At 36.9% G+C, this 72,089-nt stretch overlaps 1 protein-coding gene and 1 pseudogene across 4 annotated transcripts; one reads left to right on the top strand and one right to left on the bottom strand.

Moving 5' to 3' along the window:
- Positions 1-1,676: 1,676 nt before the first annotated feature.
- On the top strand, positions 1,677-2,177 carry LOC122736059 (annotated as a pseudogene).
- A 17,135-nt stretch (positions 2,178-19,312) lies between these two features.
- Positions 19,313-59,262, bottom strand: RBBP6 (RB binding protein 6, ubiquitin ligase). 4 transcript variants are annotated; one of them, XM_043977786.1, is made up of 19 exons: positions 57,994-59,262; positions 50,255-50,354; positions 48,756-48,794; positions 47,842-47,878; positions 43,477-43,521; positions 41,232-41,320; positions 40,957-41,053; positions 37,548-37,687; positions 35,397-35,510; positions 34,136-34,308; positions 31,137-31,240; positions 30,674-31,014; positions 28,409-28,505; positions 28,213-28,291; positions 28,073-28,127; positions 26,539-26,901; positions 26,151-26,252; positions 23,606-25,360; positions 19,313-21,314 (listed from the first exon to the last, which is right to left on the bottom strand). In XM_043977786.1, exons 1-19 carry the CDS (start codon positions 58,157-58,159, stop codon positions 19,736-19,738), a joined length of 5,475 nt encoding a protein of 1,824 aa, XP_043833721.1. In that variant the 5' UTR covers positions 58,160-59,262; the 3' UTR covers positions 19,313-19,735. The 4 variants fall into 4 exon arrangements, with proteins under 4 accessions (XP_043833721.1, XP_043833723.1, XP_043833722.1 ...); XM_043977788.1 differs by lacking the exon at positions 35,397-35,510; XM_043977787.1 differs by lacking the exon at positions 48,756-48,794.
- Positions 59,263-72,089: the final 12,827 nt, after the last annotated feature.

Genomic DNA, 72,089 nt, shown 5'->3' with positions numbered 1-72,089 from the left:
TTAAATGTGGAAGAGTTCAGAACCGAAATGGGGAATTAAACATCTTGGAAAATTGTTGGGCTAAGTCTTTATTTCAGTTTCTTAGAGGAGGGATGTGTGTGTAGGGATACAGCAAGTGGCACGACTTCCTTTCTTTAAAAGAAAAAAACACTTTAAGATAAGAAATACTACAGCCTGTCTTGAAGCCACTATGACAGTTTCCAGAAAAGAAGCCATAAAAGAAGAATGCATATGTATAATGGGATCACTTACTTAGAGGCAGAGGCTGGAAAAACCCCCCAAAGTTTTTTTTGAAATGAATGAATAAATGAATCTTATTTTTTGGTTAGGCAGAAAAAAATAGCTTTCTTACATTTCTTTTTTTTTTCTTTTGATTTTCCAATTACAAGTATTACTTTTCTCTCTCATCTATTTCTCCCCTCCTCCTGCCCTATTCAGAAAGGTGGAGGGGGGGAATAAAAACAAAACCCTTACAACAAGCAATGATAAATTCCTTCCTTGCCTAGGTGCCAAAAATGTATGTCTTCTTCTACATCTTGAGTCCATCACCTCTCAGTGAAGAGGTAGATAGCAAAGATCATCATGGATCCTCTAGAATCATAGTTGGTAATTGCATTGATCAGAGAGTTCTTAAATCTTTCAAAGAGGTTTGTTTTTACAGTGTTGTTATTATGGTATAGATTGTTCTCCTGGTTCTGCTCATTTTACTCTGTATCAGTTCATACCAGTCTTCCCAGGTTCCTCTGAAATCACATCTTCCATTATTTCTTACAGTACAATAGTATTCCATCATATTCATATCCTATAATTTGGTTAGCTATTCATCAATTACAGTTCTTTGCTATCAGAAAAAGAGCTACTACAAATACTTTTGTACATATGGATCCTTTTCCTCTTTCTTTGGTCCCACTGGAATATTATTTTCCCCGTTTTAAAAAATGACTAAAACAGTATTATAAAAAAGACTAAAGAAATAAAGGAGAATTGCTTACACTCCTGAGATAGCTATCCAGGAATGATGTTTTTTTCCTCTTTTTTTGGTGGTAGTGGGGCAATGAAGGTTAAGTGATTTGCCCAGGGTCACACAGCTAGTAAATGTCAAGGGTCTGAGGCCAAATTTGAATTCAGGTCCTCCTGAATACAGGGTTGGTGATTTATCTACTGGGCCACCTAGCTGCCCCAGGAATGATGTAAAGTAAAATCATAACTCATATTTATATAGTCCTTTAAGATTTACAATACAACTTTATACAATCAATTTATCCCTAAATAAGGCAATACAGAATGTGTTTAACTTGGAAGTTGGACAAAAATATTACTTGAAGTTTTCCTTAAGTAAAATTATGATCATCACTGTCATGGTTGTGGTAATGGTTTTTATATTTATATAAAGTAGTACTTTATAGTTATAAAGCACTTGATAAATATTCTCATCTGATCAACCCAACAACTTTATGAAGTAGGTGGTACAAGTATTGTTATCTCCATTTTACAAACAAGGAAAGAGAGATTGAAAAAGGTGGTAACTTGTCTAAAGTCACCCTGGTAATATGCTTAGAACTTGAACCCAGATGCCTCAAATGTACCAAGAAGAAGGTGGTTTGAAATGTCTAATGGTGAGACTCAGTATTACAAAAGTCCAGATCTGAGAAACACCTTAACAGGATGAAATTATAGTATTGTTATATATTTGCGGCTTTAAAATGTCAAGAACTCCCTTTTTGTCTCTGGGAATCGCCGCGAGAGCATCCCCCGCCGCCGCCATGTCGGCCCATCTGCAGTGGATGGTCCCCCGGAACTGCTCCAGCTTTGTCATCAAGCGCAACAAACCGACTTACAGCACCGAGCCCAACAACCTCAAGGCCCGAAACTCCTTCCGCTACAACGGGCTGATCCACCGGAAGACGGTGGGCATCGAGCCGGCCGCCGATTAGCAAGGGCATCGTGGTGGTGTTGAAGCGCCCGGCAGGTCAGAGGAAGCCTGCCACTTCCTATGTGAGGACCACCATCAACAAAAATGCCCGGGCCACACTCAACAGCATCTGGCACATCATCCGCAAGAACAAATACTGGAAAGATCTCCGCATGGCCGCTCCGCCCGGGCCAGTGCCATCCTGCGGAGCCAGAAGCCAGTGGTGGTGAAGAAGACGCGAACCCGCCCACTCAAGAGCACTTAGGGGGACAGACCTGCCTTTGGCAAATAAAGTCAAACTGCTGGGGGGGGGGGGAATGTCAAGAACTCATGAAATGAAAGCTCTTCAAAAGCCCCGTTTCTTCTGCATTTGTGTGCATTATGTACAATATAGAATAAGTGTGGCTATTCAAAATGTTGAATGTTTTCCTTTGTAAGTGAAGTTCTTGATCAGGGGAATTCCCTGCCTCTTGGATAAGCATATAGGGCAATGAACCCTTGGGGCATCTGTTGGACGTCTTGGTGAGGTGATAACATGCCTACCAGATGTTCCAACAGCTCCCTCCTCAGCCAAATGATCTGAAAATTTCCTTGTACTTAGCAAAGCTGGTCCTTAGATGATACCTTTACACTGCCAAGGTGCCTTGTAGAAAGACTTTGGTGATTTCCAGAGAACAGGACAGTTTAATCATTCCTCCTTTGGCTCTTCTGATGGGGAATGGTTTTTCAGACATAAAGTCTTCCTATTGCTTGTGGCTTACCTTTGACTTAGAAGAGAACTTTTTCTATCCTGAAAGGAGAAGAAACCAGCATGCTCTCTTAGCCTTAGGGCACAGTTGTGCTAAACTTTTGAGAAATTTATTTTATTCCTTTTTTTATATTGTGCACATATTTATTATTAAACCAATCAACTCTATGAAAAAGCAAAAGGGCAGGAACAGTCTCTTCAACAATAAGTTTTTGGTTTTAAAAAGTGTCTGTACTTTTGCAGAAAATCCCAAGAATGGGAGAGTATTGGCATTTACCTCTTAGGAGAGGTGGTAGCATGGTAAAGTGTTTGGGCTTGATATATAATAAGCAATTACTTCATTACACTGGCAGTTCCTTAATAAACTAAGGTTGGTCCTTGTCCTGTCCCAGTGTCTCCTTTCAGTTGTACCTGATCTTTTTTGTTTGTTTGTTTGTTTGTTTTTTAGTGAGGCAATTGGGGTTAAGTGACTTGCCCAGGGTCACACAGCTAGTAAGTGTTAAGTGTCTGAGGCCAGATTTGAACTGAGGTACTCCTGACTCCAGGGCTGGTGCTCTATCCACTGCACCACCTAGCCGCCCCAGTTGTACTTGATCTTAAAGTAAATTTTCATGTAAATCTTATTTTGCTTTAGCTTCTTTGCAAGAAATCTCTTGATTCTGAAAATCTTGTGAGAAGGGGTAGCCATCTCCACCTATGTATCAAAATAGCTAGATGAGCTAAAAGTTGTTTTAGCCCTTTCATGCCCTCTCCAAAGGCCTAGCACCTCCAAATTTGCATCAGTGGATGATGGATTCTCTAAGGCCATGTGAGCAGAGGGCATATATTGAAGGATTCTACCATGCCAGAAAATAAATGTTTGTTGAATTGATTTCTTGATCGATTGATGGTATACACCAAATGTTAAAAGATTTGGAGGAAGTCCTCCAACATATTAGGTAGATCTATTGTGGAGCATTTCTGGGTGGCATATGGCCTCAGCAACAGATTGTGTCTACTTTCTGACAACTGGACTTTCTAAGTACAGAGAGACTTATCACTAGTAAACTGATAACTTGGTGATGAAGTCTTTGGTTGTGGCAACCTATGAAACAAACAAACAAACAAAAAAGCAAAATGATATCAGAGTAGCAGAAAAGGGGGCAGAGAATGCTAAGAATTGTTTAATTCTGAGACCATCTATGTATAAATTTTGACCTGGCATTGGTGTTCTAAGTGCAAGATCATTGTCCAGTGAACAATAAATAGACTATTGGAAGAATTGAATGATATAAATATTAATATTCTTGATATAAATGAAACTAGAAGTAAGAAGTTGCGAGTAAATGGAAGGAAGGCACACTGGCTCTCCTCTGAGAGAATAAAGGAATTGGTAAAATTAGTTTCTTCATCCTCCCCAAACAAGACATTTCATTACATGAGATATTTGGTCATCTTGAATTATAGTGCTTATAATAAGTATTTGCAAAAGACCACCATGAAAATAATTTCAGCTTATGCACCAACATTGGATGTGGAGGATGATAAGGTAGAGAACGTCTATGAAGAGCTTCAAAAAGCTTTCCAATTTAGATTTTTATAAACCTACCAAACTTTGATACTTGGTGAGGTCAAAGACTTTTTATCATGAATACTCTATTTTAGAAAAAATCAGTAGACACTGGATATATTGAGCACTGAATCACATCATGAAAATGAAATCAATTCTGTATATTTTGAACAAAGAGATTCAGTTTTTATTAATTAAAAATTAACAAGCATTTATTTTTCTCCCTCTCCTCCTCCCCTCATTGAAAAAGAAAAGAAAAATAAAACTCTCATAAAAAAATGCAGTTAAGCAAAACACATTGGCTACATCAATAACATGTCTCATTTTCCATCTTGAATCCATCAGGTCTCTGTCAAGAGGTGGGGAGCAATGTTTCATCGTCTGTCTTCTAGAAACATGGTTGATAATCGCATTGATGGGATTCTCATATCTTTCAAAGTTGTTTGGAAATAACTAATTTTTGTCATTTTCCTAATGTGACAACCATTCTTGAATTAGATGTCTGTGTGCACTTAGACTACCAGCTTGTTAGAACACAAGATAAAAATTAGTATGAAGCAAGAATATAAGAAAAAATATGGCATGCAAATGAAACAATTCAATCTTGGTCTATTCAGACAAATAACTGATAATAAAAAATGATTAATGAGTGAAAGAAGAACCATTATTAAGAGCTAAATACAAAACTCTGTGTTAAGTGCTAGGGACACAATTAGAAAAATAAGATAGCCCCTTCTTTCAAGGAGCTCACATTCTGGTGGATGATACAACACATAGGTTTTAGCCTCAAGTCTGATGGAATGGCCCCAAGGTCCTTAGGGTGTAGCAGCAATGTAGATGGTAACACCTCTTCTTTAATGCCATTTCCATTGATGACATTATATCAGTTTCTGATGTTAAGCCATTTGACAATGCCAAGGACTTGGGTGGCAAGAACTTTCTTTTCTTTTGAGTAGTGGTGACTGCAACATTTGCAAAAGCATTTTCCAGTCTGTCTCCACAGGGATTGTTTTTCTGGATGATGGCTTTAAGGGCTGGCCTAGATTTATGACCACTTCTGACATTCTTGGGTTTATCTGTGTGTAATTTAAATCTCTAAACGTAGGTTCTAATCTGTCCCCCCAGTTTTGGGGGAAAACTGACTAAAATCACTGATAAACGAGTTTAGATTTTTAAGGGTTTATTGAAAGATAGTAAAAGAAGAGAGAAAGAATGAGAACAGAATTCCTATAATCTGGCAATCCTAGTTTTCCTAATCTCCTCCTTCTGAAGTCTTGTCTTCCTTCTTGTTCTCCTCCCAGAAATGGGAGGTTCTTCAAGCTGATTGATTGACTGGGCTCGAAGGTGGTGAGAGTTCAAAGTTGTTAGCTTCTGAGAACCATGCTTTTTTAAGTACCCTTAAGTACCAGCCAGATGAGCTTAGAATCTAGTTAACTAGAATTCAGCCAGTAATCCAGTCAGTAGTCAGTCGTCGCCTTATCCAATTCAATCAGTTCAAATTAATCTCCAGGTGGGCTCCTGAGTATCTGCTAAATCTCATCTATCACATTCCATTATCTTGACACACCTGTCTATTGGTGATAGTTGTTCAGCCATTGGTGGTGTTGTTGTTAAAGAAAGTGGGACCCTTCTCCACAGTAATTTCTCCTCTTATTGATGACTGCAGGGTTTGGGCTGGAATCAGGACCCATTGATCTGGAGGGCCCTGCTCTTTCTTAAGTTATTGGGTTCAAGGTCCTGGACTGTCTCCATCAGGGTTGAAGAGAATGCCACAATCAGGGTGGTAGTGGCAGTTTGACTTACCTGGTCTATGCTGCTTCCTGTTTTTCCTTTAGTGTGCCTTGTTTTAAGGAGGCTGACTTGTCTTGGGGGAAACTGTTTGGCAATTGGTTGAAATGGCTGACCCTTTCTCCATAGGAGTTGTTTCTCTGGATAAATGGCTGTAGGGAATGAGGGCTGGGCTTGAAACAGGGCTGATGACATGGGAGCACATTGCTATTCCCTAGTCAGAGTCTAATCTGTTTCCATTTAGATCTCAGAGGAGGTGATAGTCAAGGTGGTAGTGGTGGTTTGACTCAATGAAAATGGAGGGTACAAATACTGAACACATATGGCCAGGGAATTTGCATGAAGTGGCACATGCCAAGAATCCATGTAGCTCAAGTAACTCATGTCTCCAACATAAGAAGTGACTGCATCTTCTTTTCATGTTGCTGGGCTGCTCTCTGCCAGGCATGTCACCTCTGTTGTGTATATCATCTCTGTGCTGGACATCACATCTCTGCTCTCTATCATGTCATCTCTGCTGGGTGCTTCTGTTGGTTTTAGGGTCACTAAGTAGCTAATCTGCTTTCATTGCTGGGTGTTAGCTGTTCCTTCTATTATCATCATGATGTATGGCTTAAAAGCCTCTCCTTATGAGCAAGAGCCATAGCTTTTATTTTTATTTTTTTGGACAGCGTAATTGAGGACTATGAGATATCACATGTAGTTGGGCTATAGCCAACAAAACCTAGCAGAAGATAAACTATATTTGGAATTGTCTATTTCTGATGCTGATTCAAAATCTGCAGTCCCAGATTATAATCTGGTTTCCTTGTAGTTCCTGTTTCATCCCTGAAAGGAATTCTCAAAACCCATTTTGAGGACTCAGCTGAAAAACAATAATAATCCCACAGTAGTTATATGGAGTTTGGAGTATCAAAGTGGACTTCTAACCAATTATCTATTCTATCCTTTAACTGTTTTCCTAAGATCCTTTTGGATTGACATGCAGATGAAGATGGATTAAGAAGAAAAGCTAGGTGAAGATGGCAGGGCCATCTACCCCTATGCCACTTTGGTCTCCATTCCTTTCTTTCTTATGAATATCCAGCAACAAACAAAACCTCTTTTCAGTGCCCATATGGAACAAACATGGTGGGGTTTGTAGTGGAAATAATAGAATTTGGAGTTATAGAGCCTGGGTTTGAATCTTGGTTTTGCCATTTACTACTTGTGTGACCTAGGATATCCCTTCTTTGAGTTTCAGTTTTCTTATCTTTCAAAGAAAGGATTGGATTTGATCCCTAGGGTTTCTGCCAGGCTTAAAGCTTAGGATGCTATGTACTCTTTTTTTTTTCTTTTGATGGGGCGATCAGAGTTAAGTGACCTGCCCAGGGTCACATAGCTAGTAAGTGTCAAGTGTCTGAGGTCAGATTTGAACTCAGGTCCTCCTGAATCCAGGGCTGGTGCTTTATCCATTGCACTACCTAGTTTCCCCTCAAGTATGCTATGTACTCTTGAGAACTGTGATGCCCATAGTCAAAGCCATCTATGACCATGGTGAAAACCATGTGAATCACAACGCCAATAGTCAGAGTATACTGAACACCATAACTCCAGCTACTGGTCCATATGATTAAAGGGCTAGAAAGTTAGGATTTGCCTAGTGTCCTGGGCCCAGGAAACCCAAATCTCTCAAGGATTACTGTACAACTGGCTGACATGAATGAAAGTGGAACTAAAGTAAGTAAAAACACAGATTTAACAATCATTGATATGAATCAAGTTTAGCCTGGTGACTAGTTTCTTTCTTTCTTTCTTTTTGGCTGTCAATGAGGGTTAAGTGACTTGCCCAGGGTCACACAGCTAGTCAAGTGTTTAAGGCTGGATTTTTGAACTCAGATCCTCCTGAATCCACTGTGCCACCTAGCTGCCCTGACTAGTTCCTTTCAATCTCTACCCAGGACTGAAGAAGAAATGGGATTAACTAGAAGCAAAGTTAGGGATTTAGGCTGTCCACAGATGAAAAAAAAATTAAAACTGAAGAAGTGCTATATATGCAGTCACCTTGATATTATTGCTTTCCATTCAGGAGAAGGGGCTAATAAGGAATGTAATTGTGCATCTTCTGGAAGAACAAGATTGGAGTGAATTGGGTAAGTAGGTCCAACTCCAAGATCTAATTTAAAAGTTCAGGACCCTGGGAGCAAGATGGAAGAGTATAGGAAGCAACCCAGGTGGATTCTCCCAATATTCCCCTTCAAACAACTTTAACATAATGCCTTAAATAAAATTTTGGAGTGGCAGCACCAACAAATGGTAAGAGTGAGACATTTTTGTAGCCTACGACAATTTAGGAGATAGGCAGTAAAGGTCTGTGACAGAGGCAGCCACAACAGCAGCAACATCACCAACTTCTGGAGCTCTCAGCTCAGAGATGGTAAGGCAGTCAGACAATTGGTCAGAAAGAGATTACAGGGGACCTTTTGCTAGTAGTAGGTGCAGCTGGCACTGATTGCAAATCTATTGCCTGTATGCAGTTCCTTTTTTAAAAAAAAATTTTTTTAGTGAGGCAATTGGGGTTAAGTGACTTGCCCAGGGTCACACAGCTAGTAAGTGTTAAGTGTCTGAGGCCGGATTTGAACTCAGGTACTCCTGACTCCAGGGCCAGTGCTCTATCCAATGCGCCACCTAGCTGCCCCTGTATGAAGTTCTTGATTGAAGTTCCAGGGCAGAGAGGAGCACTTGTGCTTGTATCTTCAGGAGAGTAGGAGACCTGGGCATAGTTCCAAGGCCAGGAGGAATACCAGTGCTTGTGACTACAGGAAAGCAGGGGCCCTTTCTGGGTAAAGAACAGAGTGCAGCCCAGGAGAGCAGTGGCCATACCTCTTGCAAGATCACACCACTTTGGAAGCATGGAAAATTTGCAGGGCCCCAGAACTAGCTCTGAAAATAGCAGCATGAGAAAGACTGAAGCTTGGGACAGTACCTTCCCACCCCAAGGTGAGCAGAACCCAACTTTAACATAAAATTCAAAGTCAAGAAATAGATTGGAAAAATGAACAAACAACAAAAGAACTTGATCATAAAAATCTACTTCAGTGGCAGAAAAGACCAAGACATAGACTCAGAATGAAAACAGCTATAAGCAAAATATAAAAAGAAAAATGCTAATTGGGCCAAAGCACAATAAGAATTTCTAGAAGTTAAAGATTGAGATGAGTTACAGAAGGAAAACTGGGGGGGAAAATGAGTGATGCAAGAAAATTGTGAAAAGAGAAATTAGCAGGTTGGTAAAAGGGACAAAAATATTGAAGAAAATAACACCTTAAAAATAGATTGGTCTAATGGTAAAAAAAAAAAAAAGGCACAAAAATTCACCGAAGAAAAGAACTCCTTAAAAAGAAGAATAGGCCGAATGGAAAAGGAGGTACAAAAATTAGTTGAAGAAAGGAACTCCTTAAGTAGAAGAATTGGCCAAAACAGGTACAAAAAACAAGTACAAAAGTTCATTGAAAAAATAATTTCTTAAAAATTAGAATTGGGCAAGTGGAAGATAATAATTACACAAGACTTCAATAAACAATAAAACAAAACCAAAAGAATGAAACAATAGAAGATATGACATATCTCATTGGAAAAACAATTGACATGGGAAATAGATCCAGGAGAGATAATTTACAAATCATTGGATTACCTAAAAACCATAATCAAAAAAAGAGCCTAGACATAATTTTTCAAGAAATTATAGAGGAAAACTGCCCCAATATCTTAGATCCAATAGGTAAAATAGAAATGCAAAGAATCCACTGATCACCTCCTGAAAGAGATCACCAAAATGAAATCTCCTAGGAGTATTATAGCTAAATTCCAGAGCTCTCAGATCAAGGAGAAAATATTGTAAGAAGCCAGAAAGAGACAATCCAAATATCATGGATCCATAGTCAGGATCACACAAGATTTAGCAGTTTCCAAATTAAAGAAGCAGAGAGCTTGGAATACGGTATTCTAGAGGGTAAAGGAGTTAGGATTACAACAAAGAATAACCTACTTAGCAAAACTGAGTATAATCCTTCAGGGGAAAATGGATATTTAATGAAATAGAGGACTTCCAAGCATTTCTGAACTTTTTTTTTTCTTGAACACCAGAACTGAATGGAAAATTTGACATTTAAACAGAAGACTCAAGGGAAGCATGAAAATGTAAACACAAAAGAGTAATCATAAGGGACTCAATAAAGTTGAACTGTTTACATTCCTATAGGGGAAGATGATACATGTAACCCCTAAGAACTTCATTAATATTAGCACATTTATAAGGAGTCTATACAGACAGAGGCCATGAATGTGAATCAGTTATGTTGGGATGACCTAAAAAAAATGAAGGGATAAGAAGAGGGGTATATTGGGAGAAGGGAGAGGTAGGATGGGGAAAACTATCACAAAAAAGAGGCATGTAAAGAAGAGCTTTTATAGTGGAGAGAAAATTGTGGGGGCAATGCTTGAATCTCACTTTAATTGGAATTGGTTCAAAGAGGGAAGAATACACACACACACACACACACACACACACACACAGAGTCATTTGGGTACCAGAATTTATCTTACCCAACAGGGAAATTTTGTTGTTTGTCCTTCATTCTCAAAGAGGACCATGACATCAGGTAGATGTCATGACTTGTACTGAATTGGATTTAAGTGAGGGAGGACTGTGCAAGATCACCAACCTCACTCTCTCCTCCAGAGCCATCTGGATCCAGTGGCAAGATATACATCAGGACAACTGGAGATGACCCCAGATGTTAAAGGCAATTGGGGTTAAGTGACTTAACCAGGGTCATATAGTAAGTGTCTGAGGTGAGATTTCAACTTATATTCTCCCAACTTCAGGGCTGGTAGTCTATCCACTGTACCACCTAGCTGCACCTACCCAATAGGAAAATAGGAGGGGAAGGGAATATGATATTGGTGGGGGAATGTTAAAAGGGAGAGTGGGTTAAGGGAGACACTGAAGCAAAACAGATTTTTGAGGAGCAACAGGATAAAAATATAAAAGGATAAACAGAAGGAAATTGGATAATACAAGTAATCATAACTAAATGTAAGGGGCAGCTAAGTGGCACAATGGATAAAGCACTGGCCCTGCACTCAGAAGGACTTGAGTTTAAAATTGGCCTCATATACTAGCTGTGTGACCCTGGGCAATTCACTTAATCCCAATTGCCTCCACCCCCCCCCCATACCTAAATGTAAATGGTATAGCAGAATGGACTAGAAACCAGAACTCAACAATATCTTGCTTACAAGAGACACAAATGAAACAGAAAGACACATACAAGGGTAAAATAAAGGGCTAGAGCAGAATCTATTATGCTTCATTCAGCTGAAGTAAAAAAGGCAAGGTTAACAATCATGATCTCAGACAAAGCAAAAGCAAAAATATATCTAATTAAAAGAGATAGTCAGGGAAACCACATTTTGGTAAAAGGTACCATAGACAATAAAGTAATATAAAAAATTTGTACCGAAAATTTCTCTGATAAAGACCTCATTACTCAAATATATGGAGAACTGAGTCAAACTGACAACAATAAGACTCATTCCCCAATTGATAAATGGTCAAAGGATATGAACAGGCAGTTTTTAAAAGAAATCAAAGCTATTTATGCTCATACAAAAAATGCTCTAAATTACTGTCAATTAAAGAAATGCAAATGAAGCAATCTGGGGTATCAGTTCACACCTATCAGAAATGACATATGCTGGAGAGGATGAGGGAAAATAGGTACACTAATAAACTGTTGGTAATTCTGAACTGATTCAACCATTCTGGAGAACAACTCTGAACTATGCCCAAATGGTTCTAAAACTATGTGTACCCTTCGATCCAGCAATACTACTAGCAGATCTATAACTCAAAGAAATCAAAGAAAAAAAGGACCTATATCTACAAAAATGTTTATAGTGGCTCTTTTTGGGGTGGCAAAGAATTGGAAAATGAAGGGATGCTCATCAACTGGGGAATGGCTAAACAAATTGTTGCATATGCTTGTTAATGGAATACTAATGTGCTATAATAAATGACAAGGGGGAGTGGTTGAGAAAAACACGGCAAGATTTATAGAAACTGATGCAAAATGAAATACGTAGAAGCAGAAGGTCATTGTGTATGGTAATAGCAATGTTGTTATGATGATCAACTGTGAAAGATTTGGCTACTTTGATCAGTACAATGATCCAAGACAATTTCAAAGGACTCACGATGAAAAAATGCTGTCCACCTCCAGAGAGAGAACTAATAATGAACAGAGTGCAAATTGAAATACAGGCATGTCTTGGAGATATTGTGGGTTTGGTTCCAGATCACTGCAATAAAGCAAGTCATGCATATTTTCTGGTTTCCTAGTGCATATAAAAGTTATGTTTATACTATACTATAGTCTATTAAATGTGTAGTAGTATTATGTCTAAAAAACAATATACATACCTTAGTTAAAAATATTTTGTTGCTAAAAATGTTAATGATCATTTGAGCCTTCAGCAAGTCATAATATTTTTGCAGGTGAAGAGTCTTGCCTTGATGTCCATGTTTGTTGAATGATCAGATTAGTGGTTGCTCAAGATTGTTGTGGCTATGGCAATTTCTTAAAATAAGGCTACATAGATTCACTCTCCCTTTCACTTGAACACTTACAGACCCATCGTGTAGTTATTAATTGGCCTAATTTCATTATTGTTGTGTTTCAGGGAATAGGGAAGCCCGAGGAGAGGAATAGAGATGGGGAACAGCTGGTTGGTGGAGCAGTCAGAACACACACATTTATTAATTTCACCATTTTATATAGGCACGGTTTATGGCACCTCAAAATAATTGCAATAGTAACACCAAAGATCATTGATCACAGATCACCACAGCAAATATAATAATGAAAACCTTTGACATATTGTGAGAATTATCAAAATGGGACAGAGATACAATGTGAGCACATAGTGTTAGAAAAATGGCACTGATAGACTTGTTTGACACAGGGTTGCTATACACCTTCAATTTGTGAGAAACACATCTGTAAAGCATAATAAAGTGAAGTCTAATAAAATGAGGTATGCCTACAGTTTTCTCGCTTTTTGGGGGGGATATGGCAAATATGGAAATATTATGCATGATTTCACATGTATAACTGGTATCATATTGCTTGCCTTCTCAGTGGGGTAGTAGGGAGGGAATTTGGAACTCAAATTTAAGAAGAAATGACTTTTTTCTTTTTCTTTTTTCTTTTTTTGTAGGACAATGAGGGTTAAGTGACCTGCCCAGAGTCACACAGCTAGTAAGTGTCAAATATCCAAGGCTGGATTTGAACTCATGTCCTCCTGAATCCAGGACCAGTGCCTTATTCACTGTACCACCTAGCTTCCCCAAAAGAGATGGATTTTTAAAATAAATAACTCTATCCCCCAAACCTCAGGATCCTGCTTAGCTTATTGAATGTGACAAAATATATAAACTCATTTCTTATTTCCTTTGATCTGCTTGGTATACAGTTGTTTACAACTATGACCTCAGACTCCCAGTTTTGTCTGCTCCACTGCCCACTGAATAACTGACCTCCTTGACTATACAACCTTTCCTCTCTTGCTTTTGGTTCCTCATACTGGGTCTACCATTGTAGACCATTCCATCCTCCTCCAGCACCACACCCCAGGTCTGATGAGACTTCAGCTAGAATCATGGTGGACTCCTTCCCACCTGCCACAAGGGGACTGCAGTGGACTTAATCAGTAAGGAGCTGCTGGTGGACATTGCTGGTGATTTCCTCAAACCAACCTCATAATTCTGCCAAGGTAGACAGACTGAATATACAAGTAGACAAAGAAAAGAAATAAGGGGGGCAGTTAGATGGCACAGTGGATAAAGCACTGGCCCTGGATTCAGGAGGACCCGAGTTCAAATCTGGCCTCAGACACTTGATACTTACTAGCTGTGTGACCCTGGGCAAGTCACTTAACCCCAATTACCACACACACACACACACACACACAAGAAAATAAAATAAGGGATGGTGTTCCTTTGTAGTTGGACGGCAAAATCACAAGGATGCAGATGCCTTTCTTTCCATGGTATTATCTTTGGTTTCTGTTGGTACACTTCCCATCTGGGGAAGGAATCCAGGTAGGCATGTTCCCTTAGTTATGTCTTGTACTGCCTTGTCTTTTTCCATACTAGTGAGCTAGCTGCCTGGAGGTCCCTGAAAGCATAAACACATTGTGAAAAAGTCCTTAAGTTGAAAGGTCAGATATGTTTTATCAATGAGAAGCTGGCATTCCCTTATCTGACCATAACCTTCTATCATGCCACCTCTCCTTACACTTCACTCACTGGTGTGCTGGAGCCAGTTTGAACTGGCTCTGAGAATCAGTGGTTAAATTCTCATCAGAAATCAGCAAACAGTACAAATCAGGACTTAATGATTTAGTTGATTTTCTAGATTTAAGAAAGTGATGAAGGAAATGTTAGCAGTACAGATTAAGAGTGTTGGGAGTAGTTTTTACCCCTAGAGAGTTAGTTGTTAAAAATTTACTACTGCCTCAGTTCTTAAATCTGTTCTTCACCCTTATCGAAACTTCCAGGAACGATTAAAGAAACAATCATCCTAGCCAGGAAAGAGAATATTCCACTTTTTTTTTTCTTTTTTGTGGATGCAGGGCCAATTGAGAGGTTCCCCTCAAAAGCCAGATGAGGTTTTTTTTTTTTTTTTTTTGTAGAGCAGGGCTGAGACCTGAGCGAAAGAGCACGTTTTATAACCCAGTTGTTGTCTGAAAGCTAGAGGTGTGGCTAATAGCCCAAATGCCTTCTAGGTCTATCTCATTCTAAGGGAGCTGTAACTATGAAATTCAAATTCAGCAGAAAGAGGGAAATGACTCTAGTGGCACTGAAACAATGGGAGTCCTGATAGGAGAGATGAAGTAGGAAAGTCCAAGGAGTAAAGAGGTACAGGACCCTACGCAGAAATTTGTTCAGAACTTTGTACCTTGCTTTGCCTCATTCAAAGTAGTACTGTAAATCTTATGAACTGTATGGACCCAAGGGGGTTGGTTTGAAACTAGTGAACCCCAACTTTGTTCTACATAGGGCAAATGGGACAATGATTAAAAATAAGAGAGGAGGAAGAACTATTCAAATATTACTTCGCTTTTTTTTTTGTTTTTTTCCTACCAAGGATGACCTTTGAACTGGAAAGGTCAGATAAAAATAAAATAAAATAAAAAAGGGTATTGAAACCCAAGATAAGTAGGGATATATAAAAGAGCAGAACCACATGCTTTTGGTGAATTCAAGTCACCAGGTCCAGATGAATTGCATCCCAGGGTACTGAAAGAGCAGCAGAATAAGTGGTGGACCTGCCAGTAATTTTTGAAAGATCATGGAAAAAAGGAGAGTTGCCGCAGAATTGACAAGGGCAATTCTGTCCCAATTTTCAACAAAGCTTACAAACTGCAAGCTAATGAGCTCAACTTTGTTCCCTTGAAAGGTTGTAGAGAATGTACTACTAAAGTGGTAGCTAGTGAACATCTAAAAAGGAACAGGTCATGCTAAGGTAACTTTTTTTTAAACATTAAATTGAAGATAAGGGAAATGCTGTACGTATAGTACATATACCTAGATTTTAACAAAGTCATTGACAAAGTCTCTCATGCTATTTTGCAGTTAAGATGGGAGATAAGGGCTAGAAAATAGTACCATTATATGGATTCAGGACTGACTGAATTCAGAACTAGTTATGGAACGTAGCATGGTAGAGTGAAAAGTATCTCGTATTTGGAGTCAGAGGACTTGAGTTCAAATCCCTGCACTCTCACTATTTCTACTCATTATACTATTATTACTATCACTAACTGTGGGCAATTCATGCAATCTCTTTAGGTTGGTACTTCCTAATCTGTTAAACCAAGAGGTTGGACTAAATAACCTTTATGATCCGTTCTAGGTCTAAATTTATCTTATAAATTGTCAGATGCAAAGAATGATTACTGGTATGTCATCTTGGGAGTTTATTGGAGAATACTATTGTAATCTGCATTCCGCTCTTTCCTGTTTGCTGAATGTTTTATAGAAGGGGTTCTCATTCAGACACAATTTGAATACTATGTCTTGAGGTATCCCCCAACTTCAAGATTCTGTGGGAGACAAGCTGGGAAAATCTTTTAGAAGCTATTGAAAAGAAAAATAAAACTTTAAAAAGAGGGTATTGAAATAGCCTGGGGGGCAGCTAGGTGGCGCAGTGGATAGAGCACTGGCCCTGGAGTCAGGAGTACCTGAGTTCAAAATCCGGCCTCAGACACTTAACACTTACTAGCTGTGTGACCCTGGGCAAGTGACTTAACCCCAAGTGCCTCACTAAAAACAAACAAACAAACAAAAAACCCCAAAGAAATAGTCTGGGCATGACTGCTTAGACTAGGGTAGTAAGGAAAAGAGGTTGTTGAGAGAGAATAGGACCTAGCAACTGATTGGCTTCATAAGATTAAGAGGTAGAAGAGTCAGAGTATTACTATTTAGGTCAAAAAGAGGAACAAGTTTAAGAGGAAAAGATAAGTTTTATATATGTGCACAATACTGATACTAAATGGGACATCCAGCTCTAAATATTCACTAGGCAATTGGGTACTTTATCATGGGGTGCTGTTGATCTTAGGTTTTAGAAGCCTATGACAAAAGTACAAGTTCTGGCTGGACTTTCTAAATTTGTATAGGTTTGAGTATAAGTATTGCAGTGGACTCTACCTACTGTTCAAGGATTACCCTTGTTAAGTTTGGAAAGGTTTAACACCAAAAGTTTATGCTGTATGTGACAAATTTGGAGTGTAGCAAGAGAAGCAATCCATGGAGTCCATTTAAGACTTGGAAGGGCTAAGATTTTGGGGGAGAGGGAATTCCCATGGGATCTTATGTATATTTGAAGTTTCATGACTGGGGAAAAAATGTTAAAATGTACTGGCTAAGGCATTAGTAGCATCCCTGTTAGTAAATTTACATGTACACATACACGTGTATGAACTTATACTTATAAACTAAAAAAATTTATATATACACTTGTGTATGCAAATGTACACATACACATACTGAAAATACCTTTAGACTACAGTACCTATAGGTAGAATTTAGTGAGTAGTTCCTACTCCTATACATTGCAATTTGTATTTTCAATACTTCGAAAAATCTGTTATTTCAATGGTGTGGGTACTTATTATCTCCAGTAACAGACCACAAACTTGCCAAACCTTTGAATTTATTAAGTTGCCATGGTCGACAGAAATTTCTCACACAACAGCTTATCTTTTGGTGATGAATCAAAACTAAGATGGTTCTTGCCAGAATAGGCCCACAGTTCATAGTTGGGTTCATATTCTAGTATATGTAGGACCTGCCAGAGCTTGTGCTCTGTAGTCACAGCCTTGGAGAACTCAGGCTCACATTCACACTATAAGGTACAATTGTAAAATGAAAAAAGAAAGGTTGTTCAGTGAAGTTTATAAAAGAACCCTCAGCAATAGGTGACATTTTACAATGGGAGAAAGAACAGACTGTGGAATTAAGAAGGTAGTAACAGGGAAGATGGGAGAAGTCAGATGTTTTAAAACACCACAGCATGCTCATTTTAAACCACTTGTCTGACAAGTTTTCAAATATGTTTACTGGGGATTTTTTCCATAGCAATATAGCTACAATCTCACTGAAATTTAATGGGGGGAAATAAATTGCTAAAACATACCATAGCAGCTCAAGATTTATAGTCCTTCACTTTCATTGTTTATTTCCTACTCTGATGCTCCAATGTATGGAGATATCTGAGTCCCTGAAAGCTATACTTGCAAAGTACAAGTTCTAATAGGCCCTACATCAAGCTTTAAGTAAGGTGCCTACTACAAACTGAATGTATTACTTGAAGATCAACATAGTCAAGTACAGAAAGGCACACTGTTAGTAAATTTGTTAGTAGGTGGTAAATTTTTGAAAACCTGTTTTCAGTACAAAGTACTTCTTAAAGTCCTCTGAAAAAAGCCTACATCACAAATCTCAGGATTCTTTTAAAGTAACTCATTTTCAAGCTAGCAGCTGCTATGTATGATCTCTCTCAGGTGTGCCAAGATTCAGAGGAATAAGAATTGGCAGCTTTGCCCTTTTTTGTCACTGCTTACCCCTTTGACTCAAAGGATCATTTAAATTTCTGAATCCCTCATCCTAATTTCACCCTTTTCCTAGGCATCAATCTTTTACTCCTAATTTACTCTCATTATACTACTTCCACCTGGGGCATTTTTCCAAATTCTGACCATCCTTTTGAATCCTACTCAAATTCTGTTTGCCCCAGTCCACATTGTTTTCAATTTCTTTAGTGCTAATGTAGCACTTACCTGCTGTCATGCATTTTTTTTTCACTGTTCTACCACAATGTGAAATTAACTCTGAGTTCTTATAGGCTATGCCAGAAGCATGCACTCTGGAAGGTTGGAAAGGTTACAAGTAAAGTAATGACTGTTTATTATAGAGGATAAGACCAGCTAATCGCAGAGTGGCTTGTTGTCAGGGTATTGGTCACAGCAATTCATGAAAACCACATCAGGGCAGCAATCTGTTGGTAAAGGAGTGCCCACATGAAAGAAATCATAGACCTTTTGCTGAAGTACTTAAACTGTGTGTAACCAAGGAAAAAGTCAAATGACCTTTAAATAGTGTTGCTGTATTACTAGTTTTAGACTGTTAAATCTCTAGGATTTCACTGCAGATATAGATGAAATTCAGTTTAAATAGAAAGTGCATTTACCCATTATCCATGGTACTGCATCTTAAGACTGGAACTACAACCTCATTAAAACAATTTTATTTTTAATAAATATTTAGGCAAAGAAACGTCTGATTTTTTTTCATATCAGACTTATTAAAAGGAAAAACTTGTGAATACACTTATGTCAATGATGAAATCTTTAGGACCAAACAAATTATATAAAATAATTGAAAATAATAAAGCAGTTAAATTATCCTTGTTATGATGTGAAAATAGTGATTAAAAAGCTACAAAGTTAGATTTGGCAGATGCTCTGAACAAGTCAAACAGTGTAAATTTTTTTAGTTCAAAACTAAAGATTAAATTACTTTGTTGAATGATATTTGTTTTTTTGTTTTTCCATTTGCATTTTTCTACTAAAAGGACAATACATGCACATTCAGGGCAATATTCCTGGGTGATGTTAACCTTGAAATTGATGAAAAAATCTATACCATAGACTCAAGGGTACTTTTTGGGATTGTTTTTTTCCCGTGCTCTATGCAAATACAACACAATTGAAAAGTTTACTGAAAACTTTTATTGTAATCAAAAAGTGACATAACAGGGCTGTAATGAATTTTGCAAATCATTCTGCTGATATTTTAGAACGGATACCAGCTTTTTCTGCCAGGCAATTAAAAAAAATTCAAATGTGAAAATTTCACAGTACAGTAAACTCCACCCAAACTAATTAATGGTGGTTAAAAATAAGATGCCCCAGGCAAAACCTCTCATGTTACATGGTCACAACTCACAATTCTGTACAAAAAGTTCGTGTTATAAAGCTCTGATGTAAAAATCAAATAATCAAGCAGCAATATTTTAAGTGCAGCACAGGGTCTTCCATGTCATTATTTACAAAGCTTGAATCTGTTTACATTATAACAAAATTTAATACAGATGACTTAGTAATTAAGTCAATTTTTTAATCTGTCATTTTATACTGTGACAGATTTAACTTTTTGGTCATCCTTTTCCTTCTCCTTTTCTTTATCTTTGCTCTTCTTGGATTTTTTCTTCTTATGCTTGTGTTTTTGGCTCTTTTCCAATTCTAATTCAGTGCCTGCGTGTTTCTTGTGTTTCTTATGTTTTTTATGTTTCTTGTGCTTCTTCTTTTCCTTTTTCTTCTTCTTCTTCTTGCTGTCCTGACTTTCTGCTGAGCTAGCGCTGCTGCTGTGGCTTCGTGTTTGGCTTCCAGAAGGGCTATGACTTCGACTTCGGCTAATACTAGGACTACTTTGACTCTGACTTCTCACACCTACTTGGCCAACTACTGTTGCATCCAGGCTCTCTTTAGCTTTCTCTGTCACCTTATCTTTCAGTTCCTTAGGATTTTTCCCTAAAGTTTCTTCCTCTTTTGCAGACACATTACTCTCACTGTCACTTTCATTATAATCTGGTACAAAAGCAGCCTCATCAGTTTCTCTTGTTAAGTCAGAAGAGAGTCGAGAAGAGTGGCTTAACTGGGGCTTAGGTTTGACAACAGTCTTATCATTCTGTCCAGTAACATGCTCTTTTTCAATCTGTGTATCTGGTGAGCTATGTCTACAAAATAACTTATTTCCACTTAACTCTTTCTCTTTATTGTTCTTTGTTTCTGATACATGCTTCTCTCGCTCTTTAACTAGATTTTTGTCTACAGATTTATTATCATCATTTGAACGTTTGGAATCATGAGCAGCTTTGTGATCATATGGTCTTCTGTCCTTTGAAGGACTAGAGTTGCTTCTTTTTGATTCTCCTGCTCCCTTTTTAGGGAAATCTGTCCTTTCATCCTTCAGTTTATTTTTCTGACCTAATGAAGAGTCTGATTTAGTTCGAGAAGGAGAATCCTTTCTTCTTGTTAGGTCACTCCTTTCATCTCTCCGTTTGGAACCAGAGTGTTCCCTGTTATCATAGTCTACTTTTTTGTCTCTATTAGGAGTAAAGTCTTTACTTGAGGAACCACGCCCAGAATCATGCTTATCTGAAGTTCTACTGTCTTTGGATGATTGAGAAAGACTTTTAAAGTTTCCTTGTTCATTTATACGATCTACACTAGTATCTTTTTCTGTCTGAATGCTGCTTTTTCTTTTTTCGGAGTTTTCCTTATCTGACACGGAATGATCCCGATCTTTGGTTTTTCCTTTTTCACTGGATGAACAAGTTTTTGAACTTTTGGCCTCATGCTGTACACCTTCATGGCTTACTTCTTTTGTGGGCTTCTGAACTTTCTCGGATGGCTCACTTTCTTTTTCAATATGCTTAACAGGATTTGATGGCTTAGTGCTAACATTTTTTATAACACTAGCAGGCTTTCCTACACTTGACAAAGCTTGTGTAGATTTAATGTCTTCCTCTTCAGATTCAAAGTCATCTTTGTCCCACTTTGACTGAGGAACCTGAATCATAATAATAACATCTTCAGGAGGAGCTGTATTATCATTATTATATTCTTCCATGGTCTTAATGACAGTTCGTTTTGTGTCTGTTTTTTCTTCAGACTTCCTTACGGGGCTGCCTCCAGTTGAACTTGTACTAAAAGAAATAAAACATTAATTGGTACCTAAAATTTTAACACTTCGCAGACCAATAAATTTTCATTTAAAGATGCATGAAATAGTAGTAACTTTTACTTAAAGACTTATTTTGAAAATGTTTCAAATATTGGCCTTTTGAGAAATATACTGATAAGGAATATATAGAAATTAAATGCTAATCAAGCCCTAGTTTAATGTTCAACTCTAAAAGTACAGAGAAAGAATTTTTTTCTTTTCTTTCTCAGCACCATGTTGTTTCACTGCTTACTTTTGTCCCGAGTAAGTAGACTGACTACACTATACCCTCATGGTTTTAATATGACTGGTAGGATCTCATTTAGCATGTGTTTTTTTTTTTTTTTGGTGGGGCAATGGGGGTTAAGTGACTTGCCCAGGGTCACACAGCTAGTGTCAAGTGTCTGAGGCCAGATTTGAACTCAGGTAACTCCTGAATCCAGGGCGGGTGCTTTATCCATGGCGCCACCTAGCTGCCCCAGCATATGTTTTTATATAAATTAACTATGGGCAGACAGGTCTCAGTAATGGTAGAGGATACCCAATCTAGTCCTGACCAATATAATAGCTCTCACAACAACATTGATACATAATAAAAAAAAAATGAAATCCTGTTGTGATACTTACCATTATAACACAATTCCTATGGAACTAAAATAAAATGCTTCTCTTTAATACTGATCCTTCTAAAATCTTACTTTTTCAGGTATCAAAGAATGTTATTAGGCAAGATATTTCTTTACTCCATTAAACTTAAAAGTCTCAAATATTAGATAACTGGTACTTTCTTATGCTTGTGAACAGAGAATACTAGTCTGATGGTCTATTCCAAGCTGTCTGTCACTGCCTCAAAATAAGCTATCAATGGCAGGCACATTGCAGCACCTAAATTCTCAATGGCTTTCTTCCACTCTCTGTATCATACAAATCAATTCTCCTTTATTATTTTTCTTCTGTTTTAATTGAAAATCTAGATTCTATAAAACCTTGAGTGGGGGCAGCTAGGTGGCGCAGTGGATAGAGTACCGGCCCTGGAGTCAGGAGTACCTGAGTTCAAATCCGGCCTCAGACACTTAACACACACTTACTAGCTGTGTGACCCTGGGCAAGTCACTTAACCCCAATTGCCTCACTAAAAAAAAAAGAAAAAGAAAAAATACAAAACCTTGAGTGCAGGGTAGAGAGATAAGCATGGACCATATGCAACAACCCAAGGGCAATTAAGCAGAGTAGTGTGGCATGACTATTTTGAGTAATCTTACTGTTCATTTAGTTTAACTTAATTTCATTAATTCAAACTAAATGGGAAGAGTCTAATCAATTAGTGAATTATTATAAAAGTCTGAATTGCAGAATACTAAAAAGAAATAATTTTGTTATACGAAGTAACTCAATTTAGCCTAAAAATGTCTAGAAGTAACACTAGGAACAGTGGTTCTTGAATTTTTCAACTCATTTAGTCTTAATATTGACAATCACCTCCTTCCCCCTTAAAAGAAGTTTTATGTGAGTTGTAGCTATAGATATTAACCATATATTTGAAATTATAACATCTTATTATACTAATTGTGAAAATAGTTTTGATCTTATGAATTCTTCCTGAAAGGGTCTCAGGGTTTCCCAGATCGCATTGATAACCACTGAATAAAAGGAACTATTACAATTAACAGAAAAAGATGATTTAATATGAATTTTAAAACTGACAGGATAAAGACTTCTAAAAACGAATCCTTAGAAATGTTTTTCTTTGTCTCATTGGGAATGTAGCCCAAAATGACTCACAAATTCCTAACATCACTGATGAGTAGTCATCTAGTTTCTACTTAAGCACCTCCAATATTAGGGAAATTACTTCCTTTTTTGAAACAGCTCATTCTACTTCTGACCAGATCTGTTAATAAGTTTTACTTTACACTTAGGCTAGGTCTGCCTTCCTATAGCTTTCACTCATTGATCCTGGTTTTGTCTCCAGGATGAAGCAGAAAAATCTCTTTTCCATACATCAACCAGATGCTACATGGAATCAATAAAATATTATAAGCTCCTAATCTGCAAAAAAATTTGCAATGCCAAATGGATAAATAAACTTTATGGGAACATGCTAAGACCTTACATTTCCCCCCAAATGTTATTTATATTTTCTTAGCAAATCTGTTTCCCCAGAGATAGTACAAAAGTGAACCAGGCCCAAAGTATCACAAATTTTATATTAGAAGAATTCTTACAAATGAAACTGAATTGTATTGCAGAACTGCAGTGAAGAAAAAAAATTACCTGGTATAATCCACAAGAGTTGAGCTAGATCCTTCAGTGGCTGTTACTTTTCTTCTTACTTTTCCTTTAACTTTTTCTTGTTTAATTTTACTGGATGTTGGCTCCAATTTTTCAGTGAGTTCTTTTGCATTGGGCAGATTTTCTCCACTTCCAATTTTCTTCCCTGTTTCTCTGTTGAGCTTTATCTTTTTGGCTGGAGCAGTTAACACAGCTTTGTCTTTTTCTGGGGTCCTATCTGTTTTCTCAACATCTGGCTCAATTTTGCGCTTTGGTGATGGCTTCATCATTTCGGCAACTTCTGGTTTAGAGTTTTTCGATGACAAAATCTCATGTTCTTTATCTACACCCTTTTCTTCAGCTTTTCTTTTTCTTTTCTCTGGCTTGGCATCAGCTGGCTTACTTTTCTCATTACTCTTTTTTGACTTCTCCTCCTTGTTAGCTAGCTTTTCTTGTTTGGCATCTTTTGAATATTCCTTTTTAACCTTTTCCTCCTTGATGGATTTAGTTTCTTGATGTTCTTTTGTCACCTTGGGGTGAGCTTTTCTGGGTGTACTAATGGTCTTCTCATCTTTCTGGGAGGAGGATTTAGTACTCTCTGTCTTTGGCACCTCCTCTTTGGCTTTTTTGGATGGTGGTTCAGATCTTGGAGACTTTTCACGCTCTACATCTATTTTGTCCTGGGATGTTTTAACAGGTTTTGCAGTGCTTTCTTTTTTGGAACCAGCAGTTCCTTCATTTTTACGTTTGGTCTTGTCACCTTTTGCTTTTGGTTTGTCTTTTTCTTTCTTTTCCTTTTCTGATACAGGTTTAAAAGTGATTGACTCTGCCTCCATTGGTTCATCTCTAACAGGGGTGGCATCATCTCTACTGGGGAGAATGAACAAGGAGTCTGTTTTAATATCTTCCCCACCTACAGGTTCTCTTTGTTTTCTAGAACTCTCTAATAACTCTGTGTTAGGAAAGCCTTCATTTTCTTCCCCCTTTCTTCTCTTTCGATGTTTTTTATGTTTGTTTCCCTTTCCATCTCCTGGTGGATTTTCACTCTCCTTCTCTTTTGACTTGGTATTATCCTTCATGGTGTGACCATCTCTTGTTGAAAGCTTTTCTGGGTAATTGCCACCTATGTTTCGACTTCGATGACCTTGTACACTAGAATAATCTTCCCTGCGACCTCGAGCAAAAGGAGAATTCTCTCTTCTGTTGCCCAATGGTCCAAATCTCTCTGGAGAAAAGTTCTCCCTATTTGCTGGAGGTCTGGGCTGTGCTCCAGCAGCATAACCTTTGTAATATTTTTCATACCACTCTCTGTAATTTCTTTCCCATTCTCTGTAACGTTCTTTTTCAAATGGGTCTCTAAAGTCAACATTCCTACCATAGTAAGCTTTTATATCATAAGGTGGTGGAACTTCTCTGTATCTGTTAAAGTATTCACGTTCTGTTTCTCCTTGAGGTATATTTCGTTTATTAGGAGACTGTCCCCTAAAAACTGGAGGAGACCTCGATCGTGAATGGTATCGCCGATATGGGGGTGACCTTGATCTGGAACGGTGATATCCATGAGACCTGGATCTTGAACGATAATTTCGACTTTTCCCTCTACCTCTTCTGGGATATGGAGGTGATCGTGAATAAGAACGAGAGTGTGAACGACTAAAGGATCGAGAATAGGACCGTGAACGTGAGGAACCAGATCTTGATTTAGAATAGGTATATGAACTTCTTGAGTAAGAGGAGCCACTATATGGGGATTTAGACCTGAAAACAAAACAAAACAAAACCCAGGATTGAGGAATACAAATCAAATGCAGCCTTTTCAACTTCTAATACCTCGCTTTTCATTTTTCTGCTTTTTCTATAACTGTCATATTTTAGTTTATCTAAGAAGATAGTGACCTCTACTGGTATGTGGATGATGAGCACTCAAGAATGGCCTATAGAAACAATCTATTCAATGAAGGTAAATTCCAACCAAATAGAATGTAGTGCACTAAGCAGTAACATGCAGTGACATACTGGAGAAGGACATAATTTTTAACAGCACACAAGATTGATAACTACTTTTAAAAACAATCAAATCATTTATGAATTTTAAGGATAAAATTCCTTTAAATAAACTTTTAAGGGAATGTTAACTCTGCTTTCCTATTAATAAAACAATCTGAAGTATATTGTTGTTTCATAACTACTCAGGTTAATGTTCCAGTAAAAAGCCATGACTTTACGTTGAAATACTGCTTAACGATTTAACCTACTTCAGCATATATACTCAACGTCTACTGGGAACAACTCTATGGAAGAGTAATTTAATTCCCATAATCTTATTCCAGAAAATAGGATTTACAACAGAAAATTTAAATGAATCAACAGATGACAAGAAATGTTAGTTTTCCATTTCTATCAATCTAGACTGAATTATAAAGACAAAAGTACAATCTTGTATTCAGATATTTCCTTGAATATCCAGTACCATTATTTTAAAAATTTCCTATCTTGTGTCCTGCTAGATTACTTTTTATTCTATTGTGAAGGCTTACAAAACACTAACCTTGAAAATGAGCGCCTACGCTCCTTTTGAATCTTTTTGTATTCCATCAATTCCTTAGCAAAATCATTTGTAAACTCATCTAGTTTGGACTTTTTCTTTTCCCTAGTAAAATAAAGTTAAAGAGTAAACGTTAACAAAAAACTGTGTAAGAACTAACAAGACAAATATAATTAGATCATGAAGCAAATGAATTCAATAGTCAAGTTTTTCATTTTAAAACAGTAACTAGGAATCCCTATTAAGTTTCTTGGATGCCTTGTTTTAAATCTTTATGTGTTTTACCTTTTTTCTAAAGAGCACACAGGAAAATGTTTCCACAAGCACCCACTTTAATATATACTTGTCATTATTAAAATGAAAAAAATATAACTGCAAATTAAATACTCACTCCTCTTTTAGTCGTCTCTGCTCTCTGTAGAATTCTTCCCTGGATAAAGGTGGAGCTTGTGTTGTTGGGATAGCATTTGAATGAGCTGTTTGTACTGCTGTTGATACCCAAGGTGTTGATAAATTTGCAGGTGCCGGAGGGAAACCTGGAGGAGGGACACTGTAGCCAGCAGGTGGTGGTTGCCCAGGTGGAAACTGTGGAGGAAACTGTGGTGGAGGAACACCTGGAGGGAGAGGAAGTGTGTGGGGAGGTGGTGGATACAAAGGAGGTGGTGGTACAGGTACAAAGACAGGTGTTGCTGGTAGTGATGGGCCTTGAGTTCTCTGTGAGCGTTCACCATGGTGTCGTCCTCGATTTATGCTTCTAAAGAAAAAAAAATCCTCTTAAGTCATGACTAGTCCACACTCACTTTGGGAGCATAGTGTAAAATTCCCTGTTTTTAGGAATGAAAAAGAAAACCCATTCTTTATATTTTAGTATACTTTGGCATACTTAAGCATAACTTGGATTCCACTCACTCAGAATTGAACAGATTTCTTTATTTTATCAATTTACTCAGAGAACCCAATTTTGTTTGTGCAAGTACAGCACGGAAAATATTTAGCCTCCTTGGGAATATAAATGCCTATAAAAGTGTGAAAGATAGTTTATCATATTCATTAATCAATCAGTAAGTATTTATTAAACACCTATTATGTACCATCACTGGGGATACAAAGACAACAACGAAGCTATTCCTGCTCTAAAGGAACTCAACAATCTCTAGATAAAGACAATAAGTATACCTATATACAAAATATACAAGGTATATTAAGGGTAAAAGGTAGCTTAGGTGGGGGAAGGCATTATCAGTTGGGAGGATCAGAAATAGCATAATGTAGAAGGCACTATTTAAGGTGAATCTGAAGAAAACTAAGAATTCTAAGAGGTGAATGTGAAAAAGGAATTCCAGGCATGTGGAGAGGAAGGAACAGCCAATGAGAAGGAAGAGAGATGGGATATTGATTTTCATGTATGAGGAATGCTAAGGACAGTTTGTGCTAAAAGTGACCTTAGATATCTTCTAGTCCAATCCCCTTCATTTTATAAATGAGACAACTGAAGCCCAAAAAAGGGGAATTGACTTGAACAAGGTCATTATACTCTATTAGAAACAGAGCTGGAACTTGACCAGGTATTTTGGCTCCTGGTTCAACGTTCTTTCTACTTAAGATTTTTACTCACAAGAACAGCTCTTGACAAAATCTCTTTGTCCATATATCCAATGAAAATTTGAAAATAAAACTATGTCCTCATAAGTAATAAAATTGTACATTTAGCATATCCAACAACATTTTACTAATTTAGATGAGGCATTAATGTATTCTCAATCAGTGAGGTCTAATTAAAGTGTGTGTGTGTAAAAAAGCAAAACTGGATCAAACTAAACATTCACAACAAATACTCAACAATAAATAACTGATTAAGTTTACATGTTCAATTGCCTAACTTAAATGTCTTAATTTGAAGACAATTTCCTTGCAAATATACTTACGGTTCCCAACCAGGCCTACCACCAGCAGAACGAGCAGCATTAATTCTTACTGGACCTTTTAATAGATAAATAACAAAGTATTAAGTGAGGTTAAAAATAGATTTTCAAAACTGGTTTTAAACTAAAGTTATATTACTCACCAGTTGTAGGTATCAACTGCCCATGCAAAAGGGACTGTCCAAGCAAAGAAGGTGTTCCAAGTACAGGCACCTGATATCCCTTGTGGAAGGGGACAGAACAACAAAAACCCAAATCAAACAAAAACAAAATTGTCAAATGTTACTATTGAGAAAACTCCAAATAGCTTTAAAAACTCTATTACTCAAATAAATTTACCTTTTCTTCCATTAGTGCACTAATTGCTATTGATGAAGAAGCTTTAGGATGGTCTGATACCAAAGCTGCAGCAGGTATAATTTTATTATCAGGATCACTGGAAAACATAAGATTATTTGTGACAACATAAAGATCAATAGTAGTGTGGTTTAGGTGACTATAGTTAATATTTTAAGCTTTCAAAATGTGAAATCTTTTATTTTGCTATATCAATCTATATTTCTCTAAGCGCACTGGGAAAGTTTCAGTGTTAACAGATTCTCAAGAGTTAACTAAATGGTGTAACATTAATTACTACACTATAGGTAATAATTTCAGGTAACATAGTACACCTCACTCATATGTTACATACTATTCACAATTTCTGTTTTCAAAAAGCTTGTGATGAACTACTATCAGCTTTAAGAGAGAACCTGTTGGGGCAGCTAGGTGGCACAGTGGATAAAGCACCAGCCTTGGATTCAGAAGGACCTGAGTTCAAATCTGGCCTCAGACATTTGACACTTACTAGCTATGTGACCCTGGGCAAGTCACTTAACCTCAATTGCCTCACAAAAAAAAAAAAAAAGAAAAAAAAAAGAAAAGAAAAGAACCTGTTAGGGACAGCTAGGTGGCACAGTGGATAAAGCACTGGCTCTGGAGTCAGTAAGACCCAAGTTCAAATCCAGCCTCAGACACTTTACACTTACTAGCTGTGTGACCCTGGCCAAGTCATGGAACCTTCATTGTCCCGAAAACAAAACAAAACAAGAAAGAACCTGTTGGATCTAACATTACCAGTGTTAGTATGTAAAAAGTCAGCTATGGACTTTTGGTTTTATATATCCCTATAAATACTATTTGCTTAGGCAAGGATGTTTCAAATGATATTCCCCCAGAAGTTATGATGGCAAAAAATGGAAAAGCAAGATTATTGTCATAAAAACAATACACATTTTTCTAGAAAATTAGGACATTCTTCAATCTTAAATCAGCACTTAACACTGTGCAGAATGGTATGTACCACTTAAGGGTCTTTGAAAGAGAGTGACATAGCTATTACAGAGGACCAGCAACATGTAGGAGAAAAAAAAAATGGTCTGGAAATAAGACAACTTGAATTCTAGTCATGACTTTGCCACTAGTTATATGATTTTGGACAAATTAATTTCTCTTGATCTCTGTTCACTCACCTATAAAATGAGGTTATTTGAAAAAACGAACACACTGCTTTTTAGTAGTAGCTGATGAAGATATTTAAGTATAGTATGCTAAATAAAGCTGCTTACTATAAAAGCTACAGGGAAATTTACAAATCATCTGTGATTGTGGGAGATTAAGGCACCTAGATTGGTTCACTGAAAATTACGATGTAAACAAAAATATATGACCTTGGGAAGAGAATAATGGGCATATTTAAGAAATAGACTTGGATATGGAAAGAGGAAAGTAAACAACAATTCAAAAATTCATGTAGGGGTAGATAAGTAAAGGGATAAATAAATGGTCATTCCTCAACAATGGTGGAAATCTAGACTGGGAAGACTTCCAAGGAGGGATACAAAGAAGTAAAAAGACTCCTTGCCTTCTAGGATTTTACAATCTAGTCAGTGCTATAAGCACGGATGCAAATAAATGTGATGGTGAAAAACAGAGACAGGGCTAGGTTTGGACTTCATATAAAGAGAGAGATAAGAAGTAAAGGTTAGAACAGAAAAGGTGGATAGAATTTGATGCATTGTGAGAGTCAAAGACAAAGGAAAAGAAAATATCTTAGAGACAGAATAGAAAAATCAGATATAGGGAATACCCCATAATTAACAAGGGAAGTAAAGAAAAAAACAACCTTTAGGTACTGAAGAGAGTAATTACAAACCCATGTCCCTGTGTTAAATAAGGAAAAACACTAGACTAAGAGCACATTTTAGTGCTCCTGCTTTTCTCAATGAAATACTTCCTTGAGTAACTCAGCTATATGTAACTTCAACCTTCTCTGAACTCCCACAGCATTTATTATCTATACAATTTGCTTGGTACTTATCATTAGGGTATTGTAAGAAGTTCTTTTTATGTCTTGCTTTTTTTTCATGGCTGTGCTCCTTCCTTGTGGAGCTGGACAAAGCCTCCTATTTCCTTTTAACTTCAATTGGCTTTAGCAGTGACCCACACATACCAAAAATTAATAAATGGTGATTAATGTGTAGCTCAAAAAGGGAAGCAAAAACAAGGTAAAGAAAAATGATTAATGTTTTTAGTTGATTTCTAACATACTAAAAACACACTTACCGGAAAGGTCCATCTGGTTTTTCAGAATGGACAGATATAGACACTGTGGCAGTTATATCAGGAACTGGTGCTGGAGTAGAAGGCTGATTTATAGGTACAGCAGATGATAAGGAAGACTGATTAGGAGTCATGGATGATGATATAGAAGTAGCAGCATGAGTAGATGCAGATGTCACTGGAATCATTAAAGGGTCCTGTTGTCTTGAGATTGGAGGTCTCATCAGGGGTTGTAGGTTCCGCTGAATCAATGGTCTTGGAGGTGGAATTGGAGGTGGTGGTGGGGGTACTTGCTTTCGAAGTCTTTTAGTATAGCCAGTTTCATTTTTGAAGTTATTAACAGCCTACAGAAATCAATTCAGGTTAAAAGACAAAATTTAGCCTAATACGTTAACAAATGCAGAACTAGTCAATGGAAAAATGTTCTTTTATATTGAAGAGAACATATAATACAAGCTATATTTACCTGGCGTAAAAATTTGTTGGCAATTAAAGCATCAGGAGATACATCATTTTGATGACAAGTTGGACATGTATGTTCATCTGATTCTAGCAATGCTGTTCTTATACCTGTGTTTCAAGACAATTTGAGTTACAGAAAGGATAACTAAACTTAGGTTCACTGACCTTACAACACACATTTATCAAGTAAGTCCCTTTTTACATTCTACATTAATAAATTCTGTATCTAATAACCCTATACCAGAATGATAATCTAAATCAGTTTCTTCCTTTAGATTTTTTATTACAAACTCTTCATTCTAGGATTTAGGATGTCAAATACCTCAGATGAAGTAGAGCTGAAACTAACCATTACTGAAAATGTATGAATAAATGAATGAAATAGGAAAGAAACAGTAGTATTGACTAGTTTCCTGCATCATTCTAGAAGGCTGACCACGATGATCATTTTTTGGGGTGGGGGAGTGGGGTGGGGTGATCACATCTACTTAAGAAATCATAATGTAATGTGTGGCTAGGATAAAAATCACAGGGGCAGCTAGATGGCTCTGTGGATAGAGCACCGGCCCTGGAGTCAGGAGTACCTGAGTTCAAATCCGGCCTTAGACACTTAACACTTACTAGCTGAGTGACCCCGGGCAAGTCACTTAACCCCAACTGCCTCACTAAAATTAAAAAAAAAAAAAATCACAAAACTTCTGAAATACTAATCCTTGATATAACTATTAAAATGTTCCCTAGTGGAGAAAACAGGTCAAAGGTATAGGATTTAATGCTGGAAGGGATCTTAAGAGGTCATCCAGTCCCAACCCCCATATTTTACAAATGAGGAAACTAACGTCAAAGGAAGGAGGTTAAGTGACTTGGCCAAGGTTACACAGATAATGAATGGCAGAATTGGGATTTAACCTCACATCTTCTAAACATTCCTTTACCCTAGAAAATTACTTTACCTGTCTATATGATAAACAGAAAAGACTACATGAAGAGAAAAATCCCAAAAGAACTCCCCCCACCCCCAACTTCATATATTTTTTAGAGTAAAGAATAAAACAAGTAAGGAAACCATCTTGGTACACAGCATGGCTATGAGCTACTAACTAGAAATTATGGCCAAAAAGGAATCTGGGGATGACTTTGCAAAAAGTTTCAAAAATTCTGTGAGAGGTTAAATCTACAATTAGGGGGATTCCTTACAATCACAAGATAAATATAGGAATTCTAAGAATAAGATTAATTTTGAGGTTCCTAAGGAAGATGTTAATGAGATTCCTACCTGCAAACTGTCTTCTAAAATAAATAAGCCAGAATGTTTTTCAGAAAGCATAGGATTTACTCAGGACTTTCAAAAGAAGAAGACTGAAAATGGGAATGATAGGTTAACTGTTGGTGGCTTTTTCTTTGGCCACTGTGCTAGAAAACTGGCAGGTTGCCATATAACTTATGCTGAAGAGAAGTAACTATAGATCAGGGAGTCTCTTCCATAAGGTAAGTCAAAAGAAAGGATAACTTCTGAATAGTGTTGGGCAAATAGCTCATAGGGGAGGGGGAGCAAAACTCAGGTATTTATTTATTTATGTTTTGTTTTTGTAGGGCAATGGGGGGGTTAAGTGACTTGCCCAGGGTCACACAGCTGTAAGTATCAAGTGTCTGAGGCCGGATTTGAACTCAGGTCCTCCTGAATCCAGGGCTGGTGCTTTATCCACTGCACCACCTAGCTGCCCCAAAACTCAGGTATTTATTAAGGAAATCTCACCTAATTAATCTGCTAGAATGAATGCTTCAAGTAAGCAAATTAGCTTTCTGATTTTGAAGGAAACAGATGCATGCAATGTGGCCATCTGAAAAACCTTTAATAAGGTTCCATAAAGTCTTTTAAGAAAAAAAACCACTGAGTCATCCTAAGACTGGGATACTGTTTTTATTATGGACAAAAAAATGGCTTAAGAGGCAGTTAAAGCAAAGGGAATAAACCTCTGTGGATTAGTATGAAAACTTGTTGTTTCTGACCTATAATAAATTAATTCATATCATCTCCCAGGTAGCATTGCTGGGGCTAGTTTATAAATGGTACTATGGTTTTTGGATAATGAAACTGCAGGAAGAGATTTAGAGAAGAGATGATGGTTGAACAGAAAGTCATGGTAAACTGTAGGTACTAGTATTATTTCATTATGGTGTGGGGTGAGGGTGGGATGGAGAAAGGAAACTAAAAGGACAGAGGTATTTTTAGATTAAAAAGAAAGCTTTGTTTTAAATAACATAGGTAAAAGAATTACCATCTCTGAAGGCTTAGTTCAATTAATAGATGATACCTGTCAGCTAATTAGAAGAAAACCAGAATGATGTATCACCACCTATCCCATACTTTATGAAGTTGACACCAGGAATAACAATTATTCAATTTCCTTCAACACTGTGCAAGAGTGGGTAGGACTAGCCAGGATAAATGATGGGCTTGACTTATGAATATGGCAAGTCATCCTTAAAAAACAAAAATCCCTAACTCTCGTTATAAAATGTTATACATTTTTTAGGCCAAACAGTGATAATTTTAACTGATTCTAACTAAAACCATGGCAAAAATATACAAAGAAAACTTTGGAAAAAATGGAAGTCCAATATTCGTGAAAGGAGATTTTACTTTGCTGAATGCTTATCCACTCAACACTTTTAATTTCTTTCTTTCTTTCTTTTTTTTTTGGTGAGGCAATTGGGGTTAAGTGACTTGCCCAGGGCCACACAGCTAGTGTTAAGTGTCTAAGGCCAGATTTGAACTCAGGTACTCCTGAATCCAGGGCCGGTGCTTTATCCACTGCGCCACCTAGCTGCCCCCTCAACACTTAATTCCTTACCTGTGATAAAAGACAATATTAATATTGTATATTTCCTCATTTTTATTAACATATTCAGTTGCAAAATTTGGATACATAAAACGGCATGGGCACATCCTAAGGAGAACATTTTGAAATATATACCACTTCTAGGTTTAACTGAACTTACATTCATCACAATAACTGTTCCCACAGCAAGGTATGACAACTGCATCAGTCATTATATCTTTGCAGATTAGACATAACAATTCATCTGGGATAGGGTCATCCTCTTCTGATGAAGAGGATGGTTCCTCTGGTAGGAAAGGTGGTTTTTCTTTCTTCCCTATGGCATATGCCTCTCTGAAATAAAAGAATTTAGACCTTTAAAAAGACTTTTGTCAATAAGATATAGTATTACCGAAATCATGCCACATATTCCATTACATAATGAAGAGCAAATGTAATACCAAGCAATGAATTATAGCCACTTGAGTCATTCAACAGAAGAGCAAGTTAGACAAATACCATATGTTCAAAATGATCAGGGAAGCAATTTCTTTAAGTAGCTCTTTGTAAATTGTGTAAAAGTATTCTAGGGCAGTGATTAATGCTAGGTAAATCAAAATCATAATTTTTTTTTAGGGGGGGGGGACGACGACAGTGACTTTAGGGAGCCTCTAGTAATTTTCACAAATGAGGAAATTGAAGTCCAGAGACATTAAATTATGCCCAAGATCATAAAGTCTGTCAGCGATAAAACATGGATTAAAACTCAAATCTCTGGAAATATAGTCCAATCTATCATACTGCCTAATTTTTATTAATTTTCTTTACCATGTTAACAAATACCAGTCTTTGTCAAGTTAACACAAATAAAATAAAACTACAATTAGTATTTATATCACAATACACAAGAAGAGACAGTTTTAAGGGAAATATTTATATCATCACCATGCATATCTATTCATAGTAAGCAGCAGCAGATTTCAAGATAGGTCTATATTATGATCGGTATCGAAAGAATGTATTCATCTATTCATAGTCAGCATTATGGAATATTATTGCCTTATAATTGACTAAATGATTGGGATTTTGAACATGTGCTACAAAGAGATGAAATGACACTCCACCAGACATTCCTTGACAGTCTCATCTGGGTGTACAATGTGTTTAGTAGAAATGTATTATATTTAAATGTGCTAGAAATTGAAACCCTTCTGGTAAATTTTAAATTATCACCAAAAAGCCATTAGATTCCAAATATTGCTATATTCCCTCCCCTGCAACCACCCTTCTTTCCATTGCACAAATCTAGCAAATTTGTATAACAGGAATGTCAGGCCTTAAGTTTTTAAAGAAATGCCTTTCCATTTCATTTAAGGAACAGTGTGTAGCTCTCAATGCGGAAAATGAAAGAATCTGAGCTGTACGTATTGGTAGTAGGGTACCTTAGGTGTGTTATTTGTGTTGCAGCTGCTCCATAGACATCACCACGATTCCAGAAATAAGTATCAATTTGCTTATGCCCCATTGTTCCCAATTTGTGAAAGAGGAGTCTCCCACTGCCCAAGAGAGAGAAAAAAAAAGAAAAAAAAAAAGAAGAGAAGAGGAGGAGAGGATAGAAAAAAGAAAGAAACAGAAGAGTCTGAGTTGCTTACCAGCGGTGTTAGTGGAGAGGGTGAAGGTTTCATTTAAAAATATTTTGGTCTCCCATCTCTCCCCAATATATCTGTTGTGTGTTTGGCACAAAGGGGTTTTGTATTTCAGCATTCAAGAGGGGTTTCAAAAGCAGAGGTTAATTATTAGTTGGGGTTCACAGGCAATGTTAATTTTTCCACCACAACTTATATTCTTTTAACCCATTTAAGTAAAATATAACTGAATCGGTCTGCTCTTAAAATATAGTGTTCTGGGCTGAAATAGCAATTTCAGCTTAAATTTGTTTGGAAATCTCTATATAATGTCTTTGAAGTAGAGACAGTTTATGCTCAAGCTGCTTTGATATGAAACCACAAAAACACAGGACAGTGATTGATATAAAGTGGATGGTATGGGAAAGTGAGCAGGGTACAAGTGGGAAGGGGGTGAATTTGAGAAAAATTAAAAAAAAAAATAACATCTTCATTTAAAGTTCTACACAATCTAATTCTTTTCTGTAAACTAAAACAAAACAATAGTATTTTCAATGTTTTCTTTACTATTTTATAGGCTTTTCATTCCACTTTAAATGTGCATATATCATTTTCAGTATCTCTTACTGGTTTACTCATCAAACTCTCATAACAAATATTTATTGAATATAATATTAAGAAGTGTTTTATTTCTGCATATTAACACTGTATAGGCAAAAAAAAAAAAGATCCGGAGAACACATTTTATATTCCTCATGTAGTATATATTTTCATATAGCCTTTCAGAGTTCTAAGACACTTTATTGAGCATTAAGGTCAACCTCAACCTGACCCTTAAATTCCCTCTCCAACATCCTTGACAAGGGGGTCATCCAACCTCTATTTCTAATTTTAGTTTTTTTTTTTTAAGTGAGGCAATTGGGGTTAAGTGACTTGCCCAGGGTCACACAGCTAGTAAGTGTTCAGTGTCTGAGGCCGGATTTGAACTCAGGTACTCCTGAATCCAGGGCCGGTGCTTTATCCACTGCGCCACCTAGCCGCCCCCAACCTCTATTTCTATCTCCAAAAATAGGGAATTTCAAAGAAGTTCATTTGGCCATATTCTAAAGGCTAGGCAAGCTTTCTTTATATATAACCCAAGTCTGCCTCCCTGTAGATGCTCCCTCCCAGTCTGCAAAACAGAATAAATCTAATTCATCTTCTATGTGTGACAATTCAGATGTCACGTGGAATAAAAAGAGTATCAATAACCTGTTAACCACTGGAGAAAATACTGAGTTTACTAGGTGACAAAACTAATTTTATGGACCTTGACATTAACTGTCCTCCTTTATCTTCTTAAGAGTACATGACACTAAAACAAAGTAATCAATAAACTTTTAAAAACACAACCAATTTCACATAATGCCTAATGTTCCTGAAGCTGAGATTTTAAAACTTACAGTATACTTAAACCTATAACTAATATGAAATCTTCACATTTTAGCTATATGTGGAACCCAGAACATTTATCTTCTAATCCCTAAGATACAACTTTGTTCCAAACTCATTAGATCTAAAATGATTATTTCAGATTTTAGGATAATTTGTAAATTCTCTCACTCTCAAAATAAACTGCCTATAACAAAAATAAATCTAGGGGAACATGTGCAAGTATGTATGTGAATGAGGAAGAAGGCAGGGAATGCCAGGAAAAGAAAAATTAGAAGACTACAAGGGAAGGGGCACCCACATGGACAATTTTACAAAATCCCAAAACCCACTTAAAATTTGCTTAAAATGGAGCAGACTGCAGCTTCTCATCCTTAATATAGAAATGCAACTTGTGGAGACCAGAGGTCTTAGCATACAATGTTCCCTAAGGGTCTAAATAGCCAACTCACAAGCAACAAAACAACAGCATTGCACCCTGGGACCTGTAGTCTCCACAGGTCACATTTTTGCCCCACCTCTAACCTGAGTACTTACGCATCTATAGTTGGGATTGCATATTTTCCAGTGTTGGTAAGCATGGCACCTTTCATGTTAGGATCTTTCACCTCCATCATAAAACTCCTAGGAATTCCAGTACTCTTTTTAATCCTGGGAACTGATTCAAAGTTTTTATCCTAGTCAGAAAAAAGCACAAATGTTTTCATTTGTTAAAATAATACAAAATAACTTAAGCAGCCAAACTTTACTAATGATGATCACTCAACATTTATATAATGCTTTATGGTTTACATAACTTTTTTTTAAAAAAGGGAAAATATAGCACCAGTTTATTTGTCCCAAGAACAATCAGGCAGTAGCAGGGAATCATGGGGAGACCCCTTCCCAAGAAGGAGTTGGAAAACTCCTCCTTTCTGAAGCTATTATTATAGCCTTATCTACATAACACTTTTAAAGGTAGAAGTGTAAATTATCACACTTATTGAGTTTAAATAATTTGCCCACACTCACATAGCTGATTAAAGCTGAAAGCCTAGTGAAAAATATTTTTGATTTTAAAATGTTTCAATGTGATAATCCTGGTACATCTCCAGTGAGAGATAAAATAGTGTTAAAATATCTCTAACAAACTAAAATATCCTTTTATGATCAATTATCTTATGTAGTTCTTGACTTACTCATTTAAGTTAAAAGGCTTCTTTACTGGTCTTCATATAGTTTTTTTTTTTGGGGGCAGGGCAATGAGGGTTAAGTAACTTGCCCAGGGTCACACAGCTAGTAAGTGTCAAGTGTCTGAGGCTGGATTTGAACTCAGGTCCTCCTGAATCCAGGGCCGGTGCTTTATCCACTACGCCACCTAGCTGCCCCCTGGTCTTCATATAATCTTAATTGAAAAGAAACACAACCACAAATATAAACTGATGTCAGAGTACACACTGCCTTTGAAAGTAAGATTCTGAATGGGAGAGATCATCTTGTTCCAATCCTTAATTTTACAGATGAGAAAACAGATCCAGAAAGGTTAAATGACTTGTCTAAGGTCATACAAGTTTCAACAGAACCAGGACGCCCAATCCAGTGCTTTTTTCATTACTAAATGACTACGTGGCATTACAGTTTCAGTTTAATAGAATTAAAAATTTTTCTTACAATTTTATGCTCTTTTTACTGAAATGTTAATTCAAATAACAGAAAAAAAGACTCTGAATATAAATTACTAGAAGTTTAGGAACGAGCAACAGAATGTAGGCAGCTCAGTACTACCTTACCATTATTTGTACTTCAAGGTTCTCACATTACTAGGAAATACAAAGGAAAAAAAGACTTTAAAGGAAAAACCCACAGGTCAGTAAGAAGGGTTGTGGTCAAATGTGATTTACTAGGGGCAATATGACATAGTGAAGAGGGAGGAGGACTTTGGAGTTAAAAAGACGTGGGGTTCAAACCCTGCCTCTCATACTCAGTGGCTGGGCAATTCTCTTATCTCTTTTTGAACCAGTTGCTTCCATCTGTAAAATAACATCTGTAGTTAACTTCCTTACAAAGGTGTTGAAAGGACCAAATGAAATGATGTAGGTAAAGCCTTTTGAAAATATGAGAAGAGTGGGGGCGGCTAGGTGGTGTAGTGGACAAAGCACCAGCTCTGGATTTAGGAGGACCTGACACTTGATATTTACTAGCTGTGTGACCCTGGGCAAGTCACTTATCCCTCCCCCCCCCCCCCCCCCCCCCCCCGCCAAAATATGAGGAGAATGCTATTCTAAAGGCCAGTTATTTTAATCTGGAATTTGAGGGCATGGGATTATTACTGAATTTTACCATGTAACTTGATTCCTTACAAAGCTTTAAAAAATAAAAAAAGTCTGATAAAAGCAATCTTCTATTTGTTTCAATATAGCTCACATGTAAAATTATTCTTTAAGGGAAAAATTGAAATGATGAAAAATAGATGACTATGTTCCATTCTAAGTGTACTCTGTGTCTTAAAAATGTGGAAAGCAATTAATTCTAATTTAGTGACTTTAATAAATATTGGTCACTGACCTTACTGGGGCAGTTAGGTGGTGCAGTGGATAGAGTGCTGGGCCTAAAGTCAAGAAAACTCATCTTCCTAACTTCAAATCTGGCCTCGAACACATTGTGTGTGACCCTGGACAAGTCACTTAAGCCTGGTTGCCTGAGTTTCTTCATCTGTAAATGAACTGGACAGGAAATGGCAAACTACTGCAGTATCTTTGCCAAGAAAACCCCAAACAGGGTCAGGAAGAGTCAGATACAACTGAAAAAGACTGAACTGCCTCTCACTATACATTGGTGGACCACTTTCAATTACCGTATGCCAAGTAAGTAAAACTGAGGCAAAGAAGTAATTTTAGCATTTTCAATTAATTATTTGGATTTGTGGGCTGTGCAAAGTCTCATCCGAGTTAAAATACCAAGGAACGTTTTCAGTGAGGAGGCAGCACAATAAAACAGAAAGAGTAGTATATCACGAAATCGAAGGCCTGGATTGTAGGCCCAATTTGGACCCTGTCTAGCTAGCATATGATCCTGGACAAATCACTCAACCTCACCGATCCTTACACTTTCCTCATCTAGAAAATTAGGAGTCAGTTAAGAGTCAGATGTTATGTCATTCATAATTCTATTAATGTCACTAAAAAGAAAACATCAGCTTTGAAATTCTTTAAACTGTTTTAAGTTTTCTGCATTTGAACATAATTGAACACTCAAAACAAATGGTATGAGTTAGGAGGCTATGAAAAAATTCATGAAAACTACCTTGGATTTAAAATTTAACCATTTACTTTTTTTTTCCTACTAGGGAAAATACACAACAAACTACAATTGTAGTAAGAGTTAACATTATTGCATTCATATTTGGCTATATACAGTTCCAAGGAAGTTTACCTAATACCCAATGAAAAAATTAATGTTCATTAAGGAGGGTGTTTTGAATCCTAGCTCTGCCACTTAACTACTTATGTGATCTTGAGAAAGTAACTTCCTCTTTTCTGGGCTCACTTTCTCATTTGTAAATGGAAGAGATTAGACTGGATGAACTTTAGGTCTTCCCCAACTTTAAGTCTATGATCCTATCATCTCTAAATCCAGATAAAAGATACCCTTAGACCTTTTATTTTTCCTTGTTAGTGATTATATTGTTTCTAATATATTAACCTGGGCTGTAAAAATTTTTTCTAACATTAGCCACTGATTCTTTTTAAAACAAAAGTCTCTTGAATTTATAGTATTTGAAGCTGAACTTAAAAGACTGAAATTCTCATTAGTTGCTAATTTCCCCACATTGGGAATGAATTCATTCTATCAATCAAGTATAATATACTGTAGCAGTAATTAGTTTTTATACTACAGTAGTATTTGTGGATTTATAAAAGATTGTATTGTTTGTAAAATAAATATTTGTATGATTCACAGAACTTACCCCATTTGTTGGGCAATTCTTTATGTAATGACCAGGTTTACCACACCGGAAACAGGTATAAGATGGTGGAGGGGGACCCAGAGGTTTCTTCATGTAACTGAAAGTTAAAAATAAGATATATAGACACACAGATGTATGTTCTCACACACATGCACGTACACACGCGCAGACACGCACACACATGCATACACAAGTTCCACTGTTTTTTCCCCCTTTAAATATAAAGAAAATCCCCACCCATTTTACTATTGCAAAGGATCAACTTATGAACTTACTTGATTGGATCATATTCGTGGCCAGACTGTGACATCATTGCTTTAATTTTATCTTCTTCAGAAGCATTGGCTTCAGCCAGATTGGCAGTCTGTTTAACAGGTAATTATTTGACACACACATTAGAAACACATTTAAGTCCACACAGCCAAAGACAACACCACTCATCCAATCCTGTAAAGAGCAGCATCTAACTAAAGTTGCACAAAAAAAATCTACTTATACATACTCCTGAAGATGCTCTGGGGAGTTCCTTAAGCCATTACATGATGTTTGGGTGTCTGTTTACTTGAGAAATATTTCTTGGGGGCACTCAAAACCTTAGGCCCTGTTTGTACTTAGTAAGACTTGTGTATGTTCTCTAAAACTTATGACTGATGTTAGGTGAAGAAAGAAAAAACACTTTTGAATGTTCTTATCCTTAGACAAAGTCTCAAATTTCATGTTATGACTATAATTAATTGGATTATAGCTTCAGTATAGAAATCTGAGTATGGTGTAGAAGGAACTAGGAATATTTATGATTTTACATGGCTACAAATTATGAGACACGTAATTATTCATAATTGTAAGTTAAGTCTAAAACTTATGTCATGCTACCTTTCAAATATTAAAGATGCTTAATTTAGAAAAGATTTACCATTTTATTAATTCACTATACACTAGTCCAGATACAAGCAGGGTCTAAGGGAGTGACTCCTAATCATTTGAGTCTTCAAACATCTACTAGCATTCAGATCAGCCATTCATTGGGTTTTACACCTTTTTACATTCATTCACAAAACAAGCAACCAGTTTCAATGTTTTATTGTCAATTTCATATACAATACTTTTCTTAACATTAACATAGCTTAGAATGACATTAACATTTACAGAAAATTTGATTACAGATGTTTAACAACTAATTTGTTTGAACCCAAACATTAGTTTACAAACAATCAAAAAAAAGAAAAAAAGAAAAAATGAAAAAACAAAAATCCTCCCAACCCCCCCAGCCCCCCGCAAAACATTAGTAGGAATAAACCAAAACTCAAATATGGCATTTATAATACATAAGAATAAAACAGTAAACTGTTAAAGACATTGCCTCTATGCTAAACCACACTGCATTAAGAGGTTAAAGTAAGTAACAGTTTTAACCTGCTTTATGTTATGAGGTTATCTGAATGTTTATTCTTCAAAAACAACTTAAAAGATGTTCACTATTAGGACAGTTTTCACATTTTTTGGAAAAAAAAATGGACACAAGCTAAAACAAAACCAAGGACAGGATAGGGACAGCACTAATGGAAAATTCATCTTTTCAGCTCACTTTCATATTAATTTTGGTTTGTTAAAATCATATTAAGATTGTGAAAATTCTTGCTAGTTGGTGAGGGTTGGGGGAAGGGAGTAAAAGGAAAAGGAATGGGAGAAGCTATAAGCTGGAGAACTTCTAACTTTACCTTCAAACAACATCTGTCTACTCTAAAATGAATTTTACTTATTGAAAAGTTGATAACTCTATTTGTCCAGTGTAGTCAAGTCACTAGTGCTTTCCCAAACAAAAGGTACACATTATTGAGCAAAATATGCAAGCAATCTCATAGCAAAACATGGCATATACAACAGTTTCAAGAGGTGACATTTTGCCCATATGCCAAACATATACATTGGTATATTCCTATAAACAGTTATATACACTTACACAATTTACATAGTCTGTGTTCAAACAAATTAGGTTGTTTAACTTGTCTACTGCAGACAGACTACAAGTCTATAATTACCCCCCCCCCCAACAAAGAAATCAAGCAACTGAAACATTCCAAATATTGGCCATCAGGTTAATTCAGAAATCCAAGAAATAATCATGTGATTGTCCATGTATTAAGGAAAAGCTTCTATTTTGGCTGTGTAAGTAAGTCCACATAATATACAGCCAAACAGGAATTCCTCCAGAACTTTGTTAGTTTCCAATGTAAAATTAAACAAAAATGCATGAGGAAAAAACTGCTAAATGTAGCTTCATGTGCTTCTTCTTTCTGTCTTGAAGATGAGCAATACTCCAACATTATGTTGAGGCTGATAAGGTACTCCCCTATCTTCCCAAAATTGGAACTACTCTTTACAGGATAGTGAAAAATAAATGTACATTTTTTTCCAAATGAAATTAAGAATTCCCCCCTTTTGAAAAATTTGCACCAAATACAAAATTATTCATAATAAAATACAAGTGGTTCAAGAATATATATATATATGTATATATACCTTTGTAAGCTGGGCCAGAGAAATAGACGCAGAAGAGTCATCAATCTGTTCATAAAAAATTAAACACACATTCAAGTTCCACACTGAAAACATCTGTTAGTGATAATTAAGCCCCTAGTGCTGTTTAAAATCAAGTACTGGGCATTTCCTTAAAGTTTTCTAAACAGCATGTTTTCTATCATATGCCATGTGAAGTTAAAGTGTAATTGATCCTATTTTATCCCTCCCATAAATGTGTCTATATATCTATGTAGATATATATCATACACAAGATAACATGTGAGGGTTTCAGTTACAGTAAAGAGATTGTGGGATAGGAAAGAATATAAAATAGAAATCTTATAATAATAAAAAGTACTACAAAAATTCTATATCTTTTAATCCTCTATTGATGATATTCATGATTGATTGATTGCACACTGCAATCTTTATTTGTAAGTGAATACTTTCACACTGCCAAAACTGACAGTTTTAAAATAAAAAGTAGTCTAAGAACCAGAGAACTGTTTTTAATATTTCACAACTGCTCCCATCTAAATGTCACTGTTATTGTGAATACATGTGCCTATTCTCCTGAAGAATCTAATAGCTTCTTGCTTTAAAAAGGAAAAAAAAAAGAAATAAGAAAAAAAGCAAAGCCATGTTAAGGCAAAAGATGCCAAATGAAATGTGGGGGGGTGGGGGAGGGAGGAAAAATAAGGCATCCTGTAGAGGTGAGGAAAATAGTCACCATGAGGCATGAACCTTTTTATTTTCACCCTTGGAGTAAAGGCAGTCAGTTAAGATTTTCACTCTGTCTCTAAGAAAGCCACCACACTGACCAAATGGAATTATGGTGTACAACTGCTAGGAAATAAGAAACCCTAATGTATTTCAATTTTTCAAAAAGAACCTTCAATATTTGACCATCTAAAATGAGATTTTTAGTACCAGGTAGGAGGAAACACATCTCCATGATATATACTAAAATTAACTTTGATTATAAGCTCACTATATTATTAGCGTGTGTGTGTATATAATGACCTACTTATATGTAAAATGTTATATAAGTAACTAAACTTCAGCCACCCAGAGTAACTTATGTCAAAAAAAGAACAATGTTAAGTTATCTGCCAAAAGCAAACATTCCAATGAGGAAATAAGAGAAAATAGTTCTTTATTAAATATCTTACTTATATATGTTTTCAAAATATTAAGTCTGGATCTATTCCACCTTGATATTTAGGGTGATCAAAATCTAAAAACTTTTGAATCTGCCATCAGTTTTGGAGGAAATTTAAAGCATGGAACATTGTCAACCACCACCTATGTTCCATTTCTAATGGGAAAGTAAAAAAAAAATGAACAGCTTTAAAAAAATTGGTTTAGTCTGATTGGAGCTAAGCTGGCAATACATAGTTTGTGGATACTGACCTGATTTCCTTGGGAGGGAGGAGGGTTGTAAGGAATTTTCTTACCTCCAGAGGTTGTAAATAAAATGAGTGACTACTAATTGTAAGAATTAATTCCTTGGCATATTTCCTACCCCCAATACATATGAAGATATGGTTATCTTCTCCCATTTATACCATATCTCACCTTCATTCTAGTTTCCACTTTAGCCTCCCATTGAACACTACTAGGCATATCAAACTGTCTTCTTAATGAATTAGATAAGGTCTGGTTTATATGAAAAGAAACCCAAATTACTGAACAGTGATTTATTTTAATGGGGGTATTGTGATACCTAAATAGACTATAATCCACAAAAGCCAAATTTATCATAAATTAAGTACTTGGAACTTAAAAAAACCCAACTTAGTTTTCCACATACTTCAAAGACTTTAAGAGTGGAAAAAGCAAAGTGTTAAAAAAGTTAGGGATTCACAAGTATCAGGTAATAATTAGCCAAGTCAAAGTTTTTGAGTTAATGAAGACTACTGCTTAAAGTCCCCCCAAAAGTGACATTGATTCATGTTATGCTCATTCTTGCTTTATATGTAAAGTTCTGCTGAAATGAAAAGAACCCAACCTCTTTGCATCTAGTCAGTGGTCTTGATTCTGTGAGCAATGGTTTAAATCAGAGTATTAACACCATTTTACTGGCTTGAGGAGACATTTGTTCTCAATTTTCAAGGACTATAAGACTCATTTCTCACTGTTTAGTATCAGCATATAGATAGCTAGTTTTCATATCATTAACATGGAAGGATGGCTAAACAAAATAAAGGCAATTTAGAAAATTATCTTTTAACCAGAGAACTGGTTTAAAGCATAAAGATAATCTATTTGTCTTCAACAAGCAGATGGATGAATTCAGTCTATGGGTGCTTATGCCTTAAATTTTGTGTATGCCTTCCATCCATGTAATTCTTAGTCTTATAAAGTTAGGCAGCACCTTTTAATAGTTATGCCCACTGAATAATACATACTCATGTCCTCTACTCATGTCCTCTCCCTACCTATGGTCCAAACTAATTAAGCTTCAATGTCAGAAAGTATTTCCCAAGTACACAAAGGGGATAAAAAGTTAACTAACGACTCCATTTTAGGTCACTTTTACCTACTGTTAAATGGCTATTCTTTAAAGAATGCTTCTTTTTATAAAACAAATGAAAACCTAAAAAATTGCTCAAAATAAAACTACTACTTAAAAGTGTAATACAGACATGCCAGGGAACACACGAGGCTAAAAGAATGTTAACTTTATTTATGAACATGTGATTGTGTTTATACACATGCTAGTAAACAAAAAAAGGAAAAGAATTCTGTTTTCAAGAAATAAAAGTTTCATCTGAATTAGTTCATTTACTGTAAATGTGCTTTATACAAATGCATTACATTAACTACTACAGTCACCAGGACAGTTAGGCTAATTTGTGCTAGCATTTGGATACACACTGATGCATTAAAAAATCAATTTTAAACCAATCACCAGCAAAAACAGAAATTTGGACAGTTTTACAGATTTATGCTTCAAAATAAAAAACCAAAAAGAAAAAAAAAGAAAAAGAAAAAAAAAGGAAAAAAAAAGAAAAAAGAAAGTAAAGAACCCTGAATGTAGGAATTGTGAGCTTGGAATAAATAAGTTTAGTTCCATGGAAACTAAGGGCTATATTCTTTATAGAATACAAGCCCAAAGCTTATAAATACCTTTATGTTAAAAATATATTTGAGAACACAATGATATAGGGTTAGTGTAATGACTCATACACCATTCTAAGTGAAGATCAGTAGCCCTTCAAATGGATAAATAAAATAGCAAGGAACCTGAATTCTGTACAAAGCAGAACATCTAGAGAACCAATTACTATGCCTTGTGTTTTGTTTGAATCAGATTAAGTTACTTTTCACAACTAAAAGAACATTGCTGCCTTTTTAACCCAAGCTGTTGTCAAACAGGTGGCATACTAAGTTTAACCTGTGATATAGTTGATCTAAAAAAATGTTAACCAGGTTAAGAAAAACCACTGCTGACAAAATTACTACAGCTGGGGATCCCATCTAGAGTTATGTAGCACCTTCAGGTCTTAACATCTCCAAACCCTCTTTCCCCCATTCCCCATCAAAAAGAGGGACTGATTATTTCAGTGGGAGAGCCAAATAATTAAAACTCCAGAAAACTACTTTGTATACCCAGTAAAACCATTAACCATTTTAAGACCTCTTTGTACTAGGGGCACAATTTCAGGGTTTATTTCATGGCACAGTTTTAAACAAAGAAAAAGAGCTCAAATTTCCAAATGCAGAAGATGAATAATTTAACTGCATCAAATGCTCCTGGAGAGCTCCTTGCATGAGTGTTTAAATTCTAGGTTAGGAAGAAACAGCAAACTTTTAACAATATAAAACTTCACAGAAGTTTCTATCGCATTTTTCAAGCCATTTGGCAGGCAGAAAAAAAAATCTAACAAAAACTAAGTGATACAACGTGAAAATGGCAAGGTATACACTCCAAACATTTTTTATTGCAAAAAACAAGAAGCACACAACAGCCTATACATACATACAAAATACTAACTATAGACAGACAGATGTAGAACATGGCATCATGTTCATCAGTGCAAACCTTAAACCTACATGATCTAAAAAAGACCATACATTATCTGTACAACACAGAGTCATACAGGAAATAAATCTATCATATCCAATATGAAATACAGTGCTTTTCCTGGCACAAGTTATCAGTTTCTACAATAGAGGTGTGCAAGTTATGGTATAAATATAAAATTCAACTAAACTGTAAGCAAATACATTGTATTTACAAGATGTACTGCAGTGGGAAAAATGAAAAGTTCTAAAACGGATTCACATTTCACGCTACATTAAATGTTTTAAAGTTAAATGCAATGTGTAGAAAAAGTGTGAGATTGTGTTTTTACATACTGCTTTTGAGGTTCCACTCACTGGTTCAGTTCGACTTCTAAAAAACAAAACAAGCCCTGTTAGAATATCCAATGGATTTTTTTCAATGTTAAAATATTTCATGATAAAATCTTAATACGTATCTAAATATTGCACAAATACAAAAATACAGTTTTCCTTTGATGCTATGAGTAACATCCACTTATTAACCTGTGCAATTACAAAGGTACCATCTAATTTGATTAGATGTCTTCAAACTTTGTGAAATTAAGGTATGAATTAAACGTAAAGAAAAAAAAGTCTTGCTCTGGAATTACAATATGGTTGTACCTTGCTTTTTAAAAAAAAAAAGATGGGAAGATTATAATTCCAGTACTATTTTAAAAGCTATAATAAAATTTTGCTATCAGGAAGCCTGAGTTTGTATACTTTGGTGTATAAAAGTCTCAATGTTATGTTTTTGTTTAGTTTCTCCTAAATAAATCTTGATTTTCACTTTTTAATTTTTTTTTTTAAAGCAGGGCACACCTGTAGTACAGATTTAGGTTTTGGGTCCCTGAGAATGGCTATGCTGCACATATTCTTAAAACTGGCAACAAGCATTCAGGCCCATACTTGTTTTCCTGTTTAATTTCCCAAAACAGTGACAGGATTATATGAAAGGTTAAAACAAATTAAGCTAGTATTCTAATCTAAAAATGAGAGCATATATAGTTGGACAAAGTATTTCAGTTAAAAAGAATGAGTAAAATGTGCTTTACTGAGAACTGGATAGAACACTGGAAGAGAGATCAAGAGTACGCATAAGCCCAAGCAGAAATTCCTTTAAAGAAGCCCACACACTAGGGGGGTAATACTAAACATAAACCTTACATGTTCAGTCTTATTTAAAAAATTTAAGCTATGTTGACTATAAAGTAGTGTTAGAATATCACCTGAAAGGAGTTTCTAGGATTGTGCGCGATTTGGAAGTCCTGTGACAAAAGAAAGTTTTCATTTTCCAATATTTGCTTAACAAAAAAATTCAGAAGCATTTTTACAGATGTTAGAATTTTTTACTACAAATGAAATCTTATGTTCCACAAAAATTGTTTTGCATGTTACATTTAGTGAACTGACATGCAAGATTTATTGTTAAAGGTATCTGCTATTTTGCCATGCATCTCCTTTTAAAAGTTTCCCTGAGGGTTGGTGTAGATTGCATTATTTACTCAGAAACAATGTTCATTATTCTGGGAGAAGGGAAAAAAAAAAATCAAACAATAAATCCTGAAGGTCATTTTTACCATATATTACAGCACGGAAATTAGTTTCCTACTTGCAATCTCTCAAAAATGCAAGTTTTGCCACCAAGAAGGATCAAAATAGATAACATCTATGAGGCACTTGGTAGGCTTTAAATCACTAGCTATGTGTTAGCTTATTATTAGACAGCAGGCTATACAATGCTAGGTCCGAAACACTTTTGGACCATGACTTGTTTGATTGCTATAAATACTAAGATAGTGTCATGCCTTTTATACTAAAATGATGGCCAAATGTAAAAGATCTGGACCCAATCTTTTAAGACTAGTTCTTATTAGCTTATGTGTTAAAGCTCCAAAAACGTTTTTATTTGCTTTGCCTTACTCTTGCTCGTCAGTGTCTTTATTTCCAAAATTATTGAGTTTGACTTTTTTATTTCACTGAAACATTTTGGTCAACAATTTAAAACAAAACAAAACAAAAACTACTCCATTTTCAAAGTAGAAACCCCTATCTGCCACTCATGTACTTCTGATTCCTTTCTAGGTCATTATCATTCTGCTACCAGTTACACAAACAGCACCAAATTACCTAATGCCTATTCTGCTCTCTAAATTTTCTAAATTCTTGACTGTTTCCGTTTTTTTACCCCATCTAAACACAGCCCTTACTGGTATGGGGAGTGAAGAATAAAACAAATGCTTGGGGACTGTTAGCAAATTGTATTGCTTAGATACTCTTGATGCTGATACAACAATTACCAGCATAAATCTCTTGAACTTTTCCATATTTTAGGGAAAATCATGTAGCTATGGCCTATGATTTCAATGATTTTCTTATACCAAAGACCAATAGTGGGGTGGGGGTGGGGGAAGGAGTTAGTAAGTTGATGGGGAACACAGAGCAAAATGGATATGGGTGAGGAAAAGACAATTTTAATGGGGGAGAGGGGAATCCTCAAAATATAAGCTAGTATTACAATAACTTTGATAGGGTCTGAAGAACATTTCCTATCGTTATTAAATGCTAAAAAAAAAACCCAATAGAAATTGGTACTGTTTAATAATGGGACAAGAAGATAGGAAAACAACCCACAATATGAATTTAACTTTTGGTATGCTCTCTCTCAACTCCATACCACCACCAAAATATGATATATGCAAATATACAAGATTTGATAACTACTTACATAACATATGTCTTGCTCGTAGATTTAACACCTCCAATAGGAATTCTTCTTACAATAACTGATGAATTCTTCGGAATCAGGGCATTATCATCTGTATATTCTGAAAACAAAGATAGGAACTTTAAAAAAGTCCCATTTTTAATTTGAGATTTTGATATATCATGACCCATTCAGCCAAAAAAAATAAAAAGAAAGCATTCTTATTACTGAAAGGTTTTAAAATCTTATTTACCCACTAAATTATTCTAAAACAATGGCATAACATTTTAAAATATCTCAAGGTTGGGTAAGGTGGTGGCTGAAACCAGTAGATGGCTTGGACTCAGGAGTTCTGGGGTATAGTAAGACTAAATTAAACCTACAGGGGTGGGGCCAGGCGAGCCACTGGGCTGCCTGAGGAGGGGAAACTGAGTTGTTAAAAGTTTCTTTGATGATTAGCTGGGGGATCAACCTGTGATCTGTAGCCATTCTGATTCCAGGAGTCTGGTGAAGAAACCTACTTGCTTCCTCTATCTTAGGTCTTATTAGTCTCCACGTTATCAAAATTAAAATACTAAATTGTTTTAAATTGTGTCAGCTGACTTCAGTGAAATGTGAATTTAGGGAATCGATGGTTACTCATCTGAGTCACAACCAAGTTCTTTTGAATTTTAACTACCTTGTATGTCAAGGTCTGTGACAATGTTTCCTACATACATGTGTTTTTGTATGCCTATATTCATGCTCTGCTAAATAAAGACTCCTACATTAAGGGAAATTGCCAGCTTTTGCTTCTTGATCGCCAGTTTCACATGTGTGGTAGTCAGGATCTGTGTCTGAGTGAGGTAATGAGTCCATTAATTTATAATCCCAGATTATTAATATTGTACATACTGGGGTTTCTGAAACATGTAATTTACAAAAAGGAAATTGTGCCCTTCTTTCTAACTACCGTAAAGTGCTATATGTCACCTACAACTTTGATGATTGATACTTGAACCTTGAAATACTTTATTTTTTCTAGTTTAAAAGACTAAGATGCTATTCAATCATATATAGATCAATATATAGATTTTAAGATATAAAAATTGGATACTAGGGCTCTAAATCTAAATTATGTGCCTTTTCCATTGTCTGCTTATTCTGTATCTTATTTGTCCTACTAGATGAACTAAGGAAATGAAGGAAATCAACTCAAAACATTAATTTTGTCTACTTAAACAGCTAGCTATAATGAAAAAATAGATGGGGAAGGAGGTACATATAGCATTATTTTTTTTTTTTGGCTGGGCAATGGGGGTTAAGTGACATGCCCAGGGTCACACAGCTAGTGAGTGTCAAGTGTCTGAAGCCGGACTTGAACTCAGGTACTCCTGAATCCAGGGCCAGTGCTTTATCCACTGCGCCACCTAGCTGCCCCCCATATAGCATTTTTTTTTTTTTTTTTAGGCAATAGGGGTTAAGTGACTTGCCCATGGTCACACAGCTAGTAAGTGTCAAGTGTCTGAGGCCGGATTTGAACTCAGGTACTCCTGAATCCAGGGCCGGTGCTTTAACCACTGCGCCATCTAGCTGCCCCCATATAGCATTTTAAAAAACCAATTTTCAGGATTTTGATTACACACTTCCCTTTTACTCCATGATCTACTCAACTAACATTTTTGAGCACCTACTATAAGCAAAAAAACTCTGTGCCAAGAGTTAAGGGGCACAAAGACAAAACTGAAAGCCACTGTCCTCAAGGAACATAATTATGCTCTACTGATCAAAAAAAAAAATAGGTTGACTTAGTTTTGTGAGTTTACTTAGAATTATTTAAATTCCATTATATAGTCCTGTTTAGGAGTACTGGACAGTGAATAAAAGACATTTGAATTAATTTTTACCATATTGGTTCCCACAAATATATAGTTCTAATTTGAGAAGGCACACCACTTCCATAATTATTAGTAACTTGTTTACTTTAATAATGTTTTATACAATGCTTTAAACACAAAATTAAGAATGTTTAGGGAAGGCAAGGCTAAATTTTGGTAATTAACTCATAGAATTTGGGTAGAAGTATATAATTGAGTCTTAATCTTAAATGTGAAGTAACTAAATCTAGCCACATCATGACTGTCTTCACTTCTATGATCCAAGGACTTGGCATTTATTCACAAGCCTTAAAGTCCCTGACAGAGAACTCTGAGGAAGAGTTAGAAGTGATGGCTCTTGCAGTAAGGAATTTCAAGCTGAGATGAAATTTAATAGGCAGCATTTCATCAATAACTTTAGTCATGGGGGCAGCTAGGTGGCACAGTGGATAAAGCACCGGCCCTGGATTCAGGAGTACCGGAGTTCAAATCTGGCCTCAGACACTTGACACTCACTAGCTGTGTGACCCTGGGCAAGTCACTTAACCCCCCATTGCCCTGCAAAATAAATAAATAAATAGCTTTAGTCATTAGTCACCACAATTAACTCTACTTATCTCTGCTCCAACCGTCCAATTCTGTTGAGGACAGACCTAGGGTTTGGGGCTACAGAGATACTTGTAAAAAATCACTGTTAGAATAACTACTGTGTTTGGGCTGGAGTGGGAAAACTTTCTTGAGGAGCAGTGTGTTTATCATAAGAAACCCATACTTAGTGTTAAGAGAACTAGGTTTAAGTCCCAGCTCTGTCACTTAGCTATGCTATTTTGAGCAAAAAATCTTCATTGGGCTTTAGTTTTCTAATTTTTAAAATGAGGACTGAACTAAATATGTTAAGGTCTCTTCTAACACTAATATTCTATGAATTTTCCAGTCTCACGAAGTTAAAATAACAGTCCTAAATTCCATTATGATTTAAAACTGTTGTTTGAACTACCATAAAGCCTGACCTGAAATCTAATTTAAGTTTTTTTGGGGGGGAGGGGAGGGGGAAAGAGAAGGGAAGTATCCTAAAAATAGATCTTAGTATCAACACATCTAGCAGGAAGTTCCTGGATGCCTCCCTCATTGCTCAGTTGTTCTCCTAACTGAAGTCCAAGCCAAAGTGTAAATTTGAATGGCATGGTATTATGTAACAGACTACAGAAGCATTAAAATTAACTATACAATTTTGTATGCGTCTGAATTACTAGTACTTCAAAGATTTGATGATATATATACAAAAACACTCTAAACATTTATCACATGCCTATTCTGTGCTTGTAACTAAGAGGTTGGTTTCATATTGATATTTCAGTAACAAGGATAAACGAAGAAACACCTGAGAATCTATACTTCAAAACTGAGTCTTTAATCTAGAAAAGAGCAAAAATACCAAGACTCTCATGAGTTTAGAACATATTTTTCCCCCTCCAAGGGTGAAGGAAGATACATAATGGAATATGCCCCCAAACACATGATGTTTATATCTCATTGCCCATGCCATCAACCTCCTCATCCCCTCCCCCCCAAATAGGTTCTCAAAATAAGCTTTGTTTGGATTCTAGGTTATTCCACAGGGAACACTATTACCTTGGTTAAGTCATTACTCCTATGTTTGCCTCAATTTCCTCATTTGCAAAATAAGGGGCTTGGATTAAGTGAATTTTTAATTGTCACTTATAGTTTGTTTTTCTAATTGTCTTAACAGATACATGGTGGCTTCTAAAGCCCCGAACATACTCCAAACAAAATTGTATATCCCTTCCAGGATCACTCCCTCATTAACTGAGGTAAACAATATTTTAATTTGCACACTGTCATTCAATGGGTGATAGGTGCCACAATTCTGAAACTGCTTTGAACACGACTGATATTGGGTACAATATAATGTAAAAACAAAACAAAACAAATCAATGGTGAACATTTCAAAAGCATGATTAATACTGCTATCTCAAAATTTTCTTGTGAAGGCTATATATATCCATTTATTGATCAACAGTGAAAAAGGGAACTGAACCACAATTTTTCTATTTTCCTGATGAAACCTGGTAAACAGTTAAGCCTTTTAGAACTCTCCAAGATTTTGGGGGGGGGGGGGCGGGGTGGTGTGGTGGTGGATCCTCTATCCCTTTAAAATAGAAACTTAAGTTGTTTCACAAGATATCCGTCCCCACCTGATTCTGGCCCATCTCTTATCTTGGGAAAAGTAGCTTAGATGAACTAGAAAACAAACTGAACAAAGTCCACCTCAGACTTACTATGGTATACAACCAAGGATAAATCATACCTCTTAGGAGTTTGTGAACTTGTTTTTTCAAAATTATTTTGACTAATAGGTCTTAATATAATTGTTTTTCTTGGTAATACAATGTATTTTTATGCATTTAAAAACATTATTCTGAGGAGTCCATGATTCAAAGAAGGTTAATAGGCCCTTCAGTTTATTTGTAAAATGGGGATAAAAATACTTACCTCACATCACTGTTGTGAGGAAAGCACCTTGCAAACCTTAAAGTTCTAATAAAATGCAAGTTATTAGAAACTATTTACAAAGCTAACTAATATATTTTTAAAATGCTTCTGAACACCAATTAAGCAGCTATGTAGCTCAGTGGATAGAACGCTAGGCCTGGAATTAGGAAGACTTGACTTCAAACAGTATTACAGGGAAAATCACTTAACTCTGCCTTAATCTCCTGGAGAAGGAAATGGCAACCCGATCCAGTACCTCTGCCAAGAAAACTTCATGGACAGTAAGGTCCATGGGGTCAGGAAGGGTCGAATGGACACTAATTGGGCACTTAGTCTGTTGGATGAGAGTAATTCATATTGTGTGCTATTTTCAATGCTATCTTAATGTGTTGCTTATACAAATACCCTTTAACAAAATCTATTGAAAATAAATTCAAATTTGTGAGGGGTGGCTAAATAAATAATGGAGTCTCAATATCTGTATATTTAAAAAACCTTACAAATCCACTACGAAGCATAACTACTTTTAGCATTCCTGTTTTGTCTTATATAAATCAGAGATGTAGAATCTACATACAATGTTCTATATATAATATGTATGGCACACTACTACAGTTTTACTAAAGAACAGACCATAGTACTTTGTTCTGCAAACTTAATAAAACATAAAAAGGTAGGAATGAAGTCTTTAAGATTTGACTGTAGCAATTTAAAGTTTGACTGCCATTGCCCAATGTAATTCTCACATTAACTTGACATCGAAATTTTAACTTGGTACCTACCAATTCCAAATTTATGGGGCTCAAGTATAATTTGACCTGAAATTTACACATGCAAGATATAAAAGAAAAAGAATGCAGGGGAAATGGTTTGACCATCTTTTTCTTAAACAGATTAAGTACTTTAGGAAAACCCTATTAATACCCAAATATCACTACTTACTTTACTCACTACTTATTTGAGTGGGTTCCCAAAGGACATTTAGAAATAGCACTAGCCTAAAGCTAATTATTACTTAGAAATACATTAATAACAAAACACCAACCTAATTAGGTGCATATCAAATATGCCAAACTAGGGAGTTCTTATTGTAATCCAGTAGAACTTCAAAGCAAACTTGGTGTGAATTTTGCACAAATCACTACCCTAATAGATTCTCTACATTTGAAGTCAAACATTTTAGCTTTGAAACCTGTTCTGACTGTTCCAGTTAAAAATGGAATTCTGTATTAGCACTAAAGAACTTGAGGTGAGAAGGGAGCAGTGTCATGGTTTTACATAAAATCAGTATTTAGAACCTAAGTACAGTCTCAAAATAAAACTGAGTGGCACAAATCTCATTTCATTAATTCTCTTTCTTAATTTATGAGATTCACTGTTTTTATAGTAAAAAACTTTTTAGCAAGTTAACACTGCTGTTAAAATCATTTAGGGCAATAATAGGTCAAATCTATACCCAAAGAGTTCGAATATTTGCAAACTACATATACACACACATACATATATAATGCATGTATGTATGCATGTATATTTTTGCAAAAAAAAAATCTATCTTACTATTACCAATGTAAGAGTTTGTCAAATGTCTTGTATACTATCTTCCTACAAGTGAATAGTGCTTTAAACAAGCTGTATCCAAACGTATTATTTATCCCAATGAAAAAATGCTCTTGTTTAAAGCTTCAAGAAAGACAAGGGAAGTTATGAAACTTAAAGGTTAAGTTAGGAAACAGAGTTCTCAAGGGCTATTTGTAAAGTCTAAGGTTACAAACCATTTTCAAATTGTATTCTTATTTGTTTTTTTGTGTGTGTGTGTTCAAATTAATGGCCAAAATAAAGATTTTGCATCTGTGAGCTTTAATCATCTGTATTTAGTACCCCAAATAAGATTAATTTGATGATAGTTATATTCCATAGTGCCTGCCACATAGGAGGCACTTAAATGATTGGTAATTTCTAATTTTATGAAATGTATAGGGTTTTCAAAATTTTACAGCACCCCCATACAACTTGTTCACATCAGTATAGTGATGGAAGACATAACTCCTTTCCTTTTCCTATTGAATACTCTTAACTTGCTAAATATGGTAACTGATAAGTCTGATATTATGAACTTTAATGAGCCAAATTTTTTTTAACCTTAAAGCAAGATAGTTTTGGGTAAAACAAGCAAAAAGTGAAAATTTACTGTTTCTTTTAAATATAGAATAAAAGTACCTATGTTTTTGCAATGGGACAAAATTTACTTAAACCTTCAGATCGTAATATTGCAATATTGTACAATGGATTTTTAAAAAAACCAAGCAAGCCCAAAATAGTACCAGGTGCATTGGAGAAATGGAACCTACCATTTTACAGTTAAGATCAATCGAGACAGATATTTTTAAAGGAATGAATTTGGCAAAATTTCCCAGGATAACAATATTTCAATTAACAAAAAATTTACTTTCAGCATCTCTACCCAGAGAATCCCACAGAAGAGGTTACTTTGATGTGGTAAAACTTTTAAGAACTCAAAATCTGAAATATTCTAACTATACAAGGAAACTCAACTCCCTTAAAAAATCTTTACCCACACTAAATGTGATTTAAAATAAAACAAAACAAGCAACTATTTCAACTCCTTTGAACCTATCACAACTCTATCCTTTAAGTTAATGATTATTTTTAAAATTGTCCATTTAAGCAAGCAGCTTTCAAAAAGGAAGTTTTCTTCAATCTGTGCCAATATAGAAACTTCTGGCTTATTTGCAACAGGTTCAAAAATGACAAGTCTACGGGGTATTAATTTCAAAATCAAAATTTTAAGAATTTGATAAAATTTAGCACCTCTTATGATGGCCACTGATTAGGGACTCTGAAAAAGTACAAAAACACAAACATTTCCAATTCCAATACTGAAGAGGTAGAAGAAATTCCTAAAAGTCAGTTAATTGGCAGAACCCTCACCTTAACATAGCATATAACTACTTTGGGGGTGGGGAGAGAGGAGATAAAGGCAGTTAAAAAAAAAAAAAAGACCGAGGAACCTGAAGCAATTGGTCATCCTCTCCCACCCCCTCCCCAAATCCTTTAACACGACTTGCAGTTAAGGCAGTTTTCAACAAGACTAAGGTCTTTTCCCCTCCCTTTTCACTTCGGGCAAGTGTTAATAAGGAACCAAATGGCCAAGGGGCAGCAGATAGCCTAAAAGTGCGGAACCCAAAAGCCACAAGTTGTAGAACCAGGCAAGAACTAATCTATCATTCATTTATTTCAGTTAATCTGCAATGGAAGAGTAAAGATCCAGAACCGGATCAAACACCTCACATTCTGCAAAGTAAAATTACAGGCAAAGTTTCCTCACCAAATCGAAAACAAATATTTATCGGGCGCCTGCTGGGCTCATACCTTCTTTCGTTTGTGCATTGGTGATCTGTAGATCGCAGTCAGCAGCCTTGAGCTTCTCTCTCCCCATGATTTGCTTCTTCAAATCACACAGGGAGATGTGCAGTCCATCAAAGGTAACGGTATCATAGTTGAGTTTGGAGGAAAATTTATAATGCACACAGGACATGGTGCCAAAAGTTCCCTAAGGCTCAGCGATGAGACGTGACACTCTGAATTATATGTATATTTATAAACTTAAGAGATATGTACACACACAAAAACACTCAGAAACTGAGGGAACCTTAGGCCTTATTGCCCCCCGACCACGAGTGGGGTTCTGAACCAAGAACCCCCCCCTCCCCAAAATATTCAAATCACTTCATGGGAGCGGGAGGGTAGGGGGGGAAGGGAATTTGAAGGGAGGGACCGGGTAGGGAGGAGGAAGAAGAGGGAAAGGAGAGGAAAGGTATCCAACGGGTAGAAGCCGTACAATGTCACCCAGCGGGGCCCCCCTCGCTCATGCTAAGGGATTGCAGGAGACAGGCAAGCGGGCGGCGCAATCAGCAGCAGTCCAGGGAAACAGTTCGAGTCCCCCCAGAGGGATCAGGGGTCCATCACGCCGCCACCTCCCCTCTGTCTCTTTCCGGCAACGAGGGCGACCCCAGGCCCCGGGAGGAGGGGAGGACGGGGCAGAGAGTCCGCCAAGGCCACAGGCCTCCTGTTTGCCTGCCTGTCTGTCTGTCTCCTTCTGGGGCGGCCGCCTGGCCGAGCTCGGCTCCCGGCGACTGCAGCTTTCTTCCCGATCGGCGTCAGCAACCGGGCCCGGGCCCCCGCCCCGGCCCTCTTCCCCCCTCCTCCTCCCCGTACACGGAGTCCCGCTGGGAGGAGACACGAGCACCCCGCAAACCTAGGGGAAGCGGGAAAGAGGCCTTCCTGACGGGGTCGCCGCCGCCTCCGGCTCCTTCTCCCCCTCGGCCGCGGAGACTGCCGCCGCCTCCTCACAGACAAAGCTGGGACTAGGCCGCACTAGGCCCGGGGCCTCGCCTCACCCCAGCCCCGAGCCAGCACAGGGACGCTGTGCGGGCCCCCGGCCGCCGCGGCCACCTTCCTCCTCTTCCTCTTCCGCTTCCCTGGGCCGGGAACGCCAGAAACCTCGGGCTCCGAAATCGACGATGGCGACGTCTCCTTCAGCCGGTTAGCCCTTCAGCAGCGACAACTCCGGCCAGTCACTATGGCGGCCGCCGCTCTACTCAGCCTGAGCGCCCCAGTGCGGGGTCTCTTAAGCAGGGGCTGCACGGGCTCCGCGCGGAAGGCGGGGACAGGGAAAGGGGGCGGAGTTTCGGTGCGTCACAAAGCTCGCTGTCCCCTGCCACGTGACCCGGCGCATTATGACAAGCGACGGCCGAACCTGTTTGGAAAAAGGAAGAGACCATCTGGCTCGGAGTGGGGTGGGAAAGAAGGGAAGGGGGAGTGGCTCATTGGTGGGGAAGAGGGGGTGGTGGGAAGAAGTGGGGGAAAAAAAAAGACATTCTTTGGTGAACAGAAACAAAACTAGAAGGGCTTCTAGCGGCCACACTAGTTCGAAGTGACTCGCTGCATTTACGGCTGCGCAATCGATCAGACTTTTAAGTGCTTGGTGTTCAGTTGCGGGCCTTGGGTATTCTTGGTGAAGATCACTGGAGTGGTTTGCCGGTTTCCTTCTCCAGTAGATTAAGACAAATAGGTTAAGTGACTTTCCCTGAGTCACACAGCTATTAAGTATCTGAGGTTGGATTTGAACTCAGGTCTTCCTGACTGCAGGCCTAATGCTCTATCCACTGAGCCGCTTAACTTCCTCCTTTTTAGGTTGTTTACTTAATGCCAACTTGGGATAGAAAGCAAAAACAACCGCCACAAAAACCAGTTCCTGCTTTCAAGGAGTTTACAATCTATGTAATAATTTCTGGAGTCAGGAAGACCTCAGTTCAAATGTAACCTGAAGGGGGCAGCTAGGTGGCGCAGTAGATAAAGCACCGGCTCTGGATTCAGGAGGCCCTGAGCTCAGATCCAGCCTCAGACACTTGAGACGTCTTAGCTGTGTGACCCTGGGCAAGTCACTTAACTCTCATTGCCCTGAAAAAAAAAGGAAAAGGAAAAGGAAAAAAAAAAGACAACTTCAAATCTAACCTGGGACACTAGACTGTGAACCTTGGCAAGTCACTTAATCTCAGTTTTCTCATCGGCAAAATGGGTGTAATGGCAGCACCTACCTTTCCAGGACTTTGAAAGGTTTGGAGATAAGATGAGATTGTATTTGTAAAGATGCAGTGCTTTTCGAATATCTCATTTTATCCCTGGAAGGCAGGTGCTATTATTATTATGATGACTATTTTACAAGTTAAGGAACTGAGGTTGAGAGAGGTTAATTAAGCAACTTGCCTAGGGTCACTGGTAGTACAGCTTGGTTCACACTCAGTTCATATTGATTCAGACAAAAATATTCTTACCCAGGAAAGGCACCAGAGCCAAATGGAATGTTTTTAGTTTCACTCTTAAGCTTAGTTTTTAACCTTTTATCCTTTTGACTCTTTGTTCTCCCTTGGTCCATATACCTAATCGTTGCCAAATCTTGACATTTCTACTTCAACACTATCCCTCACATCAGTCCTCTTCTTGAGTCATCGCATCAAAGAAGAGTCAAGAATGACTCTCAGCATGCAGATCTGGGTCACCAGGAAGATGGAGACTTTTTTTTTTTTTTTACAGAAATAGGGAAGTTTAGAGAAGGGGCATTTTGAACATGTTGCAGTTCAGAAGGCAGGGGAACATCCAGGTGAAGATGGCCAGCAGAGAGTTTAGAAGAGATGAAGGTTGAATGTACAGATTTTTGGAGCCATAGAGATGATCATGGTACTTATGGGAGTCAATGAGACTGGTAAAAGAGTATGGAGAGAGGGAAAAAAGGAGGACCACAGACAGACAGAGGGCAAAAGATAAATGGTGATCTAACAAAGGAGACTGAGAAGGTATGGGCAGATAGGTAGGAAGAGAAAGAGGAGGAAACACTGCCAAAGAAGACAAGGGAGGGGGGCGGCAGCTAGGTGGCACAGTAGCTAGAGCACCGTCCTTGGATTCAGGAGGACCTGAGTTCAAATCTGGCCTCAGACACTTGACACTTACTAGCTAAAGTGATCCTGGACAAGTCACTCAGCCCTCGTGGCTGGGGGGGGGGGCAGGCAGGCAGAGAAGACAAGGAAGGAGAAAGTACACAGGAGGAGAGGGTTCCATCTTATCAAAGACTACAGAGACATGCAGGAAGATAAGAACTGAGAAAAACCAATTGGATTTAGCAGCTAAGACATTGTTAATAAGTTTGGAGAGAGAAATTTCAGTCAGTGGTGGGGTGAAGCCTATTACAAGGGGTTTAAAATGAGAAAGAAGTAGGGGCAATAAAAGTGGATGATATTCTAGAAGTATGGCTGTTCAAGAGAAAAATGATATAATAGTCTGAGGAGATAGTAGGGTCTACTTAGGAGGTTTGTTTGTTTTCTTTTGTTTTCTTTTTTCTTTTTTTTTACAGTTGGAGTAGAGTTAATAACTTTTGTAGTCAGGATCCTATAGATAAAGGGGGATTACAGATGAGAGGGAACAACCAAAAGTACAAACTTTCAGAAGGTACTGGTAGATCACTTGGCTTTGGAAAGCCTAGGGCCACTTCTTGCTCAGAGAATGTAGTTAAAGAGGAGAAAATGGGGGTGATAAAGAGGAACTCTGAGATGTACATAAATAAAAAGAGAGCTTACGGTGGATGGCTTTGATTTCTTTAGTAAAACAGGAGGCAAAATTCTCTGCTAAGATGAAAAGAGTTGGGCAGCTATGATGGATTTGTGTTAAGATAATGGATTTAGCAGATACTCAGGGACCCACCTGGAGATTTAAACTGATTGAATTAGATAAGGCGACTTACTGTTGACTTCTTACTAGATTGTAAGCACATCTGGCTGGTACTTAAGAGTACTTAAGAAAGCATGGTTCTCAGAAGCTAACAACTTTGAACTTTGACCACCTTCTGGCCCAGTCAACCAATCAGCTTGAAGAACCTCCTATTTCTGGGAGGGGACAGGAAGGAGGAAGCTGAGCCTGCACAGGGAGCTCGCTCTTTTTGGACTCTGTGACATCATGGTGGTGGCAGAGGACTTCACAGGGGAGTTAGGAAAGTTAGGATTGCCAGATTATAGGAATTCTGTTCTCAATCTTTCTCTTTCTTTTACTATCTTTCAATAAACCCTTAAAAACCTAAACTTGTTTATCAGTGATTTTAGTCATTTCCCCCAAAACTGGGGGGACAGATTAGAACCTACATTTAGAAATTTAAATTACACAGTTTGGAATATCAACTGAGGAATGTGATAGGGAAAAACAAAAGGATTTCCATGTCAAAGTGAGGGTCCGGTTGAGATTAAATAATATAGACTTTTAGTGAGATCACATAATATAGACTTTATATTACATAACATATTTTTAGTGAGATCATATAATATAGATTTTATATTACATAAGAGACTTTCAGGGAGATCACATAATACAAACTTTTAGTGAGATCACATAATATAGACTTTATATTACATAATATAGACTTTTAGTGAGATCAGATAATATAGACTTTTTAACTTTTTCTTTTTTTCTTTCTTTCTTTTTTTTTTTTGCTGGGCAATGAGGGTTAAGTGACTTGCCCAGGATCACACAGCTAGTGTAAGTCAAGTGTCTGAGACTGGATTTGAACTCAGATCCTCCTGAATCCAGGGCTGGTGCTTTATCCACTGTGCCACCTAGCTGCACCCATAATATAGATTTTTAGTGAGATCATATAATATAGATTATTTATTTATTTGTTTATTTATTTATTTATTTTTAGTGAGGCAATTGGGGTTAAGTGACTTGCCCAGGGTCATCCAGCTAGTAAGTGTTAAGTGTCTGAGGCCAGATTTGAACTCAGGTACTCCTGACTCCAGGGCCGGCGCTCTATCCACTGTGCCACCTAGCTGCCCCATAATATAGATTTTATATTACATAAGAGACTTTTAGTGAGATTACATAACATAGACTTTATATTACATACCATAGATTTTTAGTGATAAGATATAATATAGATTTTATATTACATAAGAGACTTTTAGTGAGATCACATAATATAGACTTTTTTCTAGTTCTTCTAGCAGAATTCTAGAATGAGGTTGGGTGGGTAGAGTATTGATTAACAGAGGGTTTTGTATTTGGCAAGGGATTGAACTGGTCAATTGTTGGATCAAGACAGTGAAGGGAGGAGGGTGAGGCCAGAGCAGGAGGGATGGAATGAGAGAAAAGAGCAACAATGACCTACAAGTTAGTAGGTAACCCTAACAAAGATTTTCTAGCTCTTGATCCTTGCCAGCAATTACCTAGACCTGTGATTTTATTTGTGTAGGGAATTCTCAATGAGGAAACTCCTTAGTCTAAGGCTACTCTGCAAATTATAATGCTTAACAGAGTTGCTTGGGGCATTGAGAGGTTGGGTAACTTGTCTAAGGTGATTCAGCCTTTAGGTACAAGAAGTAAGACTTGACCCCAGGTCTTCTTGACTCTGATGCTGGCTCTGTATTCATTATGTCATAATACTGTATGATGGAGTTTTAGAACCTAGGGTCATCCATGACAAAATGAGTCACTGGAATAGGATTTTTTTTTTTTTTTACATTATGAGATATTTATGTAAAGATAGTTCTCAACTTTTGTTTATACATGCTTTACAATTTCAGATTTTTCTCCCTCCCTCCCTCCCCTCCCTCCACCCTCCCCTAGACAGCAGGTAATCTGATATAGGTTATATCTATATATATCTATACATATACATATAGATATATATATACACACACATATATATACACATAATAACATTAATCCTATTTCTGCATTAATCCTGTTACAAGAGAAAGAATCAGAGCAGTGATGCAAAACCTCAAAATAGAAAAAAAAAAACAACAGCACCCAAAACAAAAGAAATAATATGGTTCAATCAGCATCTATACTCCACAGTTCTTTCTTTCTTTTTTTTTCTTGGATTTGGAGATCCTCTTCTATCATGAGTTCCCTGGAACTCTTCTGTACCATTGCATTGGTGAGAAGAATATAGTCCATCACAGTAGGTCAACACTCAATGTTGATGATACTGTGTACAATGTTCTTCTGGTTCTGCTCATCTCACTCATCATCAGCTCACGTAAGACCCTCCAGGTTTCTCTGAACTCTTCCTGCTCATCATTTCTTACAGCACAATAGTATTCCATTGTATTCATATACCACAACTTGTCCAGCCATTCCCCAATTGATGGGCACCCCCTCAACTTCCAATTCCTTGCTACCACGTAAAGAGCAGCTATAAATATTTTTGTACATGTGGGTCCCTTTCCCCCTTCCATGATTTCTTTGGGCAAAAGACCTAAAAGTGGGATTGCTGGGTCAAAGGGTATGCACAGCTTTATCGCCCTTTGGGCATAATTCCAAATTGCTCTCCAGAATGGTTGGATCAGCTCACAGCTCCACCAACAATGCATTAGTGTTCCAATTTTCCCACAGCCTCTCCAACATTTATTATCTTCCTTTTTTGTCATTTTAGCCAATCTGATAGGTGTCAGGTGGTACCTCAGAGTTGTTTTAATTTGCATCTCTCTAATCATTAGAGATTTAGAGCATTTTTTCATATGGGAATAGATAGCTTTGGTTTCTTCATCAGAAAACTGCCTGTTCATATCCTTTGACCATTTCTCAATTGGGGAATGACTTGGATTCTTATAAATTTGATGGAATAGGACTTTTGAGGAGGTTTCTCTTGATACCAAAAATAGATAAAGCTGTGGCACTGAAGAGGAAGAAAGATTGCCTTATCTTTAAAAAAACCTTACAGAAACCATAAATGTGATACATCAGAGTCAATAAACATTTATTAAGTGCCTACTATATGCCAGGCACTGTGTTAAGCCTTGGGGATTCAAAAAAGTTCATAAGGCAGTCTCTCCTCTCAAGGAGCTCACAATCTAAAGAAGACAACAAATAGAAAGGAGCTGAAAAGGCTAGGTGGGTGGGGGTATGGATAGGTATGATGAAGTCCTGGGGCCCAGTGGGAAATGATCTGGGGAGCTATGAATTAGATTTGACTTCCTCTTGCAGGATTATGAGTTTCTGGATCTTGGGAAGTCTAGTCGAACAGCCATGTGGGAAATGGAATCTATATCTATAGACATCTATAGACACAACTCTGTCTCTATCTCTATATCTATCTACACATACCATATACCTATACATTTATGCATATACCTATACATATACATGTACATATATGAAATGGAATATATATCCCATATATATTTTTTCTTTTTATGATTGCATGATATATTCTTGCACATGGTATCACAGACCTAGAGTGAAAAGGGACCCAAGAGGCCATGAGTGTTTGGCCACCTTTAGTGTCAGAAAGGGTCTTTAATTGTCATATGATTCAACTCCACCACATTTTATAGACCAGGAAAGTAACCCTTTGAGGGGGGAAAAGGACCCATCCAAAGGAACATAGGTAATAAATAACTGAGATGGTATTTGAACCTCTACCCCTATTTCTGTTGCACTACACTGCCTTCTAGTGATCAAGAAGCAGTCTGTTAAGGAAAATGACTGGCCTTGCTTTTGGTCACTATAGGAATCAGTATCACAACCAACCTCTAAGGCCACAATCTTCAGCCCAGTTTATCCACCTGCATTTTCTCCTCAAACCTGAGGACCTGAGTCATTGGTTTAGGGAATATGGACATTGGAATGTCCCCATCCAGCTTTCTGAAGGCAGTTCAGCTGTTGTGAGATGTTACTGAAAGGTGTCTTTTGGGGGGGGGGTGTGGCTGGGGGAGGGCAGGGAAGCTTTGCCATAAGTTGTAGGTTATAATTATGTGAAATAATTCCTTACTAATTATTACTTAAATTATTTAAATGTATATGTGGTATGCAGAGTGATTAGGGAGAATGGCATGTTGGAAATACACAAATGCAGTCCAAGGTACTCCAGTCTGAGGGAGCCAGAACACCCTATTTTAGCAAAATCCCATTAAGTATTTGGTATGTTTTATCATCCTATTGCTACCTATCACTTTTTTCTTTCAGTGCTATTCCTTAATTTTTTTTTTTTTTTAGTGAGGCAATTGGGGTTTAAGTGACTTGCCCAGGGTCACCCAGCTAGTAAGTGTTAAGTGTCTGAGGACGGATTTGAACTCAGGTACTCCTGACTCCAGGGTCGGTGCTCTATCCACTGCACCACATAGCTGCCCCTGCACCACCTAGCTGCCCCTCCTTAAATGTTTTTAAAATGTTTTATGATCTGCCTCTTTTTAAAAAAATTATCAGTCACTTTCTTAAATGTGGTTGTTGTTCAGTTGTGTCCAATTCTTCGTGACTGCATGGACCATAGCACACCTGGTCCTTCTATCCTCTAATATCTCTTGAAATCTGTCCAAGTTCATGTTCATTCTTTCCATGACACTATATAGCCATCTCATCCTTGGCCTCCCTCTTTTCATTTTGCCTTCAACCTTTCCCAACATCAGGGAGCAAGTTTCTTTCAATTTCATGGCTTCAGTCTCCATCTGCACTGATCTTTTAGCCCAAGAATATAAAATCTGGCACTGCTTCCATTTCTTCTCCTTCTATATGCCAGGAAGTGATGGGACCACTTGCCAAGATTTTAGGTTGTTTTTTTTTTTAATGTTAAGTTTCAAGCTGGCTTTTACACTGTCCTCTTTCACCCTCATCAAGAGGCTTCTCAATTCCTATTCACTTTCTGCCATCAAAATCATATCTTCTGCATATCTGAGATTGTTGATATTTCTCCCAGCAACCTTAATTCCAGCTTTTGATTCACCCAGCCTGGTATTTCTCATATAAGTTAAATGAATAAGGTGACAACATACAGCCTTGTCATACTCCTTTTTCAATCTTAAACCAATCAGTTGTTTCATGTTTGGTTCTAACTGTTGTTACTTGGTCCACATACAGGTTCCTCAGGAGATAAGTAAGATGATCTGGTACTCCCATCTTTTTGAGGACTTGCACATTTTGTTGTGATCCACACAAAGACTTTAGTGTAGTCAAAGAAGCAGATATTTTTCTGGAACTCTCTTGCTTCCTCCATAATTCAGAGAATGTTGGCAATTTGGTCTCCAGTTCCTCTGCCTCTTTGAAAACCAGTCTGCTCCCCTGGTAATTCTTGGTTCACATATTCCTGAAGCCTAGCTTGCAGAATTTTACCTTCCTGCCATGTGAAATCAGTGAAATTGTTGTTTGTTTTCTTAATAGTATTTTATTTTTTCCAATTACACATAAAGATAATTTTCAACATTCATTTTTGTAAGATTTTGAGTTCCAAATTTTTCTCCGTACCCTCCTCCCCAAGACAGTAAGCTATCTGATATAGGTTATACAGTACAATCATGTTAAAAATATTTCCATATTAGTCATGTTGTAAAAGAAGAATAAGAACAAGAGGGAAAAACCACAAGAAAGAAGAGTAAAAAAACAACCAAAAAAATGAAAATAGTATGCTCTGATCTGCATTCAGACTCCACAATTCTTTTTCTGGAATGTGGAGAGCATTTTCCATCATGAGTCTTTTGGAATTGTCTTGGATTATTGTATTGCTGAGAAGAGCTAAATCTATCGCAGTTGATCGTCACACAGTGTTGCTGTTCTTGTGTATAATGTTCTCCTGGTTCTGCTCACTTCACTCAGTGTCAGTTCATGTGTTTCCAGATTTTTCTGAAATCTGCCCGCTCATCATTTCTTACAGCACAATAGTATTCCATTACATTCATATACCACAACTTGTTCAGTCATTCCCCAACTGATGGGCATCCCCTCAATTTCTAATTCTTAGTGCCATTGTTTATTTGAACATTCCTTGGCATTGCCTTTCTTTAAGGATTGGGACATAAATGTTATCTTTTCCAATTCCGTGGCCACTGTTGAATTTTCCAAATTTGCTGGCCTATTGAGTGTAGTACATCATTTCCTTTTAGTATTTTAAATAGCTTAGCTGGAATTCAGTCACCTCCATTAGCCTAGCAATGCTTCCTAAGGCCCACTTGACTTCATTCTTTAGGATGTCTGGCTCTAGATCAGTAACCACACCATTGCAGTTATTGGTGATCTTAAGATCTTTCTTGTATGGTTCTTTTTGTATTCTTGCCAGCTCTTCTTAATCTTTTCTGCTTCTGTTAAGTCACTATTGTTTTTTGCCTTTTATCTTGCCCATTTTTACATGAAACTTTCCCTTGATATCCCTAAATTTCTTGAAGAGATTTCTTCTCTTTCCCATTCTATTATTTTGTTCTATTCCTTTGCATCGCTCAATTAAGAAAACCCTACATTTCCTTCCTTTTCTTTGGAATTCAGCATTCAGTTGGGCATATCATTTATTTTTTGCTTCCCTACTTTCCTTAACTATTTGTAAAGTCTTGTCAGACAGCCATTTTGCTTTCTTGCTCTTCTTTTTCTTTTATATATGTATATGTATGTATATGTGTATATGTATATGTGTATGTATGTATATATGTATACGTGTGTGAATGTTGCTGCTGCTGCTGATTCTTCCTGTACAATATTGTGAACCTCTGTCCATAGTTCTTCAAGCACTTTATCTACTAGATCCAATCCCTTAAATCTATTCATTATTTCTACTTCATATTCATAAGGGATGTTATTTAGGTCATATCTATATAGTCTGATGGTTTTCCCTACTCTCTTCAATTTAAGTCTGAATTTTGAAATAAGAAGCTCTTGACCCAAGCCACTGCCAGCTCCAGTTCTTGTTTTAACTGTTGATATAGAACTTTTTCACTCTTGGCTGCAAAGCATATAATTGATCTGATTTCTATATTGACCCTCTGGTGATATTTATGTGTACAGTCATCATCATCAATAATTTGTTGTTGAAAAATATTTTTTGCAGTGACCAGTGAATTATCTTGACAAAACTGTTAGTCTTTGCCCTGATTCATTTCATACTCCAAGGCCAAACTTGTCTGTTATTCCAATTTGATTTCCTACTTTAGCATTCCAATTCCCTATGATGAATGTGAAATGTTTTGGTGTTGTTTGTAGAAGATGTTGTAGGTCTTCATATAACTGATCAACTTTGGCCTCTTCAGCATCAGTGGTTAGAGAACAGAATTCTGTTACTATGATACTGAACAGTTTAAGTGACTTGCCCAGGGTTACACAGCTAGTAAGTGTCTGAGGCCAGATTTGAACTCAGGAAGATGAGTCTTCCTGACTTTCCTAAATAACTTCCTCCTATCTAACCCTCCCTGCAACAAAGAAAAACCATCATATCTGACACTATATACAATCTTTCACACCCAGTACTCTCCTACCTTGTCTACTGGCAAGAGGAAAGTATGTGATAATGATTAGAAGCTACTTTAAGAGACCTGCTTTTGCTAGCAAAATCATTGTAATCATAAAATTTTACCTCCAAAGGACAAAACTTAGGTCACAGAATTTAACACTTTGTCAGATGAGGAAACTGAGTCTCAGTGAGGTTAAATCACTTCTCCCAGACTCACACAGGTAATAAATAGTACAGCTTAGGTTTAAACTCAGGTTTTCTGACACCATAACCATGGATCTTTCCACAAGCACACACTGCTGACATGATTACTGTAATCCTTTAGTGTAAAATAAGAATAGAAAGAATAATTATTTACCAATTCATTGCAAGACTACTTTCCCAAGGATTTTTCTTCTGGACTAAAATTGTGGATTTCAAACATTAAGTATTTGCATAATACCTAAACATGTGGAATTAAAGGATATCCTGAAAGATGGTATATTTATATTTGGGGGAACCAGTTTTATAAGGGTATAGCTACATTGTAGCCATAGGAGTGTCTGATGACAGGCCTGAAGGTGTGAAATACACACCTTTCAAAAGGGTGATCACACAGAAGCTTGATTATTTTGGGTAGCAGGAAGTACATGGCAGGGGAGAGGAGGAAGGAAAGACTTCCTTTGATCATCTGTGGATTGCTTCTATTTCAGAAACAAAATTTTTGAGCTTAGACCGCATAACTGTTCTGGCTCTGACATGATGATTGTGCCCTCTGAGAACCTATTTTATGAGGTTTTCATGATGTTATTCTTTAAACTGTGAATCAAACAGTTGGACTATGAACCAAATCCTAGATAGGAAGATAGATGAATAGATAGATAGATAGATGGATAGATAGATAGAAAGAAAACATTTAATAAACACTTTATATGTGTTAGGTACTAAGTGCTAGGACTACAAATAAAAGCAGAAAAAGAAAAACAAACAAATGCTTACATTTCAACATTGTAATGGGGGAATATAAACCACAAAGGAAAGCTAGAAAGTATGTGTATGGGGGTACCCATGTTTGGGCAAGGCTACTAGAAGGAAGGGGGAGAAGTCCAGAGTGGGTCAGAGGACTGGCAATACTGTTGCCCCCAAAAGAGGGCCATTGAAATATTTTTTTTTGTTTGTTTTAATACACAGAAGAGAACAGAAGGGAAGAACAGATAACCAAGGCAGTTTTGAAAGTAATATAAGGAATTTATATGCTTTAAAAGAAAACAAGTATGAAATAGAGATTCATAGTTTTCTATGCAATCTTTTTTTGTATTCAATTATGCATATGCAAATGCTTGGATTTGGGGGGGGTGTCTAGGTATTCCCCAATACCTTTCTACACTTTCTTCTCAGAAGTTTTCCTGAAAAGTCATGTTTGTTCTAACTTCTTGAAATTGAAACAGAATTTCTGTTTATCAAGTAGTTTTCAGACTTATCACACTTCATCTAAGGTCTCTAATTGATTGATTGATTAGTTCTCACCTAATAAATATATCAGAGCTAAAATAGGGCATGTTCTTTTTTGATCCCAAGGTAATATTTCCAGTGCAAAGCCCTTTTTCATGGGGCTCTCCTTGTTGGCAGAGTTTAATAACTTAATGCTCCCTGCCTGGATGAGGAGTTAATAGAAATTGGTGAGAGCTGGGTATTGGTAACTCTACAGATGAGCTGCTTCTTCCCAGAGTCTCTCCTTTGAGATACCTCTTCCTAAAGAGAATCTGGACCCGTGTCTTCTCTCTTCTCCCATGCTCTGCCAACTATGCCCTTAGGAAGTCATAGAGCTCTGAGTAATCAATCTCTACCAATAAGGAGAGTCTTAAACAAATGTACTTTTAACCTTAGGGTGACATTTCCCCCCTGACTGAAATTCTTTGTAGTCCCTTACAAAAAGATCAGATGGGGTAAACTTTAAATTAGTAACTAACTATTCAAATTATGGCAATGTTGAAACTAAAATAAAGCAAATGTACATTAACAGTACACATAGTAGATATGGCATATAGAGGGTACCTGAGAGGGTACCACAATGACAACATGCTTAACTATATGCAGGACATAACACACGCATATTTCAAAAATACATATCTATGATATGCAACAATTAACCATAAGCAATAAAGCATAACTAACTAACAAAGCAAAGCTAGCTACCTGCAACAATAACACTATTGGGGCAGCTAGGTGGCGCAGTGGATAAAGCACTGGCCTTGGATTCAGGAAGACCTGAGTTCAAATCCGGCCTCAGACACTTGACACTTACTAGCTGTGTGACCCTGGGCAAGTCACTTAACCCTCATTGCCCCACAAAAAACCCCCACAAAAAACAAAAACAAAACCAACAAAACCAAAAAAACAATAACACTATCAACAGGCCTATGTAAAAATACACTTCAAACATAAGCATTAGCATATACACAAACCAATTTCTAGACATTGCTATAGTATGAACATAACACAAGACATAATTAAACAAATATAACAGCAAAATAAGAAACAAAATCACTCAAACATTTAGTAATTCATATGCAGGGCAATAAACAAATGTGATTTTAAGCAAAGCACATTTCATAAGGATAATCTATAGTATTTTAGTCTAAATACATATAAGAACTGTATCTTCAGGTTTAGCTGTAACATCATAACTTACCGTGATGACTGGTCTGATGAATCTAATCTTGTTACTAACTCATCT

This window comes from Dromiciops gliroides, chromosome 1 (genome assembly GCF_019393635.1).
Source record: "Dromiciops gliroides isolate mDroGli1 chromosome 1, mDroGli1.pri, whole genome shotgun sequence".
Classification (NCBI taxonomy): Eukaryota; Metazoa; Chordata; class Mammalia; order Microbiotheria; family Microbiotheriidae; genus Dromiciops; species Dromiciops gliroides.
Note: the sequence above shows the minus strand (reverse complement) of the source record. Positions and strands in the feature narration are given on the sequence as shown.

Excerpts from the sequence above, each read along its gene's own strand:
- RBBP6 (XM_043977786.1), bottom strand. The coding sequence starts at position 58,159 with ATGTCCTGTGTGCATTATAAATTTTCCTCCAAACTCAACTATGATACC. Across the intron at positions 31,015-31,136 it reads CCAACAAATTTTTACGCCAG|GCTGTTAATAACTTCAAAAA; the intron begins GTAAATATAGCT and ends TGATTTCTGTAG. Across the intron at positions 26,902-28,072 it reads GGTAGGCCTGGTTGGGAACC|AAGCATAAATCGAGGACGAC; the intron begins GTAAGTATATTT and ends TTTTTTCTTTAG.